The sequence below is a fragment of the Serinus canaria genome, chromosome 3 (genome assembly GCF_022539315.1).
Source record: "Serinus canaria isolate serCan28SL12 chromosome 3, serCan2020, whole genome shotgun sequence".
NCBI lineage: Eukaryota > Metazoa > Chordata > Aves > Passeriformes > Fringillidae > Serinus > Serinus canaria.
This window is the reverse complement of record NC_066316.1, coordinates 89805415-89877503: the sequence shown is the minus strand read 5'-3', so window position 1 is coordinate 89877503 and position 72089 is coordinate 89805415. Positions and strand designations below refer to the sequence as shown.

General features: G+C 42.5%; 1 protein-coding gene across 7 annotated transcripts; it reads right to left on the bottom strand.

Annotated features, from left to right (window-relative positions):
- Positions 1-13220: 13220 nt before the first annotated feature.
- ELOVL5 (ELOVL fatty acid elongase 5) lies at positions 13221-52710 on the bottom strand. 7 transcript variants are annotated; one of them, XM_030235265.2, is made up of 9 exons: positions 52593-52608; positions 51353-51426; positions 29967-30035; positions 27866-28053; positions 21022-21099; positions 20213-20384; positions 18574-18698; positions 16604-16738; positions 13221-15114 (listed from the first exon to the last, which is right to left on the bottom strand). In XM_030235265.2, exons 3-9 carry the CDS (start codon positions 30022-30024, stop codon positions 14983-14985), a joined length of 888 nt encoding a protein of 295 aa, XP_030091125.1. In that variant the 5' UTR covers positions 30025-30035; positions 51353-51426; positions 52593-52608; the 3' UTR covers positions 13221-14982. The 7 variants fall into 7 exon arrangements, with proteins under 7 accessions (XP_030091125.1, XP_050828725.1, XP_030091124.1 ...); XM_050972768.1 differs by lacking the exons at positions 51353-51426; positions 52593-52608 and adding exons at positions 44015-44059; positions 46711-46839; XM_030235264.2 differs by lacking the exon at positions 51353-51426 and having other exon boundaries at positions 52593-52710.
- Positions 52711-72089: the final 19379 nt, after the last annotated feature.

Here is a 72089-nt window from a genome sequence, read left to right as displayed (position 1 = left end):
GACAAAGAAAGTTAGAATGTTCTTGTCCATTCCTTCCACAGTATGTGCATGACTCCACCTTGACAAAGGCAGCAAATTGATCTGGAAAGATCCATATGAAGAACTACAACTTGAAGAGGGCTGCTAAAATAGTGTCCCAGTGCTCTAACTGGCAGCAGTTTTCATACCTTCTTCAAAAGCTCACTGCCTGCACCCTGCTCAGAAACAAATTCCTACTATCCCCTCTTCACCTGGCGAGCCTTCTCTCCTTTCCACATGTATCAACTATGGTTTAGTCCTCTGGCTTTGCAAATGATGATTTACATTCATAGCTGCTGTTTAATTTTGCTGTTCCTCCTCCTCATTTAAAATGTAAAGTATTTGAACTATATAAGTTTTAAGTAAGTACAAGCAAGAGATGCTCTTATAAATGACCTTGGACTTAAAAAAGGTATCTTCTACCTGTGCTGCTATTATGCATATTTGGCTGCACAAAATTACTACTATCTATTGATCCCTTTAGGCAGCCAAATCACAGAAATGAATCCCTAGAAGATTTTGCACAGGAAAATAGAGAAAAGAAACATCAACAAAAGGGGCAATACTGGCTACTGGCATTCAGACTTGGTCATGCAGTTTCTCTGAGACACATGGAAAAGTGAGGCTTGAGTATCACTTTAATGAGTGACCGTCCCAGAGGTGGAGACTGCTGCTGACAGCAATAGCTGAACTCACCAAGGCTTTTTTTTTCAAGCCATAAAATTTACTTATCTATATACAAAGAATTTGTGCAAAGGGACTTTTCAGCCATGACTATAGCAACCATGACAACATCTATTAGTCACATAACAGCGGAAAAAAAAAGTAGAAACATGAAACTACTTGGAATGCAAAGTTTAAGCTGCCTCTTTCACTCCTATTCAACAAACTCTTCAAAAGAAAAAAAAAAAGTTGAATTAGTCATCTTATTCGGAACAAACAACTTCTTAGGGAAAATGATTTAAAAAAATGGTTGAATTTGGGATAAACATCTATTGTTAGTATCATACCCACCATGTAATGAAACACAGAGGGAAAACAGAGGACAAGATGGGAAAGGGCTTTGTGCAGGTGAAGGATGCACAATGCCCTTACGCATTGCTCTCATCCATTTTCTGTCCTGGTTTTTGACAAACTAGGGAAATAATTCACTAAGTGAAGAGACTTCCAGCCACTTTCAGACCCTTCATTGGTTGAACAGCCCCAAAGTATCCCCAGGTGAAAGGCTGTAGGGCAGTAAGCTGCCTATGTCAGTTTTCCTGCATTCCTTTCCTGCTACTGACTCCTTGTTGGTAAGAAACCAGAGTTTTGCTGTAGTCTGCAGACAGCAGAGGACTTGGCCTGACTTTCAGGATATTGAGAAATCAGCAGTTTCTACAGAGATGGAACAGAGAACCATCACCACTATGCTGTGGGTGCTCCAGCATAACTCCAGGAATCACTGTGTCACCTGAGCTGCTCAAAGGGCAAGTTCCCATTTGAAACATGTGGGAACTTTAGGCAACCATTCCTAAGCACAGGTTTGAAAGGAACATGGATAAGGTGCTGAAATTGTTCTCTGGACAGACCCTGTCTGTTTGTCCTGGATGTTACTAGCTCCTATTTCATGTACTGTGCCTTCATATTTAGCACAGTTGCATGAAATTAAAAAAATGTTCCAGAATTGTAAAGTTGGGAGTAACAAACTTCAAGAGTCTCCTAAACCCACTGCTTGTCTGAATTGTTTCTTTCTGCTCCAAGCTGTGTGCAGTTTGCACCCAAATGATGCCTTAGGGCAGATTTTTATTTTTATTTTGTTAGAAGAAAGGGCTCTGTAGTGACCTTAATAAGTATGAAATGGACACCTATGTTACAAAAGGTCTCAAAAATCATTTTGGGAAGCTAACACTACACAGCCAAAAGATCTCTTATAATCTTCAACAGTAACTGAATACTAGCCCTAAAATGGTTGGAAAATCTCAGGAACAACTTGCCAACCATTTTCAGAGTGCTGAAATGAGATCTGCATGCTGAGATCATTAACAAGACCAAGAAAAAATGTATTCAGTGCAGTTTCCCATCTATTAGATTACTTTGCCTCTCCAGCAGTCTCCAGAGAAAGCCTCTGGCTGCTTCTTAAGGTCACTGAATCATTTCACTACAATAAACGATCTGGCTAGCTGGAAATGTTGGAGAGGCTCAGCGCTGCCTATCAGTGAGTCACTGCCCGCCCTGCGCTCACGGGTGAGCTCGCCCCGCACCCAACCCGCCCCTCCCCCAGCTTGCTCTTCTCCTTCTCCTGCTTCATGTGCTTTTACTTTCCTAACAGTATCGAGCTGATAGAGATCTGTGTCTTTTACTGTCCGTGTACGAAATGAGAACACAGACCAAAAAAGAAGGGGGGGGGGGAAGCAAAACCCCATCAAACATGATTTGGGCACCCTAATCTTGGGAGTCTTTGCCACGTGTAGGCAGTTACAGGAAGGAGTCAGCAATGTTCCTGTGGGGCTCTGGCAGAGCAGGAGAACAAAGTGTCCCAGGGCAGGAACAAAGCTGTCTTCCGCACCGCTGAAAGCCTGGAGCCAGCGAGCATTGACAGTCAGGAAACTGAGAGGCATGTCAGTGTAAAGGTAGCTGACATGCATGCTTTAGCACACCCTGTAATCAGTAACAGAGGGAATTGTAGGTGCCATCAGCCACCATTCTGTCACAGAGAGCAGCACCATCTCCCAGATGCAATCTAAGAGAACACTGATGAAGAAGACCAACATATCTTTGATAAATGCCTTTATTTCTGTCAATAGGAGAGTGCAGGCTGTTCCCTTGGTGAAACAAATTCCAGAAAACATCAGCTGCAAGCCCTTGGCGTTATTGTCTCTCCTTATCCCCAAGTGTGCAACATATTTCCCTTCCAGCTTTGCTCTTTTAACTTTATAACTTGCCTTTCTTTAAGTCTTGTTCTTCTATTTGACTGAATCCTTATAGGAGGGAGGAACAAATAGGCACCACTGGGTTACTAATGGGTAGTTCAATAGTGCTGGTTACAAATCAAGCTCTTTCTCAGTCACTCTCAGAGTTCATCTATGCAAAGTTAATATGCTGCAAAGCTGTCACCAGCCTTCCACTCCTGTTCAGGCATGCTTGGCTTGGGCTGAGTCCAAGGCATTGCGTTTCCACTTTTTCAGAGTAGTGATTTTATCACAGTTGCTTCCCCCCTGTAAACTAAATCTCAGATGTCTGTCTCTGTCTCTCTGCACAGACACAATCACAGAATAATTTGGGATAAAGGGTCCCTCTGGAGACCACCCACCTCACAGCAAAGCTAATTTCAAAGTTATAGTAGGATGCTCCGGGCCTGACCCATTGAACATCTCCAGGGATGGAGATCAGCCTTCCTGGAAAGCCTGTGCCAGTCTTTGACTGCTCTCATTGTGAAGGATTTTTTCCCCATACATTTAATCATACTTTCCTTTGCTGCAACTTATGCATTTGTCCTTCCATTGGACCTCTTGGTCTTCTTCTGTGCCCTGGCAAGAAGACTCTACTCATCCTCCTCCTTACAACCCTCAAGCAGCTGAGAACAGCAGTGAGGTGTCCCCCTCTTTACTCTGCAGCTCCCTGAATCTCAGTGCTCTCTGGCAGACAAAGGACCCAGAAACACAGGTGCTTTGCCAAAAGTGAGGACAATTGAAAGACTTCAGATATCTTAGGTATAGACAAGTCACTTCCAAATATCTCATTTTGCCTAAAAGCCTAATGGAGTTAGTAAAAAAGGTCATCCTTACTGAACATTGGTGGGCAGGGTACACAGCCTCACTCAATTAAAAGTTAAACCTGGGATGCTACCTTTACCTATTCAGTTCTTGTACTCCTAAAGACCCAGTCAGGATTTGATCTGGGATCTTCAAGTTTCAAAGGACAAAAGAGTCAAGTCAGAGTGTCCTTTAATTTTGCTTCTTGCAGACTTCTTCATTTCTCCACCAGATTATTTTTAGAACATGTTCAGTCTCCTTATGACCTCATTTCTTCAGGTAATACCTTAAATGATTAATGTATAACCTTTCCCTTGAGAGGATCCTGCATCTCAATAGTCAGAAAAGTTATTACATTTCTGCAACAAAAGTGCACTTCTGGTCCAATCATAAATATATTTCTGATCGTTATTCTGAGAAAAAGTTGCTCCACGGAAGTGAATTGCTCTTTCAGCAGCTGCTGGGACAAGGTTTGCTTTTATAGATGGCTGCTTTAGTATGACAAATATCAAGCAGACTTCTGGACACTGAAGGCTGTGTGCTCTCTTTCAAGTTATGTTTCAGAACTGCTTGTGGAGAGTATTTTTTGTGTTGTGTTTTTATATAAATCACTTTGACAGAAATGGAGACATGTTTTTTTTTTCCATAGAGAAAAAAAACATGATCTTTTCAACAAAATAACTGAAAAATACAATCTGAAATAAAAAGCAAGGAAATGGGCCTCAGTGACACCTGGTGTTCAGGCAATGGATGTGATATTCCCTGGGAGAGAGTTCCCAGGGAAGTTGTCACTAGGAGCATCTGAAGGGACAGTATGTTACTGCAGGAGCATCAGCGAGGAGACAGACTGAAAACTCACTCCCAGATGCTGGCCATCCTCACTTCCTCAGGGGATAATCCAGCACAGCATAGCACTGAGGATGGGCCCAGGAAGATCAGATCAGAGGGAGTGAGGGGAGGAAGAAGCCCAGTAATCATTTTCCCACCTTTTCCACTACCTCTTCCACTGTTCCCATACTGCACTGTATTTTGATTTTCCTGCAGGACTGGTCTCAGCTTTCGCTGAGCTCACATTGCCCAGGACAGAGGCCCAGTGCCAGGAGAGAGGTGTTCCCACACAACCCACAAAGCTGCACTGTTAAAGGCATCAAGGGTTAACATGGCCACAAAGATCTATGGCACTTGTTTCAACACCTGTATTGGGATGCTATTTGTGCCTCTCCAATGTCAACCTATTTATTCCTCTAGAGATACTTTAAATGATTCTGCTCAGCAAGAACCATCAGCACTGGAGACAAGGCTTATGAAATGCAGAGGAGCTCCCACTCAACAAAATATGACCAGGTAGCCCAGTCCAGAAGATGCTTGCAGCAAACAGCAACATCTCCATGTGTGGTGGAAATGCAGCCCCAGGTTTCTGTGCAGAGGAGAGGAGGAGGCTCAGCGGGGTGACAGCAGGCCTGGCAATCATTAGACCCAGACTGAGGTCACGAGAAGCAAATCCATGCCTAGATGGGGACCTGATCTTCTGAGGTAAGGCCAAAGGAAAAAAGGAGTAAAGACAGGGAAACCTACCCCTGTACAAAGCTGAGCTGTGGCTGCTCTGCAGAGAGCAGGGATGGGTTTGGGTGTTCCTCAAACACCTACTGCTGAGAGAGACAGGAACTGCGGCCAGTCAGAAAACTGATCTGGTGTCACATTCTCATCTCTGCACAATCTCCCTCACCTTGCTGAAAATGAGAGCAATTCAGCTCATATTCTTCACTTTCTCTTCCTGTCTCTCTTCTCAAAACTGCCATAAGAACATTCTTATTTCTTGCCTGGTAGAGCCTCTCTCCCCATTAGCTTGTTTTCCTGGCATTTTGTGTGTTTTCTGCTTCCTGTATATGTTTTCCTTTCCTCATTTTTTCCAAACTAGACTTCTGTTACTGAGGTGTCAGAGCTAGGAGGATGCTGTCTTCTGTAATGTAGAGGAGCTGCTGTCCTAGCACCAGCCTTCAATGGTCTTCTTACAAGGCCAGACATTTTGGGGTTTGCTCACCTAAATTTATCTACTATAAAGCATGAAAAATACTGAGTGCTCTTAAATAATTACCAGTCACTTGTATGTACAGGACAGCTGGCGATGTATTATGTTAATAACCATTACAGGGTAAGCTTTAATGAGAAAGTACATTTGATTTGAGATTTGGCCTGAGTTTAATGAATTTGTTCTTTTTTTCTTCCCTGCATAAATTCACCTCTACCTATAAAATGCTCTGAAATATTCCTGGGTATCAGGATGCACAGATCAGTATTCTGGTAATTCAAAACAAAACACTTCCTGCTTTTCCATGAAAGCTGAAGCTCCCAAGGTTATTTGTGCAATCAAGGTCAGGTGCATTATAAAGGCCATTATGTAGGACATGCTTGCTTTTAATCTCCTCTCCCTTTATGACCCCTATTTCCACACTAGGAAATGCTCTTGATTACAAAGTCTTTAAAGACAACACAGTGGTTTATTCTTGTATGTGGTATTCAAAAGCAATCTGATCATCTGTACTACTACCAGGATCTACTGTGCAGATGTTTCCAATACAGGTCAGGAGCTCTGTTTATTTAACACTTACCTCTCTGCCCAGCCCTCCTCTTTTAAGAAGGGGCTAAATATGATCTTTGAAGAACACACTACAGTGCAGTTGCAAGGAAAAAGTCTCTGACTGTGAAATCTCTGTCTGTCTATAGAGATACTGATCTGCCATCCTTGCCTGTACTAAATGCTGGCATATTTGTCACTGGTGTCAGCTACATCTTGCTATGAAATTCTCCTGATTCCGGGTGCAGGAGCAGCAGCGTGTCGCCAGCTGTCCCCTCTCAGGTGCCGCCAGGAGAGGGCATCGGCTCACAGCGCATCCCCCGGGTGCGCAGCCCCCGGGCATCCCCCACACCCCTTCTGGCCCTGGATGCTCCCGTACTTACCGGTCCCGCTGCCACCTCCTCCACTTCCCCCTCTCAGCCAGCCAGGCTGACATCAGCCCTGGGTTTAACCAGTCCTGACTGTTGGAGAATTAGGTTTAAAACCCCAGTGCTTGCTTACACCATTCTTGAACTTCCTTAAAATCATCTGCCTAAGAGACAAAACACCTCTGCAGATTTTGTTTAGATCTACTCTCTCCAATTCTGAGGCCAAAAGGCAAAACTGAACATAGTTGTGGTTTTTTGTTTGTTTGTTTATTTTTAGTATTATCCTTGCAAGGTGAGATGAATGGGGTTTGGTTGTGAGTGGGTGGGGGTGGGTATTTGTTTAGTTGTTTTTGGGACTTTTTTACTTTTACTTCAAAAAGTAAAATCACACATTGACTATAATTTTTTTCTAAGTGCTCTGGATAGATGGAGCCAGGTAGTTGGCCCCATAGTTTTGGAGGTTTCTGAAACCTTGTATGTTGCTCCTTTCTGAGAGAGAGAGAGTTAGTTGTTAATTATTCCTATTTTCCTATGTTGCAAGGAAACTTTTGGCAACTACAGCATATTGAAAAAATACCAGGAAACCAAGCAGAGCATCCACCAGCAAATTGCCTGGTCTGGTTTCAGGAGTTCCCACTCATTTAAAAATCTACTTGTACAGCTTTATACAGTAGGACTGGGCAGCAGTTCTTCACATCTACTTAGCAAGGAAACCAGAGTCAGATGTAAAGACTACTTCTTACCATATTATTAAAACTTCTGAGAACAGAAGAGTCTTTTTCATGATGATTTGAAAAAATCTGTGCAAACAATTTTAAAAGGAAGCACAGCTGATAATAGTTAGATTATAATAGTTATGCCATCTATATGCATGGGATGCATTTCCTGGTCTTTCTCACAAACTCATCACTATTCTACTGAGCAAAAGTGCATTTGCATCAGAGATGTCTCAAGTCCCTAATAGCCCAGCACACCAAGAGCTGGTCTCACACTCCCTTCCAACCCCAAGTGCTGTGGGAAACAAAGCAACTTGCTAAATTAACAGAAGACCTTTCAGAGAGGCAATCCTTTCTAAATATACAGAAAGGTGTTAGACTTAGAAAGGCACTGAAGCATTGGGATGCCATTGATTTTAAAGGAAGAAATGCACTTAAATAACTACAAGGCTACAGATTTTTTTTTTTTTTTAATTTTATTTTCATAAAGCTCTTATTTCTGGTAGGTGAGCTGAGATTCTGATTTCCTACAACAGCTGGTAAAACTGAATTAGCATTTAGTAAACATTTGGCCTCCAGCAGCAGACAGAACAGCTGATAAAGACATGCTTCCTGCTTGCTTAATGGGATGAGACACCAGATGTCTAATCAATTACACAAATACCACAATACCTTGCTTCCATATGTGTGGAAAAAAAATTCACTTCATTTCACTGTAAGTATTTTTACCAAGTAGTTTATCACCACATAAAATTACCTCTGGTGCTGGCTAATCCTGGGGGAAATGCTGTGAATATCCACTTAGGCAAATCTCAGGCAGTAAAAGTGCAATTGTGCCCCAGGGGTTGTGCACTCCCCATTACAGAAGTGCAGGAGCAGCAAATGCACAGGTGTAGACAACTCTGTGGGATTGCATTTTTATGTCAACACATTCAGTTCACTTGAAGTCTCACCTGCTCCCAAATGAAATGTGACAATGAGTATGGTTTGGATTTCTTTTTGTCACATGGCTGGACCATCCCTGTTTGAGCTGGAGCTCCAGCTGCCTCTGAAGGGTGTGAGGCAACTTCTCTCATGAGGGAATTCAGGACCTTCTGAACACAGGCTTCGTTCACACGCTGTGCCAGAGCAGTACCTTCCATTAGCACACAGGAGGTTCCTACACTGCCTTTAAAAACTTTCCAGGAATTATGGGACAGACTCCTGGAAAATGTGTTGCTTTAACATGTGTTAGATCTGGAAAAAAACAAGAACTTTTTTTTAAAAAACAAAACAAACAAACACACACAAAAAAACCCCAAACAAACAAACAAAAAAAACCCCAAAAAACCCCAAAACCAAAGCAGTTGGTTCACTCCAGGGAGCATATTTTCCCAGACTACAAGACTGCCAGCTGTACTATGATGGCCTTCAGGTTTTCTGGTGCCTGGTACCTCGTGGCCTTTGGCAGATCTTCCTTCTCATCAAGGAAGCTGCCTTCTGCCTGGCTGCTGATTTGTAAGAGAACAAAGTGTCCATGTGGTATGGAATGACCTTTGCCACCTGCCAGACACCCACCCAGCTGCTCTCTCCCCCTCCTCAACAGGATTGGGGGTGGAAATAAGATGAAATGATTGAGGTTTGAGATAAAGACAGGAAGGTTACTCAGCAATAATTGTCGTGGCCCAAATGGATTCTGGGAAAAATAATTTAATTTCTTTCCAACTAAAATATAGCTGAATGTGAGACACAAAGACAAAAACCAAAACACTCCTTACCCCCTTCTTCCAAGGCTGTTTCACTCCTTCATTCCCACCCCCTCTACCTTCTCCAGGCTCCAGGTGCTGTGGGAGTGGTTCTGATCAGTCCATAGCAGCTCATCTCTCCTCCTTGCTACTCATGTTCCAGTGTGGGCCTTTCCCATGTGCTGAAGTCCTGGAGGAAAAACTTGCAACATGGGCTCTCCACAGGCTGCAGTTCCTTCAGGGAATGTCCACCTGCTCCACCACATGGCCTCCCATGGGCTGCACTGTGGGTATCTGCTTTGCCATAGGCTTATCCGCAGGCTGCAGGGGAATCTGCTCCAGCAACACCTCCTCCCCTCCTTCCTCTCCCACCTTGGTGTCTGCAGGGCTGTTTCCCACACTTTTGTCATCACTCCTCTCTGTGTTTTGCCCTTCCTTAGATATACTTTCACAGAGCCACCAACAGCTGCTTTTTGCCAGAATGCAGAGCAGCACACCAGGGGGTCCCATCCCTGGTTTTACCAGCTTTAGAAGTGCTCAGTGACCCATCTTCAAGCAATCCCCCAGACCTCCACACTACTCTTATGGGAAAAATGCTCCAGAGCCATATTCCACTAAAAAAAGCACTCTCCCTACTTCTAGCCTAGGAAGACTCTTGGGTAGCTTATACCCGTTTGATTTGTGTCATACACTTAAAATAGCTCATTTTCCTTCACGAAAACTTGAATCTACTGATGTGATGCCTGTGTTGGCTGAGGTTACATGCCTTCTCAACACTGTTCTTGTTAACATCTGTTTTGCAGAATTTCTCCATTTCTTTGCCCATCCCAGTAACTCTTCTGTACAGCAGATCTTTTAAAATCAGTTTTCTTGAGAGCTGATGTATTCATCAAAAGGAAGTCCTGCTAGAGCCTCATCCTCCCACGTCCCTCCTACTAAAAATGGACCAATTAGCAAATAAGAGATTCCCCCCCTCCTTTTTTTTTCCACAGTTGCAGCTTTAAGTTGTTGAAGAGATCATTTTAAATATATCTTTCTTCTCTTCAGTCATGTCCAACTGGAACTCCCATGGAAACAGCTGAAATTCTGTTACTAGTGCCTAAGGGGGATTTACAGTAATTCCATTTCTTATTCCAGCCATCAAGGTAGTTGCTGTAGGAGATGTAATCTTTCCTAGCACTGACAGTACTTTCTGATGTTGTCATATCCAAACACAGTTGCAAATAGTCCTGGTTTTTATACCAAGGTTTCTCCTAAAACATTATTAATGGGCTCCGTTCTGGCTGAAAGCATTGAGACAAAGCATCTGCTCATTAGTTTGACCTTGCTTATCCATGGATCCTGTTGCTAGTCATCACACCCTCTAGTTTACATAATAATTCCAAGATTAAAAATACTACCTATTCCAGAGGGATGGAAGATATGTTTTCTTTGTCTACTCAGTATTTTTTTTTAAACCAATATGGGTCAATCAGATATTACTTCCAGAAAAGCATTGTTACATTTTCTCCCCTTTTCTTTTTACTTCCTTTTACTCATTCTTCACATTTATTCTGAAACCTGTCATCATACTGAAATCAGACTATCAAGTCTACCAGAGACTTTTTACATTCCTCCTATAGAAAATATAGTATCTACATTATAGATCATTGAAACACAAGACATGGAAGTCTCCTTCCTCCTTCTCCACATCTTGCTTTGACTCATTTAAACATAATGCCTTTTTTTTTTTTTTTTTTTTTTAACTATACCTTTGTTGCTCTTTTCCCTCCTTTCTGTTGGACATTATTTTAATATCTTTGACTTAAATCAAAATGCCTCTGCTACTGTCATGGGAGGCCCTGGGGACTCCAGGTTCCCCTGCTCATACAAATGTGTTCTACTGAAACTGAGAAACATATGGAACTTGTTTTGTATATCTGTATATTTAAAGTAAATTAATTAAGAATCAAAAATGGAATCAAAGTTTGCTCTGTAAATCAGTTTGTGAAACATCCTGATGATCACAACTAATCACTTTTGCTAGTGCAAGAATTCTTGGCAAGAGGATGACAGTGACAGTATAAGTTAATCCTCTGTACCAATACAACTTGGAGCAGCATTTCTCTCACATATCTCTACCTGTATTTCATCATTCCCTGCACTGCCTCAAAGGGATTCCCTGCAGAAGCCACACAGCTCAAGTAATTTGGCCTCTGATTTTATTTTTACTTCTCTTTAGCATCCATCTTTTATATCTCTTTTTTTGAATAATGAACACGTTTTAACAGCATACATTCCAGTCTCATACAAGAAACACATTTTATCAACTTAAACTCAAGACAGCTACCAAATATCAAATATCAAGAGGCAACCCCCAGAATAGCTCTCTATGAGGTTTGGGGCATTGGTTACCCCAGTTTTGGGCTATAAGTCCTATCATAAGCTCCAACACTTAGTATCTCTCTTGAATCAAGTAAAATGCATGGTCAACCACAAAGATTTCTATAATTGTTCCCTGCTTTTCCTCTTCCTGCCAACCTAAGAATCCCAGTTCCTGAGTGATCCCAGTCCCACGGGTGGCTTGCACATCCAGGACACAGCAGGCAGTGTCAACAGCAGGATCACCCTAAAAAAGCTGCTTTTTGGCATTTGAGCTTACCTACCCCATTCACAGCTGAACAAAAGCTTAACATTTCATCACTGAGGCTGCAGAGCCTGAGAGCAGGGAGGGATATGGTCAGCTCTTGAACTGCACAAGATCTTAACCTAGTGGTTTGTAGCTTGGTCATTCTCTCTGCAAATAACTGAACTGTGACATTCTCCTCAGCCACCTTTACATGAAACCTCTCCATCCTGTTGGCAGCAGTTCATCTTTTTTTAACTCTCCTGCCTTCACAACACAAGAAGTCCTTTCTGAGGACTCTCTCATAGTTCCAAGCACCAGTCCCAGCTGTTAGGAAAACTATGTGTGATCAGGGAATTGAGTCAACCCAAAGGCTGTTACTTGCCCCAGATCAGAGGATGATGCACTGGAAGCTGAGCCAGCTGGGCAGACCCAAGGCTCATGCTTGGGTCCATCAATTTTGGCAAGATGATGTCTGATCTAACCCAGCCAGCTGCTGCTGAGACTGCTAAAGAGTATCCAGGAGCCACAGTTTTTGTCACACAGGTGTAGACACTGCTGATGTTCCCAAGGTCACATCTGCCAGTTTTGGACAAAGTCACTGGGTTTTATCACCATGTGCCATTAACCTTGAAGGAAAGGTTTGCAGTGCAGTAGCCCCATCTCTGCTGGCTCACACGGGGAGGCCAGGTTGGTGCTGTGCCTTCTGTCTTCCAGGCACTTCCTGGAGATTTGGCATAACAGCCAAAGAACTGCATCTTACTGAGCCATGCTTAGAAACACAGACAATTTCACAGCTGAGTTGGCATGTGAAGGAGAGGAAACTATCTTAGCAACTACCTCAGGCACTCAGAGAACCCTCCCAGAGGAGACCAATAGAACATAAAACCTCTGAGCCTTTCACACAAAGTGTAAACCCACTTCCCTGGTCTATGTTTTTTGTTTGAAGAACCTGCAAGGGAAAAGACAGTCAGCCATGTAAGTAGCTCTCTTTTACCAAGTCCATCACCAGCCTATCTGGGGTTCTTGCAATGTTAAACACTGAAATCAGAGAGGGTTCTAAAACGATCAGCTAGGGGCAAGGGGAGCTAAAAGGAAATTGCAAAAACACTCCCATTCTGGAGAGGTATTATCCCCATTCTACAGACAGGACAGCTGAGGCAGGAAGCTCCTCTCAGTCACATTAAGCTTTGCTCCTGGCACTCATCATCTCAAGCTATTGGGGCTGCTCTGCATTCAGTGAGTCAGTAATCCCAGTGGGAGTTAAATCCATCACATGGACCAGTATTTCTACAGCCAGGCAAGGGAATAGTGTTTAGTAACTGCCAAAGATTTCTGTGAAGATTGTGTTGTAAAATCTCTGGTACACTAAACGTCCCTGAGTATCTGCAGCTGTTCTTCCATCACGGTGGCTCCTCCTTGGTCTGACACAGGATGGGGCAATGCATTGAATCCGTACAGACGCACAGAATTCAGGCAGAGATCATCAAAAGTGTTTTAATGATTAAACCATGTCAAACATTAACAATGAAGTATATTCAGATGAGCCAAGAGTTTATTTCTAGCACATTTAGACAGACTATTTTGAACATTATAGCTGCTGTACTGAGCTATGTAAAGACTGCAAACCAGTACCTAGAAATGAAGATACACGCACAAGCTTTGATAATGTAAACATAACAGACACTGTCTCCTTCAAAACGAGGAATGAAAACCCACAAGGCTGGTAAGAGAACTTATTAATTCCTTAAGAGATGTGCAAAAACTTTAAAAAAGATTTTAAAACAATTAAATGTGTTAAAACTGGCATTTATGTAAATATCAAAAAACCAAATAGTTAAACTTGAGCAATGACCAGTAGAATGTCTTGCACAATTCAATTTTTCAGAGCTTAATGGACTCCACCATGGATGATACCAGAATACCAGCAACAGATACTGGCTCTGCAACTGACTCCTCACATGTGCAAGACAGCATTTTACAAGAAGGAGTAACTTTAACCATCACTCAAACCAAATCCTTAGATAACAAGCCAAAACATTACCAGTGATATACACAACTCACATTACAGAAACAGACATTTTCCAGCACATTTCAGTAACATTTTAAAAACATTAGCTATGACTTAAACTGTTTAAACTTGCTTATTTGGGAAAAAAAAAAAATCTTTGTGTTAGGCACATTTTGAAAGTGAATGTATGCTACATGAAGAAGAGTTCAGATACCAACTTACATACAGACAATTCCATCAGAAAAGCATCTTTCTGGCTCCACTTTTAAATATACTTTTGGATATGTCACAGACTTGAACAGTAGCTCCTAAAATATGGATATGGCTATGGTAATAACACTTGAAACTGCCAGTTTTCTATTAAAAACCACTCTTCATTTAGCATTTAAGAACTCTCAGAAATAAGAAAGAAAAGAAAAAAAGTAAAAAGAATAGATGGGTCCACCCTGTATATGCTCTAAACTTTAGAGACAATATTTAAATCTTACTCGACTCTGTAAGCGCCAATTGCTTTTATGTTAGTGATGTACTTCAAATAAAAAAATAAGATCTATTAAAAAGGTAAAATAACTTTTCCATCTGTTTTGTAACTATTGAGTCAATTAAAGCCAAATATACAAAACTAAATGCGCCATTTCCAATTTCACTGTATCGAGTAAGAGATACGTAGCATCGTGTATCACATACAGAACAGTAAAATGATCAATGGATTCTTCTAAGTGACTTTTTGATAAAAAGTCAGTCAACTGAAAAGTTGAAACATACCCTAATTTTTAAACCAGTAATAAGCTTTGGGCCCTGCTTTTTAATTTAAGGCATGTGTGTTTATCTACTGAAACCAGCATCATACAAATTACCTCTACAATCACATGCATGATCTACAGTTAAAAAAATGGAGGTTTAGATTACAGTGTTTTCAAATTGTGAATCATAATTCAGCACCTATCATATTGACTAGTAAGGCAACAGCAGTGTCGGATAATATGATAATACTCCCTTCCATAGTCTATAGCAGGGTCAGTGACAGCCCAGAATTATTTTAAACTTTAACCTACTTTTATGTTCTGTATACAGTTTCTAGGGTGTTTGCACTGGTTAAGTCCTACATAAATCACACTATTCTAGGCAGGAATAGTTACAGTAGCCATTAGAGTATTAGTGCACAACTCTCATTGTGCTTACAATCAGATGATTTTGTTGTTGGGGTTATCAAAATGGTTTTTCAGTTTGGTCTTCAATCCTTCCTTTGTTTCCTTTGTTTCACATTGTTCTCAAGGGAAGAAAAGCTGTTTGTGTACCCATTCGCAATGGCCGTGGAGCCATTCTGATACTCTTTCCTCCTCGAGGACGCCTTCTTGTTGTAAGTCTAAAATACATGGAAAGATACATGGGTTTGCTTAATTGGATATAAATAACCACTTCTTCACAGTAATTCTAGAAACAAAAAAGTAAACTTGCATTCATCATTTTTAAAGACCTTGTGCCGGTGGTAAGAGTCTAACAAGCTCAACCACTTTTTGTCTATGAGAGTACACTACGCCTTTCATTCATCACAGTGAGAGGAGTAGTTCACTTGAAAAGAAAAAGGCTTGGCAGTATGATGGCAGTGTTTAATATTAATAGTAAATCAGAAACAAGGGAAGCAATTTTATGAGCAGACTATGGGATAAAAATATACTCAAAATGATAGGTGAGGAAGGAGGTTTGTCACTGAAGGTGACAGTACTCTGAACAAAGCCAGAACAAGAAGTAGGTAAACAATAAAAGTGAGGGAAGTTCAGAGATAGAAATGTGATGGGAATTTCCATTGGCTAAGACAAGAATCAAAAACTAACAGGACTGGGGAGACTGTTTAAAGAATTAGAGACAGTAAAATATACATAATTTTTTTTTCAAAGGGGCTCAGCTGCCTGACAAAAGCAGATTTCCCCAAATTTCTGTGTGAAAGGAATTTAAACAATTAAAAGTTAAAATATGAGCAAAACTGACAAAGAAAATCAAGTAATATATGGAATATACTATAATGTTTAATTAGCATGTTCACATGCAGCAAGTGATAGCAATCATGGGACTGATTTTAGGAAGTTCCAGAAGAACAGACAGGGAAGCCTGTTGTGTCTCCCCCCATGAATCATTCTCACAGGAACCAAAATGCCCAATCTCTCAAATGACATTTAAAACATATAACAGAGGTTGCTTGTTTGGGGGCAGCAGGCTGTTGGTTTGATTTTCTGCAGACAGTAGTACATGATTTTCTGTAGACAATAGTTGTACATCTTTGTACAGAGCCCAATTATGAACCGCTCAGAATAACACATACCAAGTCTGGATCTGTTCAAACATGAAATCAGATTTGTAGAAACACAACTAAACCCACTTATTTTCCATATGAAAACACAAAAAAGTGCCTGCAGAAGTGAACAAAATCCGTATTTCTGCATGTTCTGAGTTTAGGAAGTTTCCCTGGATAAAAACCAAGCATTCCCCCTTGTAAAAGCAGAAATGAACAATTCCTTCCGTTACTTCACACAGGTTCACATGCTGTTGGTTTATTTCAGACTGGAAAGCTTTGTCTCACATAAAGCTCCTCCTCTCCCTTACCTGCAGTTAAAATTGCAATAAGCCTTTTTTTTTATTAACTGGCTTACTGAAATTACTAGGCATTCTGAATGATGGGTACAAGGCATCAGAAGATTTGAAAGCAGGGGGTGGATCAACAAGCGTAGTACTTCAAGAACATTTATATGTTAGTGGAGGATAGCAAAAGGACATTTCCAGCTTATCTTTCTGTCACAGTTTTCCAGTGAGATAAAGCCAGCAGAATGCTAGAAAGAGTTGATGAATATTACTTTTACCTGAATATAAAAATTTGTGAAGAGGATAATCAAAGAAATCATGTAAGAAATCTGAAAATACAGCCACCCCATAGGAAATGCACACGGCCAAACAACACCACAGCTGGTCTGGAAGATTGTCAAGACAAACTGAATCTGGGGAGAGAAAACAAAAATAAGAGAAATGGAGCCCATTAATGGAAGGAGGGAAAAAACCATGAGTGACCAAAACCCCAACAGTTATTTCCAAAACAAGTAAAGAGTATGTAATAGTGTGTGTTTGGCAAGTGTTTTCTCTATAAACCTGAGTTAGCAGACATTTAGATTGTGGTATCCTGTAAAGAGTGTTTATTTGTATTTTTCCATTTTAGAACATTAGAGTAACTTACTTAGAACTGATATATAAGTGTCCCAAGGAAGAAAGACCACCTTCTTCCTAGTGAGAGTTCAGTGGGATTTGACTTTACCATCCTAATGGAGTAGATCTGCATCTTACTGCTTCAGCTGCAAAAGACCTGGGGTCACTTGGTCTACACACAGACCCCTGCAATCCCTTCCCACAGACAGAAACTGTCTGACATATGGCTCCAGTGAAAGAATGTTTGGGGTAAAGGCTGCAAGGAAGCTAGGGAGCCAGGGAAGAGGATAAGGGTTCAATTATCTTTAATTATCTCTTTTGGAAAAACAGAGTTTGGGCTTATGTGATGCAGAGGGCCTTAGGCAAAACTCATCCTCACACAAAGGCTACCAGATTAGGGAATGTTTATTTAAAAAGGGAAAGACTGTTCTGCTCTGCTGTTTTGCTGCCCTAACAGCTATGCATGCAGAGCAAGCAAGGAAGTGAAAGCAGCTATGACAATAGCCAGGGGAGCAACTGAAGCACCAAGACACTGCACTCTGTAGCACTTGAACAACCAGAATGAAGAATAGTGCCTAAATCTGGAAAGAAAAACAGAAGCAAACCTCAAACCAAAGCAACCCCCGCCCCATGCCTCCCATGAAAATAATGAGCCCTTAACTACAATACTTAGCCATCCTTCAGGAAGAACAGTGCTAAAAAAAAACACGTTGAGAATCAGCACTGTGAATTGCTGGCAGTAAACGTTATTAATCATCACCAGCAAAGGTTATTAAAACTATTCACAGCTGTGAGAAGGGGTGGGGTGGAGGGGCAAGAATATAACAAAATAATTTATCTCCAGGTTTCAGTTTCCCCCTCTATAACACGGGGAAGAGAGAACACTCATGCACATTTCCTTGTGGTGTTCTGGCATGTTGTACACATTGAAACCCGGTTCTCATGCAGTATCACTACAGCATGTGCTGTATTACTTAATTTCACTGCTCTTACCACCTCCAGCACACAGTGGTCAGGCTTCAACACCACACACACTAGAGACAATGCAAATGGATACAAGGAGTCCAACACAGAATTACAAGAGAAAAATCTGCCCATTTAAAGTGCAGAAAGCGAGCAGAAATATTGAATAGTTTTTAATAAACCATTTGCAACTGCATGCAAAAGTAGGACAGAAAAGTCATTGTCCCTCAGGACTAGAATGGCCCTTGTTAGCTGTGCATTGCATTGCACTCAGTTTCTGGTCTGTCCCAGCCTGACCAACCAAGCACAGGGAAGAGCAGGCTAGCTCAAGAGGGCTTGTAAGAAAAGCCTCCTCCCTGGCTACTGAATCCCAGAAATCTCAGCACTGCAATTCCCAAACGCATCTAGCCACACAACATGGTATGGGGAGAAAGATCCCACAGACCTCAGCATTGATTCATGTACATCCCCATTCCCCCATCATCTTGAAAACAGAGTGAACAGATGCAGAGAAGCTGGATTTCTAAGGTGACGTAGGCACCCTAGAGAGGTACTAGCTCTCATTCTCTCTTCTTCTATCCCCTGCCAAAATTTCCTGACTTGGTAAAGACAAGAGGACCTCATCACGAATACAAGAGCCTGCTGAAGCACTGAAGAGCAAGTCACTCACCAGCTGCCCCTGAGTGATGTACTTCTTCCACCACAGATAAGGACGCATTGCTGGAACAGCAGACAATCCGTAGTAGGAGTACATGAGGACATGGATAAAGCTGTTCAGTGTGGCACCAAAGTAAGCTAAAAAAAGGGCAAGGGAAAAAGAAAGTACACTGCATTACTAGGAAGGAACATGCTGTTTCATGGAACCTACAAAAATAACAAGTTCAAAATGTTACTATTTAAAATATTATTTCTCTCAGAAGAAAAGCAAGAGGGTTCTTTTTTTACCCTGTTTTTCATTCTGCCTATCCAATGGAGTAGCTGAGCTGCTTTGCAGCTTTGTGCTTTACACCAGCCTTCTGGTTTTGTTTCCTCAAGTTACTCTTTTTTACATCTACATTATGGTTTCTTAAGGGAACTGAGGAAACTGATAAAAAGGAGGAATGCTCACCAAACAATCAATAGCTTCACCCATCTACTTTTAGGCTGAATTCACTTCCTTCCAGGCAGGAGCCAATTTTGTCATTTATAACCAAAAAAGCTTCAGGTACCTTCAGAAACTGCAAGTTAGCTATTTTATTTGTCCTTGTTTACAGCACCTTTAGTCATAGAAGAAACTTCTAGCTTAACACCAAACTGCATTGAGCTGTGATTACATAACAGAATATAAAGCTTGGAAGAAGAAAAACACATGACTATAAATAGTACAAAAGTGTTTTCAAGACTACATGAGCACAAGATAGATTCTACATAGATTGCTGTATGAAAAAGGACTGACTTCCTTGCAGGAGAATGTGTTTCCAGATGTAGACTTTTTATAAGTTCAGTATTACTCACTGTTGTGCTGACAACACAAAACAAATACAAGTTTCTGTGCTGCTTGGCTCAGAGACCAGACTCCTAAGGAATGCACCCTCTTAGTCTGCATTGCCAGTAGCTCACATCCATTGGGTTTGAAAAGGTTTCTCTTGAATGGAGTATTCAACAAAGACAGTATCTATAAGCTGCACATTCTAACCACAGCTAAGCCATGATAATGCAGTTGGGAAACCAGATCCCAGCTAAATGCAGTAGAAGAACTGAAGTCAGATTGCCAAAAGTTAGCAGGATTTAGACAAGAGAGACATGGAAATTTTCCACTTAAGATTCATTTGCTCATGTTCATTAGTGCTCAGGGGACAAGATTTTAATTGAAATAATTTATTATGGCCAGTGGTATAAAATTAAATTAAGAAAGTCATATCTCAAGTGAATTTTACAGATACAAGGACTAGAGTCACTTTTAGCTGTTTTACAGCTGAAACAAGCTTCTGGCTTGACTTGGAAAAGAGTATTGTTTCATCAGAGGGTCTGTAACTACAGCAAAAATAGAGAAGGCAAGGTTGATGAGTATCTGACCTGGGCTAATGCACCTGATCAATGTCACAGTGCCAAACAAATTCTTCAATCTACACAGACATTTCTCTCCTAGAGGCTGTGCTGGCAGCTTAATTCCTGCAACCATCTACAATAGCTGCAATTCAGCAAAGCAGCTTAATATGGTATAGAACAAATCCTGCAGCCAAAGGTACCAGAGATGTTTGGTTTGATCAAAAGACCACCAAAACAAAGCCCCTGATGCAGATGTTCCCCCACCATAACCCAGTACTTACAGTGACCACAAGGCACCCAGTTCATAACAAACCACCAGATGTTCAGCATTGTTGCATGGTGGTAGACATGCAGAACAGTGATCTGATGATTATTTTTCCTCAAAATGAAAAAGAAGGTATCCATGAACTCAATGAGTTTGGAGAAATAGTACCACCAGAGGACACGTATGATCTGGAAGGAGGACACAAGTTTTAGAAGCATTGCATATTGTGGGGTTTTCAACTCTTATGTTATCTAAGTGATTAAAATCCAGATTCTGTCCTGCACTACTAGGACTGAAGACACTGCTAGGATCTTCTGTAATACTTCTGCCTCAGTTTTCTCCATAGGAGATTGAGGTACAAATTTACAGCTACAGCTGAAAACAGGACAACAAAGACTGCTTCAGGAGGCTACTGCTGTGCACCTGGGTTGTCCTGGGAAAAATAAGAAAGTACTTAACCAGAGCTGGTGCTGCAGTGCTCTCTGTAAAGGAGAGGTCAGAAGTGTAACCAGAAGAAATCATCACCACATCTCAGAAAGAGAAGGGCAGTCTCAATACAGAGTGGTTGGATACATTCTGAACACCAGGTCCTCATTTTTTGATCTGGGGACTCTTGAAAATTTGCACATAATTACTCACAAAAATACCAACCATGAATCTATCATAGATTAACTATTATGTCTGACAGTGCATTATTGCACTGCAAAAGGAGGAAAAAAGCTTATAGTTTAACCAAAATGTGCATAATCAATACTCTTCTGCTCTCCACTTACACTCAAGTGGACAATCTGAAACATTTCCAGTTCTAAGTCTCAATTACAGTACCTTCATATCAGCCTCTCCTCCACTGTGTGTATCCTGACAGAAGAAATTGTATCCTCCTTCAAATACTCCTGTCACCAGCTGAGCAAATAAAAAAAAAAAGCATTATTTGGGGAGGAGGCTGAACTCCATGGCACCTGCAAACCTCCACAGTGGCTCTGCCCAGACACCTGGTGTCAGGAAAATCCTGGGAACCTGAAGGTGGCATTAGGTTGAATTCAAGTTTCAAGCAGTGACTGAATCATAGTGAAGGTGAATTAATAAATTCTCCCAATTGGGGTATACCAGAATAAAACTAGGAGAAAACATTTTATATCCCCACTTATCCCACGGTGTGAGCATTTTGAGTGAAGTCTCCTTTGCTGATTATCTCATTGTTAGAGAAAGTACAGAACCAAAGTTCAGTAAATACATTTTTCTTCTGATTACTTTTAGAAAGAGCTACATCTTTAAAAAATGTTTTACTCAAGAGATGTGACTACAATTTTTTCAACCATGTGACAGAACATATTTTTTTCAGCTTTGCTCTCCTTAGCAGCTAACAACACATGCTTCACTGCATTGCCATTCTTCAAGATCTTTTTAAGCAACTTAGTCTTGCCAAGCACATTACATCCTTCCCAATATAAGTGACTTCCTCTGCAGGATATGCCACTGCCTTCCTGACTTCCTGGCATAACAAGTAACACCTCAAACATAACAGAGTGACAATAAAGAGTGACAGATTAGTCATGACAGATGACAGGGTGTCCGCTGTGGAGGGGCTGGCTCTAATCTCTAGAGAAACAAGATCCATGCTAGATCTTCTCACCCTTTCACAGGTGGTAGGAGATGGTAGGACAGGTTGAGGGTTGAATGGGAGAAGGGAGCATGTGCAAATACATGAACAAAATCCCCTTTAATATCTCCACAGAAGGGATGATTGAACATTGTTTAGAAAGATGTTCTTCCTCCTGGGAATAGCACGAGGAGAGGAGTAACAACTTGAGGCAACTCCCAAGTGAAAAAAAAAATTGTTTGGTATCTCATAAAACATCTGAAAGGCAGAAGCATGTTGTATGTTTTTGGCCTTATCTACCTGCAGGATAAGAAATAGCTTTGCAAAGCCACAGTAGAAATTCCTTATACTAAAAGTCATTTTAAAGATAACTTGATTAAACAACTACAATAACTGGTATGACTAAATGCTGCTCAGAACTGTGAACAGGAAGCTAATTTAATCATTCAATAATGATTATCACTTAAATGATCTACCTTTCCCCAATGTTATTTCCTTCATGCCTCATTTTCCTCCTAAATTAGCTTTTAAAATACTCAGTCAGCCTAGGTCATTATTTTTGACTTTCTGAGATAGTATTATTGCTGCAATTTAGGGGAAAAAATGTACATCTAGTTATATCATAATATATAGATCTGAAAGTATCTCTTGTACTAGTGATAAATCAATAGCACCCTGCCACAGCAAGGGCCGGGCAGCCGTGCACATCAGCAGCAGACCCAGGCACTTTCCCTACCCAAGCAACAAAGGGAAGGCAGCCGTGGAAGGACTCCTCTCCTGGCTGCAGGGTTCTGCAGAGGACACCAGTTTAAAAGTGGTACCTTGCTCAAGGACCAGCTGTGCCCCAGAGCAAGCTCTGCACCAACTGCACGCCTTGCAAGCGCCCGCCAGTCCCTCAAACAGAACACCACATTGTGCTGTGACCGTGTTAAGAGCTTACAGATGCTTTCATACAGTTCTCACAGTTCAAGGAAGTGTTAGGAATAGAAGGATAATAACATTGTTTACATTGTAATTAATCCAAACAACATCCACCATTAATGCTGCACTCCATAAACTTCTTCCCAGTAAAGGCTGGCATAGTGAATCCACAGCACTTTTCCTGCAGACAGTACAGGTTCACCATCTAAAGTGTAATGCAACCAAAGGTGTCTCTGTGGATGCCACCTCTCTAAAGGACAATGGCATTAGTGTGGCTATGAGCAGTGGCTTCACCTCAACCTGAGTACTCCCTTGTTTACAAAAGAACGTTTTATTGTATGCTAGGAACTGTAATACTCTCACAGCCACAAATGACATAAGAAAAGCAACATTTGTAGGAAATGTCAGCATGTTTGATCACATAAATAGCTAGTATAGTTACAAAAATAATTTCATTCCCCACTTTCCAGAAGGAACTAATTGATTAAAAGCTGCTATAGCTGCCCACAAACTGCTGTTGCTGCCCACAAACCTTACTCAGTGCAACATACAACATGTAAGTAATATTCTTTCCCATTTAGCCAGCTGCTCCTGTGCCTGGCATCATTATTTCTTGCACCCACAATGCTTTCATCCCATGCTGGAAGGCTTCAGAAAACAAAACCAAGAGATCACTCTGAAACATGACCACAAATGGCTCCATTACTCACGGGTGTACAGTCCCAGGAAGCCGTGTCCCTGCCACCCCAAAAGCAATAAGGAGGGGTCAGTGCATTTAAGTCCTTGCTCACACTTGCTGAGGTCTGCTTCCTGGATGCCAGCGTTTCCAAGACTCCTTACACCATGGTACAGTAGGTCTGAAACTGCCCACAAACAGAGCAGTGGCTCCTCTGCCAGCACAGCCTTACACAACCTTTCCTTCCGTGCCCGCTCTCTCCAGAAGTCCTTCATCTTCAGGCTGGCAGGAGTCCAGGCCTGCTGATGGCACTGCTGATGGGCAACCACAGAAAAATCTTCTCTTGAGAGATTAACATGTCCAGAAAAGGCCAATTGTAACCATTTGCACTTGAGCAAACCACTTCACATGGTTTCTAAGCAGCACAAAAAGAGAGTTCATAAGCCAATTAAAATGGTACTCAAACTCAATGTTTAAGCCCCTCAGCACAGGGGAAAACCTGCAGCTCAAGATTCCATTTGTGCTGAAACATCCCACACTTTCTTCCCCTGTAATCAAGTTGTTTTTTTTTTTTTTTTCCTATTGCTTTCATTTTATAACTCTGTTGCTGAATTCTTTGAAATGCTGTGGCACATGCTTTATCACCCCTGCTACCAAAACAGGCCAGGACACTAATACCAGTCTGACTGGGTGGAGGAGAGGTGTTACTGTGGAGGACTTTGGATTTTTTCTCATGATAAAACTAAAGTCTGAGACTCACTGGAGAGGGGCAGATAAGGGACTTAGCACCGCATCACGCCTCCTTCAAGGCTGATGGGTTTACAAGGCTCGAAAGAGAGCTAGATTAAAATAAAGAGAAACAGAAGTTGAGGTCTGATCAAAGCAAGCAAATGCCTGCACAGATACAGAACTTTATCTTTACATGAATGCAGTTACCCCAGGGCAGAGATAAGGGCTTCAGGAGGGTGGAGAAAGAAAGGGGAGACCTCTGCCCAGAGTCCCCTGCTTCCTACACTTTTCCTACAGCATATGCAACACTTGACTCATCAGGAAAATCTAAGACTTTTCTCAGGCAGATTCAGCAGGGAATTTTTCAGATGAAGAAAAAAGACAGTAAAGAGATCACTTAAGAAAGTGAGCCTTCATCATTTGACCAGTTTTCTCTAATGTAAGCCCAGGTTCTCCAGATCACTTGGCCAGTTTTGCTAACAAACTCCCCCAAAATAGCATAGGTCTGTGTGCAGTGTAACTGGGTACCTGGCACTCTCTCCTCTTAGCTAAGCTACCCAGCTTAGCTAAGAGGAGGCATGGGCCCAGAGAGGCATGGGCCCTTGCACAGGCACGGGTCAGAGCGTTGCAAGATGCCTTGTGATCCCAGCACAGAGCAGCAGCACAGGGGAAGCAGTGCTGCCTCTGCTGCACCAGCTGCTCCTGCAGCTCCTCCAGACACAGCTGTGCCAGTCAGCAAGTGAGCAGCCCATACCTATAACCCCACTGCCAGTCCCTGCTAGGCACCCTCTCCACCACACAGGAAGCCATTCCTTGATGCCCCTGCTGAGACATAAGAGTGTTATTTCTCCTTAAAGTCCAAGCACCGTAGACTTTTACAGAATAAAGCATTGTTTGTCCCTAAAGAACATCCTGTCTTCCTGAAGTATGTGACAAATTAGTCTGGAAAAACCTCTCCAGCTCCCCTAGATCTGCCTTGTCTGTTATATTGTCTGGGACAAGAGCAGTCCACTTCTCTGCACCAAAACCCAGCCAAGTCATTAAATATCCTAATAAAAAAAGGTATAGCAAGCACAGACAGAAACTATTAGGAATTCCACATAACAGGTCTAAAATCTCTAGTGATTTTAGACCAAAGTACACAACACCTAGAGTTACACAAATCCTATGATGCCAAATTTCCCCATGTTATTGCTTACAATCATTCAGACATAAAGGTCAGAAAACCAAGTAGGTCATCCTTTTCATCCCAGTTGGGAGGATACCTCACTTTAACATCTTGTTTTGGTCACATAATATGCAAACTGAGCTGTGATGCTATGAATCACAACCTGAATCACCATAGCTGTAACTCAGGAAAAACTTCAAAGTAGGGTTTCAGGTGTATTGTACACAAGCTATTAAAGCAACTTCTTTTCAGACAAGCTACTAAACAAGTTCATAAATGGCAACATTTTATGATTTTCCTCACAGTAGGATTGAAAAATTTTAATCCAACAGAAACTCAAAATGGAGTTGAGAGTTCCTTACAACAAGGAGGAGAACAGGGAGTTACTCAAGTTTTCTGAATGCTGTTCCTCATAATTCTGTCTTAAAAGCAAGTAAGTGCACTATAAAGTACTGATATATGGCTAATCCTTCAAAGGAAAATTTCCAAGACTGATGAGATATGAGCAAGGGTATCACGTGCTGTGCAGGTACTTCAGATAGAGAACATACCTAGAGGTGGAAGAAACCATTTTTTCCCCATGCCCTTTGGTTCTCTCCCTGCAATCATCAAGCAGTGTGGTGTTATGTCAGCATGGCTCTCTGCTTTGCAGCATCTTTATGGGATCAGTCCCTTGTAGCAGAGCATCACTTGCCCTCACATCCAGCTTGTAAGTGCTGCCAACCACATTTTATTGCCACTATAATGTGTTTAATAACCTTCATAATGCTCTAGCTTCATGTATGCCCATTTACAAGGAAAAGCTATATTTACAATACTAACAAACAGTTCCATATGGATAATACTAGATTAAGAGCAACACTCATTTTCACATCAGGTATTTCATTATATAGGAAGGAGGGGTCTTAATATTCACTGCATTTTAGTTGTGTCATTGCTCCACAATAGAAAAGCTATTTTCTGGTTACAAATATGATGACTTCTTCAGCATATAATGAACAGTCCTCCCTTGGTAACAAGTTTATTGTTAGCACAAAAAAGACATTTATAGGATCAACAGTTCGGGTATTTTCTCTTGTTTAAATTTACCAGCAGGTTTTGTAACACAGCAGAATGTTACAGTAATTTAGAAACTATGAGTATTATTCCAAGTATTCACACTTGGTATAACTGAAGAAAAGTCTGCACTTCTAAACTCTCAATAACATTACTGAAGGTTAAAACAACAGATCACTATATAAATGTAAATAATACCTGCATCAAACAATGCAGATGGACATTGAAGTCAACATCAACACTACATTTAGACAAATTAAACTGATCAACACACATTTTTCTGGATTATAACACCCTGACAAGGAGTTTAGAAATGTAAGCACATCAAGAACACAAGTAGTTCCAAGTACACAAGGAGTTTAGAAATGTAAGCACATCAAGAACACAAGTAGTTCCAAGTACTGAATCCAAAACTGCTCCCAACTGAACAACTAAGTATCAAATTTCTTAATAAAGCAACCCAATAAATTTGGAGTAGACAATTCACTATACAAGAGAAACAACATTGAATTTAAATCACTTCATCTCTAAACACTCACCTTATAAAACACTATAGAATTAACTACAAACTCAAAAGGAGAATCACAGCTTATATACACTTGTAAGCTCATAAAAAAAAAAAAAAAAGAAGAGATTAGTAGTTTTAGTCCTAGGCTGTATTTGAAAATACTTCACTGAAAGAATTGAAAAGAGGATGTTGAAAATTAAGTATCTCCTTACAGAAAGAAAAAATACTTTGGTTAAAAGTGTACCAGAATATTCTGTACATTAAAGCAAAAGAGTAATTTTCTGACCACATCATTATTTACACTACCATAGCTCTTCATTTTCACTTGAACAAAAATGGACAGTTCTGAGTAAAAGCAGCTAAAAAGCTCTCTGGGAAGTGGAAAACTTTGCCTAAATCTCTGGGTTTTTATGAAAGGAATTAAGTCCACAGGAAGTTCAATTCAGTCTGAAATCTATTTGCATGTTTAGATTTTAAGCTCAAAGAAACAGATGAATCACAATTGCATTGTTTCAGCAACTTTTTTTTTCCCCAGCAAAACTAAGAGGATTCAAAAGAACCTATTGCAAGCTTACAGAAATAGATGCAAGGAGTGTGTGCATGATGAAACACAAGTAAAGAAAATATTTTGTCCTCCAGATAAAGCTACAGTTATGCTATAAAATACTTTATGTACAGTCCTCCAGCACAATCACACTGAGCAAGGAGACGTTACTGAAGGAGTAGCCAAGTTCATGCTGAAAGGACTTAACTTCCACAGACTGAGCAAAGTGCATTTGAAACATTGCTAACCAAGGTCAGCAAAGATGTTTAAGGCAAGATTTGTTTCACACCATCCTTAGAGGTAACATTACAATTAGGGTTTTCTCCCCAGACAAGTGACATTGAAAATGGTTGCACCATTTCTGCAGATGCTTCCCGAATTCAGAGGCACTGCTCAACTTTCAACATGAGCCAATGTAATTAAAACAGACACCACAAAATAAGCCTCAGCAACCCTTTTTCTCTTACCTCATAAAACATATACAGAGAAAGCAGTGTAAGTCCAAGGTTGTAGATCACTAGAATACCCCTGCATGAGAATGGCTGCTTATTCCGCATGTACTTTGGTCCTAGCCATACAATTAGTAAGTACAAGGCTGAGAAGATAAAGGTAGGTGTATAGTTCTCCAGAAGAAGCCATCCTTTTACTCTGGGGTCTGAAAGAAACAAAAACATACAAACACTTGGATTTTGTAAGGAGAGAATTCAACACAACTAAAAATAGTTGTGCCCAAAATGATTCCAGTGCTGGAATACCAAAGGAAGACAAAGAAAGTGCAGCAAGCCCTTTTACTAACAGCCAGGTTGCTAATTACTAACAATATTTTATTTACATATTTAAGAAAGCAGAAATAATTCTTTTCCTAAGGCAAAAATATTCTTAAGTTATTACCACTATTATTTTTAAATACTCATTACCATCCAGAACTGTCACCCACTTGAACAGCACAGATAATTATAAAGAAAAGCTTCAACAAATCTCTCCCCTTTATTTTCTCAAACCAACCCTTCCTGATGGTACACATCTTATTTCCTAGAGTCAGCAAACCTAGGAGTGAAGCTGATACCTCTGTAGCTACAGGTGGATGATCCTGATAATTATTTTCCAGTCAATCCTAACACAATTAGACTTATGTATGTGCTATTAGAAAGAATTAAATTTTTGAGTCCTTGTATGAGCAATGGAACACAGAGCAGTCAGTCCTGCCTGAGTAACCAGTCTGGCTGGCAATGCATCAGCTTCTCAGGAAAAGCACATAAACTACCTTCATTCAGAGAATTGTAGGGAACTGCTCAGAACATGAGTGTGATCCTTTTGAACCACACCCAGCAACAGCACAGTAAGTACCTCACTCCTCACCAAAGTAAGCCCGAAGTACTGAAACCAAGTTAACCAAACTATAAGTGAACAATTCAAATATTGCTGTCATTCACAGTCTCAAATTTTATAGGAGTCATACATGGATCCTGAATGTATGAAAGGAGGTCTTAAAGCTGTAGGCTGCAAAGTAGGTAGGCAAGACAGGGAATTGTTTGGATTTGCCACCTTTATGGTTCATGATTTTTCTCATACAGCATATAGAGACCATATGCCAGCACATGCAGTATGTTAAATTAGCCTGGATGTTCTGATATAAATAGGCTTAATGTGAAGAGAGGGGCAACAAGGGCATGGAGATACTAATAAAGCAAACAGAAAACACACTTAGAAGAATCAGAGGCTTGTTCCATCTCCTGCGGACTTTCTCCTGAGAAGAAGGGGCACCATCACTGGATCTTGAGTGGGACAGAGAAAAGGCATTACTGCAGCAGTCAGAAGAAAGCACATGCCACTGAGCAGCACTGCTCTGCACACTCTGTGCAGGATGCAGCCATTTAATTCCCCTGGTCAGAACCAGGTGGAACTGGACCATCCTACCCAAGCCCGCAGCATGAGGCCACTGCTTGTCCTGGTTCCACAGTCTCTGGCTTCCTCACACTGACCAGGACTGCAGTTCTCCACCTGCAGAGTTTTTCCCTGGGCAAAACCTACCAAAACTATTGCTTCTTCAAAAAAGAATGGTTTCAAAGAAGCAGTGTTTCCCAAAAACTATAGATATTTTTAGGGAAAAATTCCAGAGAAGATCTGGTTATGAAGGCAAAAGTATTTTTTATTTCATTAAATGCAAATTAAAGTGACTTTTTTAGAATAAAAGCTATTACTAAATTAAAAAAAAAAAAGCAGCAAAGATCTCAGTGAAGTAAGTCACCCACTAAGACAAACAACATGAGGTTGACTGATAGTAAGAAGAATGACCTCATCAGGTCAAAAGATTAGGAGCATTGAATAGACTCTTGTTTATTACACTGTCAGACATTTTGATACTTTGCAGATCTAAAGAAAGTAGTCACCTGTCAATGTCAAGTTAGAGAAAAAATGTTTCTTGTGTTCTAATAAGATCAGTTTGATTATATTATATTATATTCCATATTATATTATATTCCATATTATATTCCATATCATACTCCATATCATATATCATATAATGTAATTTTTATTTATGATTTATTAACTTTTGAGAAATCTTACCTCTGGGTCCAAGCCAAACATCAAAGTAACTATTGATTGTTTTATCCACAAGTTCCATTATACAACCTACTGAAATGGAAAGAAAAAGTGAAAGTTAGTTTTTCTGCTCAGGAAAATAATTTACTGTTCAGCATCTGAACACGTTCTGTTAGGGTTAACAAAGCAGATACTAGTATGCAAAAATCTCAGCAAACATAATGGACTTTCTCAGCATATATTAAGTACGTAAATCTTATTCTAGTCTCAGAGAGTCATTGGTTTATGAGCTACATTTCCCACTGAAGTACTTAACCACAGTTACAGATGCACAGAAGCTTAAAATAATGAGCTCAGATTAACCTGAAGTTCTTCCTAGTTTTGTATTTTGTACACACAAATAAAAGCTGGCATCTTGAAAGATCCCTCAGTGAGGAGAAGGACTGAACTTTGAGAAAGCCAGTAACGTTGAAATTTTCAGATAAAGACTATGAAGTTATTTTAACAAAGAGTCTCAAATAACTAGCAAGGCTAGCTAGGGAAGAGGAGGGAAGGAGGAAAAATGTAAACCCTGGCTCTGCTATCACCTGCAGATAGGTGACTGATTACAGCTCTGATTAACAGCCCATAAAACCAAGAGATCAACAGTCACCGAATGACAGAGAGGGCTGCAGAGTCCAGAAAGAAAATACAGTATCTTGTGGCATGAGCATCTCCAGTTCCAGAAACTGCTCACTGGTAAGACATTACCAGATAAAATTCATCCAACATCAGTACAGTGATTCAAATGTTATCTGTCAGGTCCTCACACAACCACAGTTTATTGGTAGCACCTGGTCTGAACATGGAGGCACTCACGCTGTCATACCTCACTATGCTTAAAGCAGGAAAGAAGCAGCAACTGTCCACAAGCAGGGACAACTGTGCACAAAGCTGTTCTCAAGAGAAGAGGAAGTAATTTTCTTCTTGATTAAGAAAAAAAAAACAAACAAAAAAAAAAAAAAAAAAAAAAAAAAAAAAAAAAAACAAACCAAAAAACCCAAAAAAATTAAACCAAACCAAAAAAACCCAACTCTTTCAATTTCCTCTTTTCTATCCAGAACTGAACTGTAATTTCACTAATAAAAATTTATCCACTTCCAATAGAATGCTTTTCACTTTTAGGAAAGGAGGTGTTTCTCCTTTCCTAAAGTACTAATATTAAGAACAATTTTTAGCTATGAGAAAATAACATAAGCAACACAAGCTGTCAGTATACCCACAGCACCAACCAAAACAATTACGCAAGCTAATATGTACTTGCTAAGAAAAAAAAGTATCTTCTTTTTTTTTAGTTCTACCTAAAAAAATATCTCCCTTCCACCTGTGAAAATCCCATCTCTAGGGGATTTATGATTTATGCAAGTTAAATTAATGATATAGCCTCTGGTTTTAGTCAACTGGGACTGAAACCACAGTTTCATCCAGGTCCAACAAGAAAAGCCAAGCAGGATCCAAATTCTGCTCTCTCCCCAGTCCCAAGTGGGACTGGGAGCCAGTGCTGGAAGGCCTACAGGGGCTTTGATTTCCCATGGGACCAAGCAAATACAAGGGGCTTAGGTCATACATTTCCACTCTATGGACTTCTTCCCTTCCACTGCAGGGCCCAGGGCAGGAGGCCAACAGGCTCCCTGAGCACTTCTGCCTGCACCACCACCCACCGTTCCCTGCAGGGCTCTCAGGGACACACAGAAGAGACTTTCCCTTCCACGTCATAGTGCTTGGGACTACAGAAAGCCACAGGAACATCACTGGAATCTGGTCACCCCGCACAAACAAAAGGGCTTGATCGAAATAACCAGAAATGTTTGAAGTATTTTGCAGCCCTAATTCATACTGGTTTTATTTTCTGACTTAACAAGCCCAGCCCAAGGAAGCAAACACTTCAGAATAAAGTGCATTTCTGGGATTATGTCACCTCACCATGGTACTGTGAGCATTTGTGTGAATGGCCACAGCACTGGTACACTGGTGTCCTAGGAATAAGGAAACATTACTTGTGTCACCAGAAGCACAAACATTAGGAAGGCTGTGAGAAATGAGTATATAATTAGAAGGAGAAAAAAAGATATTTAGAGAAAGCACCTTTTCTGTCACCCCATTTTTTTTTTCATTTGTCAGCTATTAAATATTGCCAGGAAACCCACTCCCTGCTGGATGATTAATTTTGTTGTTTGAGATCCCCACTTAAACAATTTGTTGTTCTTTTGATCCAGTACTAATTGGCCTAGTTATGCAGTACTGCATCAGCCAATAATCTGCATCTGACTTCAGCCTTGCTGCTCACAGGCAAAGGCTTCAGATGACAGAGGCTGGTACAAAACCAAAGGTTTATTATACTAAAATATACAAAAAAGCTCAAGCCAGAAGTGACTTGCTACATATATTGCTACATTTACTGGACACTAAAAATGCATATATGTAAATCAAACAAGTTAGAAACCAGAAGCAAACTCTGCCTAGTTATAGTAAAGAAGCAAGAAATGAAAGTCCACACTGAAGTCCTGCATAAAACCGGAAGAAAAACTCATTCCCCAAGAGGAGGAGGCTCTCTGCAGAGGTCTCAGCTTTTTTGGGCTGGTACCCCAAGCAGCTTTTTGTGCTAGCATTATCTGACAGCAGATTGTAAAAGACACAGCAAAGGAAAAACTACTCCTGGTGTCGATTTCCAGAATCTGCAGAAAAAGAAATTGTTTCAAAAGGAACTCATTTGTGTAACAGAAAAACAGAAGGAAACAATCTGCTTTTGTTCCAGAGGGGGTCATGTGAAAATGCATCAAGTCTCCTGCCAACAGCCACACAACATTAAACACTGCTTCAACAGCAGCAACTACAAGGGTTCTTTTTAAAATAGAATAGTTTCCCAATTCAGAGAAACATCGACTCCCAGAAAAATTGAACCAGTGGCCATTTGAAACACTGTGATTGGCCTATTTCCTAATACTGAAAGTAAGGTAAGCAAATTCTGCAGCTGACTGCATACATGAGCAGATCAGCAGCAATGCTCCTTTACCTACAAGTCATCCCACCACAAGGCACACTATTCACAGAATCATGGAATGGTTAGGTTTGGAAGAGACCTTTGAAGCTCATCTAGTCCAACTACCCCACCATATTCCACTCAAGGTGCTCAGAGCCCCATCCAATCTTGAAAGTTTTTTGTGCATGGAGCATCTACCACCTTTATGACCAACCTGTCCCAGTGCTCCAATGCCTTCACTGAGAAAACTTGTTCCTTACATCAAGTCTAAATCTGCCTTCTAGTTCAAAACCATTGTCCCTTGTCCTAACACTACAGTCCCTATTAAAAAGTTTGTAGCCATTCTCCTTGTAGGCCCCTTTTAGGTACTTGAAGGCCACAATAAGATCTCACTGGAGCCTTTTCTTTTCCAGGCTGAGCAGCTCCAGCTTGCTGGATGCAACTCTCCAGGTAGGGTCTCACCGGAGCGGAGGGGTAGAATCCCCTCCCTCATCCTACTGGCCATGCTGCTTTTGGGTTGCAAGCACATGTTGCCAGCTCTCCTCTACCAGTACCTCCAAGACCTTCTCAGCAGGGCTGCTCTCAATCCCTTCATCCCCCAAACCGTAGTGATGATTGAGAACTTCCCCAGCCCAGGTACAGGACCTCACACTTGGCCTTGCTGAACCTCATGCGGCTCCCAAGACTCACTTCTTGAGCCTGTTCAGGTCCCTTTGGATGGAACCCCAGGCATGTCAACCACACTCCTCAGCTTGGTTGTTGCCAAACTTGCTGAGGGTGCACTCGATCTCACTGTCCATGTCACTGATGGGGACACTAAACAGTATTGGTCCCTCTACAGACCCCTGAGGGACACCACTTTGTCCATCAGGACTCTGAGTCACTGACCACTCCTCTCTGGATGTGGTCATACAACCAATTCCTTATCCAGTGAATAATCCACCCATCAAATCCATATGTCTCCAATTTAGAGAGAAGGATGTTGTGGGGCATTGTGTCAAAGGCCTTGTAGAAAATGACTGATTACATCCATAGCCTTATTCAGTACCTATAGTCAGGGAAAAAAGACCCAATTGGGACACACAGTGCTTTTTAAAGCAGGTACCTCTATATACACCAGGTATTTTTCCTAACCTGCCTTTCTACAATGGAAAAGGAAATCATCCTCTCTCCCACCAATTTTTACCAGTGTAGTAAGGCACCTGACCAGACTGGATCAGAGTCTGGTAGCAGTCAGGCTTACAACCTGGAAGACATTTCACTCCTTTAAGTCCAAATATATAACCCAGAAAGAAACCCTATCTGATGCTCTAAACAAACAAAATTACTGGACTTTAATTCTGCAACACAAACATAATAAAGGGTAAACTTGCACCTTGCCCCAACAAGATTGAGCAACATCATTACAATACTACATTTTCAATAATCCTCAGGATTGTGACGGACAGGTTTTTTTGGCTCTTTTGGCATCCTGGGTTCATTTCTGGCACTATGAGCTGAGACAGCCACCAAGCTCCAGCAGCCACCCAAATATTTGTGCAGAAGATGTGAAGCTCGGCCCTACTGCTTAGTCCAGGCATTGATAGCCCTGGTGCTTCTTGGTGTGATTAATCAAAATACAGTTTAAAGCCTACACAAAAATATGTTTTTTGTGTAGAATATGTTTCAAAAATTTATTTCTATAAAGTGTTTCATTCAAGCTACCAGCATGGACAGCCTGCTCTTCTAATGCATGTAAACTACTCTATGAGGAAATGGCTACTACACACTGGAGGATTTCATCCAGCTTCTGCCCCCCTTCAAAGGAAATTCTCTCCTATGCTTTCCACAAAAATGCATTCTAGAGGCTTTATGCTATGAAGGAATTGAAAAATTTTTCATCACATTTTGGTGGTGTTTCTTGAGTTTCTTCTTGAAGTAACTTTCCAGGTGATGCAGAAAAATACAAAGGTTTGCTTTCTGTCCCATGGCACCCTTTTTAAGCAAATCAAACAGCAGCAAAGAAAACCATTTTAAGCTGAAAGCTCAAAGCACTAGGAGCCTGCTCCCTTTCAGAAGGATCCTCCAGCTCTCACCCGGCTGCTCAAGAACTCCCTGAAACAGATCCCAGTTTTCACAGCTAAGTGCCTGAACTTGAGTTCTAATAAAATCCCCAAAATAGGCATCCAAGTAATTGTTCTGGCTTCTGAGAGAAATGTGCTGTCAGGCCTGGCTGCTCAGCCTTTTTGGAAAACAGCCACTTTCTCTGTTCTTAAATTAGGACTTCAAAGCCTAAATTTAGGCACTTGCTTTTGCTTTTGGAAATCTTGATTTGTGTTTTCTCTTTAAAGTAATGTTTCCCAGTTCCTGCCTCTGCAGAGGTGACTCCTCTTTTTCCTCCAAAAGTACAAACTATCCCTCCTCCAAAAACCCAATGAGCACACTGCTGTTCGCTTTTGTAGATATAAGGAATTGAAAATGCTTTGCTGCTTGAGAACTGGAAGACACCACTGATAATTAAAGCTGTCACTGTTTTCTGTCCATTTGCCAAAGCTGCCCAGTTTCTCCTTTCAATTCCCCAAGCCTTAACCACCCCTTGAATGTGTTCCCTTTGCCTTTCAGCTTCCTGCCAACTGCAGATTACCCTTTTCTTCCCTTTCTGAACACTCTTGTAGGGCCCAACCATGCTTAATGTTAGCAATAGACAGGACTTCAGAATAAACTATAGTCCATATTGATCTGAAAGTGTAGGTATATTTATTTTATGGGAAACCAGGTGAAGCATGAGTGCTGTGGATTTTGCACTTTAGTTTTGTTGAAATAGAAGAAGATACTTTTAAACTTTATTTTGAATCTCTCTGTTTAACAATGTGATACAGATTTTTGGCCCCATGGAATCAGCAGCAAAGCCTCCAACCTTCTGTTGATACATCATGACCCACAGTGCTGAGCTTTCACATTCACCAGCAGCACCAGCATAAGGAAGTTTAGAAATAAGTAATTTGTATAAAATTCAGAGAAGTGTAACAAATGTGGGACAAAGGAGAGAAGTGAGTTTCAAACAGTTTAACCTTAATGAGATTTCAAACCATTTGAAAATGCATGGTTTAAAGAAAGACTTTGGGCAGGGGTGTATACAGGGGGTAATATATAGGAGAATTAATGTCATGAATTATATATATATATATATATATATATATATATATATATATGTAATTTCATGACATTGCTTCTTCTGTCATTCCATTCCCTCAAATCCTTCAGTAATGGTTATCTTACTACTTAAACAGAGATGTGGTAAGAAAGTATTTTAGGAACAGAAATAAATACAAGAAAGGATACTGCAAAACAGAATAACTAATTGCACTTAGTACACGATACCTCATGAAATCAGAATCTAATGATCTTCAGATAGGTAAGTTAAGAGAAACAATAGGTTTCTGCAGTTTTATTTACACCTTTAGCAGATCTAAAATAGGTCAAATTAGGATGTGACTGTCCTAGGATTAGAACACTCACACGAAATTCATCCCCTTGCACTCATAGCTCTTGATATGGCATGAGATGACTTCAGACAGAGGGAAAACACCAAGGGTGATGGCCAAGCAAGAAGAGCAAGTTAGCAGCAAGCACACAGACACACTCATGGAAGTATTAAGAATCAGAGGAAAATGGTTCATGACTGCCTCTACGTGCCAGAAGGATGCATCCAGCATCCACATACAAAGACATTTCATGCTGCAGAGGCCCCCTGAGCAGCAGCAGATCTGGCATCACCCAGCACTATGGTTTCCAAAAGAGCATGCATTTTCCTGCAATGAAGTGTCCAGGGGTATATCCTGTGCCTGTACCCCAGCACTGCCATCCTGGAAACCTCCTCACCACTGCCAGCTTACAGCGTCGTGCTGTGAGACCAATACAGCTGACACTGGAGGAGAATTTACAGAAATAAAATGTGGAGGAAGAAAAGGCAAAGCATGCAGGTCTATTTCAACTGCTGTAATTGTAATACACAGCAATGACACTGCAGAGAACTTCTGCCTAGGGTTTAAGAATTGCTTCCTTTTCTTTTTTAATTGAACAGAAGAGAGTGTCTGTAACAAACCAGGTTAGATGGAAGAGGGGGAATATGTACATGGCACAAGAGCAACAAGTTGACTTTTTGTAAGGAAAGCCAAAGCACAGCATTTGCTAGATAGCTTTGCTCAAAGCCCCCTTCCCAAAGCACTATGGGAGGGATTTTGTTTTTATTAACAGCTACTTTTTGAATCTGAAGCTCCATCTTTTTACAAAAGCTGTGCTGGTATTGTACTTGGGAAAACAAGGGAACCTGGGGGTCCTGGCCGATGACAAGCTGAGTCTGAGTGAGCAGTGCTCTGGCAACCAGGAGGGCCAACCCTGTCCTGGGCATCAAGGACAGCATGGCCAGCCAGGCAAGGGAGGGGATTGTCCCACTCTGTTCTGCCTGGGGCAGCCTCATCTCGAGTGCTGGGGGCTGGTTTGAGTGCCACACTGTATAAAAGATATTTTAACTATTAGAGAGCATCCAAAGGAGGGCAACAAAGACAGTGAAGGGCCTTGAGGGGAAGCTGTATGAGAGGCAGCTGAGGTCACTTGGTCTGTTCAGCCTGGAGGAGACTGAGGGGACACCTCATTGTAGTTACAGCTCCTTGTGAGGGGAGGAAGAAGGGCAGACACTGATCTCTGTTCTGTGGTGATCAGTGATAGGACCTGAGGGAATGGCCTGAAATTGTGCAAGGAAGGTGTAGGCTGGATATTAGAAAAAGGTTCTTCACTCAGAGGGTGGTTGGGCACTGGAACAGCTCCCCAGGGCAGTGGTCACAGCACAGCCTGACAGAGTCTGGACAATGCTCTCAGGCACATGGTGTGACTCTTGTGGATGGTCCTGTGCAGGGTCCAGGAGCTGGACTTGATGATCCTTGTGGGTCCATTTCACCTCAGCTTATTGTGATAACTGTGATAGCTGCAGCTCACAATTGAAAATTAGCCTCAGGAGGCCTGGGAAGCTAAAGAGAGTTGAGAAGATGAAGGGAAAAAAACTAAGAAAAAAACTAAGACTGCCATAAGAATTTAACCTTTCATTTCTGGTTTCATATCTTTTATTCAAAAGCCACCTGCAAGAAAGTCTGAAAATTTTTTCTCTCCTTTAATAATGGGATTCTTGTAATCTCTGTGTACTTCACTGAAACCAACTTTTTACTTCCACAGGAGTAAAATGAAGTTACAGTCACCAAAGCCTATTTTAATGAGCCTTCTGGGTCAAAACATTGCATTTTCTAACAACAGAACCAATGAGACTACAGTCAGTGGGACCAAGAATGGAGAAGCCCAGCCTTGCATGATCATTACACTCAAGAGCACTGTGTACTCAAGATAATAAGCTTCAACTTACCTTTTCTTTAAATGCCTAAGCCTCATAATTGCATAATAAAATTTAAAAATAAGTAGGAGGAAAAAAAAAGTGACAAGTGGGACTTTCCATCCACATGTCCCTCATTTCCTCCAACACCTGGAGCTGCACCACCAAATCTGAACACCAAGAACATCTGTCACCCACCTGCCCACTTCCTCCTGCCAAAATCCTGCACTGAGGTCTGAACGCAGAGACATCTCAAGAATAAAACTCAAAGCATGGAGATATATAACTCTTGGTTACCTCCTTTGCATTTAGTAGCTTGACACATGAAAGTTTGCTATCTAATTTATAAAAGTACTTGAAATTGTCCTGCACATGTGAAACACTGTACAAAGCAAAAATGGCTGCCTGCAGTTATCCTGTAAACAAAGCTTAGCTATAAAAAGGTTATCTCGGGTTCACATGCTGACTAGATACAGCAATCCAATAAAAACTGGAGGAATTAGAAGACCATGAAAGCTGAGCATGACAGTCACAAAGGTAATGCTACACCATGCAAATCTGACTTGTACAGGGATAAGAGTGCACATAAAACCTGAATTAAGATGCCCCGCTAAGATGTGAAACTACAACCCCTGTGTTCAGGTGGGTAACTGACACCTTTCAGAGTACCACTTGTGTTCTGGAAACCAGATCACACTAAAAAGCACACAAACAAGACACCCTTAGGCAAGCTACACTATGATAAGTATTTATTTGTGTGCTTACTCTGTTTCCAATGCTTGCAGGGTCATACCTGGAGTGCTGTGGGAGCAGTGAAATTCTCTGGAGAGCCCCAGCACACAAAATTACATGCAATAAACTGAAGCAGTTACATTCCTCAATACAAATTAATTTCTGTAATTTTACCTAAAATAAGAAAGAATGCATACTGGCACTATAAATGCACCCCAGTGCTTGCCTTACTGCCATTTCTTTATAGCCATGCTATGAGAAGTCAATCTTACAACTTTTCTATGTTCTGGCTGTACACCTGTGAGACCCTGTGTGGCTGCAGCTGTACCAGTTGGTACAGCCTTCACTTTAAGATGCTAAACATCATGCCAGACTGTACCATCATACATAAGTAAACAGTACTAACAGAGGTCAAGCAGGTATGAATGACAGCTGGCTTTGAATAGAAGAAGCTACAAAAAAAAAATCCTCCTCTTCCCACCATTCTAAGAAGTAAAAAAAGAAAAAATAATACTTTAGATGCAAATGTTATGCCATGGCATTGTACTGCTCAGGACAGAATCCTAACTATTATATGCCCTGTTAAACCCTCTGCCTTCAAACCAGTAAAAAAAAAAAATAGGCTCATTATTCAGAAAATCAACTACCTTTTAAGACCCAACTGTCTTTCTAAAGGAAAAAGGTGCTAACACTATAGAAAGGAAGTTTTTTGACCTTGTTCCTGCCCAGGTTGCAGAAGGAGTACTGAAAGTGAAGATATGTCCCGGCATAGGGACAGAAAACAAAGAGACAGGAGATTTCTTACAGATGCATTTGTCAGATCATTCCCCCATACATTTCCCTTCTTGTACAACCCTTCACACACCTCTAAGTTGCTATTGTTGCCAAAACCAAGCAGCCAGCTGATGGCATTTCTGTTACAGAAGCTCAGGACTGCAAAGTCTGGTGAGTCCTGAGGAGCTGAACATCCTTGCCTGCATGTCAAACCAACTTCTGCAGAGAATTTTTGGGGTACCAAATCATTGCTGTAACAAAGGTCCATAAAAGAGGACAGACTCCTGGAGCAGTCAGAAAATAAAGCATTGGTACCTGCACATTTCCTTTGTTTGATTTTGGCAGCACTTTCTGAAATGTTACTTCATCAAAAGACCCTGCTCCAGAAGGCAAGTACTGCAGTTTCTTATATTTTATTATTTGTTTTAAGGGTAGAAAGACCAACCAACCAATTAAAAGAAAATTCTGTGATGGTACAGCTGTGTGTGATCTTATCACTTGCTCTATGAACTTTAAATAGACTACTGGAGGAAACAACCTCACATATAACTTCCAAGATGTTTTCTGCAAGCTCATAATATAAAGGCTTCAGTTACTTGCAGAAGTCAGGCAGTGAATTCTAGGAAAACAGGTAGCTTTCCTCCAAAGTTTAGCCACTCTTTTCTTTCAATAAGAGGTATCAAATTCTTGGTGCAGTGAGAACCCTGCTGCCACTAAAATCCATTCCAAGGAAGAACACAGCTAAACTGAGCCCCCAGCTCCAGCACCAAGATGCAGAAGGTTTTGCTACATTTGCTTCCTACTTTCACAAGTGCTGGAACAACAGCAGAGTCAGCACTGTAACTTGATGTAATATATCTGCTTTAAATACAGGGACAAAGCAATATTCAGCCAAACAGGAGGTAACAGGCTTCCTTCCCAAGTCTGCAACTATCCCATTCTCTGCAGGGCAGCAGTCCTCTGGAAAAGGGGGCACCAGACATGACCCCCTTCGCCTCACAACGTGTGCAAAGCCTCTTAAACAACATCTTCAGCAACTAACTCTCCTAAAGATAAGCATCTCCATCCACTTGTGATGCCAGCTCATGCCCATAAGCAACCCTCAGGCTCAGAGTCATCACATCACCTGATCCTTGCTCCAGCTTCTCCATTCAGCCTGGTCCACTCTATAACCATAACCATATAACCACCATACCCAGGGCATGTGCAGGAACAAGGAACAGACAAGAACAGATTTGACATGGCTGCAAGGCTGCTTTCATTCCTTCCCTACTCGCCACCATGCCTTGGTGGAAGGAACCTGGAAAAACTGAGGTAGCCCCAAAGAAACCAACCAAACAAGAAGATCAGCTTTCAGCTGGGTCCATCCCACAGCTGATGTACTGCAGGAGAAGCAGCAGCTCGACACAGACGTGTGGGTGGCCAAGAGGTCTTACATGGCTGAAGATGAGCACACTGCACCCAGCAAGGAACCACAGCAAAAAAAAAAGGCATGTGAAACAGACAATGGAAGATGTAGAATGTCTAATGCAGAATTCTGAAATGCTATTAAGAGGAGGCCAAAATAAAATGCATTGCACAATCAACATTTTTCATATAAGAATGGTTCTAGTGAAAAGTACAAAATTTGCAGAAAAAAGAAAGTATGAAGTAACAAAAGGTCATACAGGATATGACGGGCAGAGCTAGCTTAGATGATTTCTTAATTATAATTGTAGCAGGATTATACTGAACTGACAGATTATTGTAAAAAGCAAACAACAACAAAAAAAGCAACCTTCAACTATGTTCAAACTATGAAAGAGACAGAATTTAGGATGTGTTAGCCTGTTTCTGTCTTGATAACTGCAGGGCTAAGGATGATCTCAAGGCAGGTTAGGTAGGGAAAGGGGGAAAAAGGCCACCATCAAGAGACCAAACACATGACAAACCAACCAAACATTTCTTTCAAGAAAAGACAACTTGAATGTTTTATTCAATCTAAACACAGCTAAAGTATTCCAACCAAAATGAGAAAATAAATACACAGAAAAAGACTGAAATAAAAAGCTAAGCAGACAGTGAATATGACCAAAATCTCTTGCTATAGATTGGCCTGAAGGGCCTGAGGACAGAGGGGAAGAATCTCCTTTATTTCTCAGCTTTATATGTTATACTGTAAGAAACACGTTATGCTGTAAGAAACAACAAACAACAACCACTAGTGATTTGAGACACAGTAACCCAAGACTAAATTTCAGCAGGAAGTTTGACTTTCTGATAATACCAAGTATTTTTCACTTGATGCCCAAAGCTTATTATTAAATTTGTTAGATGATAAAAACATTGCTGTGCAATTTGTGATTTACAAATAGGAAACAATGCTGACTGAAGCAAAGTGAAAAACCTAACTTACAGTATATAAGTTCTCATGTTCTGCCAGGAGTGAAAGGACAGAATCAAGTAGTGTTTAATCAGCCACACTTGTAAAGCAACTTTTTAAACTGGGCAAAAGACGTGCTTTTCAGCCTCTATATTAAGACTCTGCACATTAATTATAAAAATGTCAACATACTAGAAGTTGCTCAGCAAGTAAACCCTGAGTACATTCTGAGTACTATTCTGAGTGCACCTATTTCATACATGCTTTGAACAGACTGTGTAGGATACAGAATAATGCTTCAGGCAATTAAATTGCTTACTCATGTCAGCAGCTCTCTCAAAGCCTTCCCCTCTGGAATCTCACCACGACCACATCTCTATTTTTACTGTATGCTAAAAGCAAAACATGTTTTTGTGCAAAAACCTCTTTCATTAAGCAATTTTTCAAGTGTCAAAACACCATTCCTATAGTTGCAGGTTATTTTTCCACAATGTTTTTATCTCTGTGCAATACAAGCCCTCCACACAGATGTGTCATCTCTAAACCAAACAGCAGCAAAAGGACCCTTCAATTAAACAGACCTGCTATTTTCGACCAGGGAGTTAAATGCTCAAGTTCATATCCCCTCAATGGAACTGGTATGTGGTGGAGGAATAAGGGTAGGGGAAAAACCAAAAATTAAAAACTACCAAAAAACCTTTGTTAATATTCTGACAGCTTAGGTGGGAATTTGGTAGGAATCTTAGAAGAGCAATGATGCTGTAAAGTGAGGATGTGCCAGAACCACCAGTGGTTAGAGATTTTTCATTGGTTCGGTGCAAAACACAGCCTTGCTCCTCTGTTCTACAAAACAACCCTTTAGGGTGCTGGGTGAGTAAGATTTTAAAAAGCAAACACTGAAAAAGAGATACAGACAGACATACGAAAGTGCAAAAAGGTGCAGCAACAAAAAACTAAGCAAGGAGAGGGGTGGAAAACCACATCACTTCTCTGCTAGGCTTCTTCACAGGTGCAGTTGGCCTCTTAGTCACTGCAGATTCAAAGATGGTCATCTCCTGCCAAGGCCATGCATCTCTCCTTTGAAGGCAACACAACGCTAAAGGATGTAAATAAAACACTCCAAGAAGATTGTTTTTCATACACTGTTAAGTGTAGTTAAAACCTGGCAACATTACTGTGTTCTCACAGAAAAACATCTCTGCTTCTCAACCTTCAGGATGCAAAACTGTACTTTAACAGCTTCCTAAATGTACATTTTAAGACACAAAGTTAATCCCACAGATGCTTAGAAAACCGCACTGTGCTATATGCAACCGATACCTGAGCTGATGCATCGTTTGAGCCTGACGTGTTTTGTGAAACCAAGAAGCATTCAGTCTGCACAACTGGAAATTCATCATAGCTCTGCAATTGTTCAACTAGAGTTTAGATTTGAGTCTCTGATCTAAACAAGTGCAGCGCTGAATTTAGAAAGTATGAGCCAATTAAGACAGACTTTAAAATAAAGAGAAGCATTTGAAAACATTAGCAGTCCCTTCCTGCACCATAATGAAGCCACTTAGCAGTGGTGATAGAACAAAAATCAATACAAAGAAGTACCAAAGAACATTATTTTTAGTTGGCAAGGCATGACCAGACTTGTAGCCTGCTTTTGTGTGCTTCAAAGGGAGATGATGACGGTTTTGAAAGGGCTAAAAAAAGAATAAAGAAGTTAGAGGTTCTGGGAACCAGTCAAGTAAAAGTGGAGAATTGGGTATGGCCTCTAGAAAAAATTACCCAATGAAGGCTGCAAAACCAGAGGACAGAGTGTCATGGTTTGACCCTACCTGGTAAATAACACCCCACAGCTGCTTGCTCACCCTTCTGCAGACCTGATGGAATAGGGGAGAGAATCAGAAAAAGGTATTAAAGCCTGTGTAAGAACAGTTTAATAAATGAACTAAAATTAACAATTACAATAACAACCACAATAATAATAAGAATAATAATAATGAAAAAGGAGATAAAGAGAGGAGGAATAAAACCCAAGAAAGACAAGTGTTGCACATTACAGCTGCTCACTACTCATTGACTGATGCCCTGCCCATCCCAGAACAGCAATTGGAGCCTCCCAGCCAACTCCCCTCAGTTTACACACTGGCCATGACATTCTGCAGTATGGAATATCCCTTTGGCTAGTCTGGGTCAGCTCTTCCTGACTGTGCTTCCTCCCGGTTTCTTATGCACCTGCTCGCTGGCAGAGCATGGAACACTGAAAAGTCCTTGACTGAGAGCACACTCTGCTCAGCAACAATTGAAACATCAGTGTGTCATCAACATTATTCTCATACTAAACCCAAAACACAGCACTGTACCAGCTACTAAGAAAATTATTCCAGATGAAACTAGGACACAGAGCTCTTACTATTGAAACTCACATGACAAGTGGTCTGACACCATCAACTCTAAAAATTACTTACAGCCATGCACAGTTTTTACCTATAAGAAAGTAGATGCAGCAGCAATTCATGCATTAGCAGGGCAATGAAATACACTGAAACACAGTGGCCTTTCTGTGATTGCCTGTATTACCATTATTTTACTCCTCCTTTTATACTGAACTAACAAATGCAGTACCCCTTACTGACTTGCTCAGTGCCATCTCTCTCAATCTCTGTGTAAGGATCTGCCACCCTATATTGCTGGTGTTCCCTCGAACTTGTGTTCTCCTCTAGTCCTTACACTGTATTCTAAGCTCTTGCAGATGGTGATGGAGACACTCACATAAAACTTCCCAGTCCATGGCTGAGTCTAGTGGCTGGGCAAACCCACTCACCCCTCCTACAGCCGGAGCAAACAAGAGGCTGCAGAGGCAACCATGGTCTAAGCTGCACCTTCTGGGGGGCAAACAAGTCAGAATTCAAAAAATTATGAAAAAACCTGCTCAAATCTTTTGAAAGAGGCTTTTCTGCTTAGGCATGCTACAGACCCAGAGAAAAAAATCCGTAAGTAACCAGGCCTACTGGACTGGCAGCTTACTTTTTGTCACTATATCACATATGTTGATAAAAAAAAGAACATTCTGCTCCATGCTGTACAAACACAGGTATTTTCCCCATTAATGAGGCTTTATGCATGCACAAAGTCATGCTCACAAGATTAATGCAAACCTTAACAACATGCCAAAATGCCACTGTACACCAAGCGAACCAAGGGATAAATATAGGATGCAAGGGATAAATGCATGACCCTAGTTTAGGACAACCAGATGAGTTTGCACCAGTTCACAAGGTCTGTGATCAGCTAAGAGCAAACTCTCCACATCAGTACTTCAAAACAGAAATGAACCACCAAACCACAATCAGACATTCACCATAAGCATCTGCTGCCCTGCAATCCACAGAAGCACGTACATGAAATTCAAGCACAACTTTCACTGTGTCCTTCAAAGCCAAATCCAGATTGTGCCTTTCCCAACAGTGGCCCTTCCTCACGAGCATGCGAGCAGCCATGTGAATGAACCGACCCCACAGATGGTTTCCACCAAACACACAGGCCATGCCCCTGAAGTAACATGACATTTCAACTTCAACATGCAAAAAGGTTTCTCAAGTTTCTTTTTCTAAAGGGCAGGACAATGTTAAACATTGAAGAATGTCATCCTCCTAACCGGTTAAAGGTTTAATTATTGTTATTTAAGTCAAAGGTTGTCCCTACTGTTTGGCAAGGAGATGATTCTCAAAATGATGATTTGAAACACTAGTGTTTTTAAAAGTAACCCAAGAGCAAGAAATAGTCCTTCAGGAAGAGGTTAACTGAAGGTTTCTGATTCAATTATGTGCATAGAAACAGCATATGTAAAGCAAAGCCTACATAGATTAAGGTTTATATAGGCTTATAGTTTCCCAAATCTTCATTGTCTCAAGTGAACCCAAGCCTGAGGACACAGGATCAGCTCAAGGACTAGACCTCTACTTTTAGACCACTATGGTGACAATGATACCGTAGTGGCAAATATAAGAGTAAATTTATTTCATTCATTTCTAAGAGCTGGCTTTAACTCAGTAGAGGAGCTGCTCCTCCACAAAGCTGTGGTCGGCTCCAAACCTTAACTGTCTAAGGGAAGAAGGCACTTTTCCACAACTAGCACTTGCTAAAGGCTTTTTAGTCACCACGGGCACAGCAGAAATACTGCTTTAACCCAAAATGCTTCCCAGCAAACTTTTAACAGCGAAAAGTGAGGGAGAAAACAAAATAAAAACTGCAAACTTGTCTGCTTATGAATTAACTAGCTAAACATATGAGATGTATAAGTGTATTGGTGTATTTGGTTTAATAAACTAAACTACCTTATTCTGCAAAATAATACTTGTTAGTTATTGTCTAACCCTGATAACTTCCTTGAGATTATACCAACAAATATTCCCACTGGCATACAGAAAAGCTGGGGTGTTACCTGAAATCAAAACTACCTCCTTTTTGAAATCAAGAAGATGTTTTAAAGCAGAGAGCCTGAACATGCCCACAGGAAGAACACAATTACCTTCCAATCCCTGCAAAGACAGCTGGCAAGAAGAGAAACAGTTTTCTCAAGGTCAAGAGGGAGAGGAGAGCTTCCAAGTGATAGCAGAAGAACAGTCACTTTGCTCAAATCACTGACCCAGAGTCTCAAAGAGGAGGGTTATGCAGGGATCAAAGTGCAGGGCACAATTTGAAAATGCAGGAAAAAAGGTTGATTCCACATTTGCTGTATTGCACAAGCAAATTTTATCTCCTGCAAATTCTAGGGCAAGTCAGCATATTTAGTCACTACGCACAGCATATCAGTTGGCAGGCATGTGTTTGATACAAAGTTTTGACATAGAGGTCAATTAAACACAGACAACTTTAGCTTAAATACAAGTTCATGAAATGTCTGTATATTTCTACCTGCCTAGTATGCCATGGTCATTAATAAAACTGTCATTAATGAAGCACAAACTGTACAGTTAATAAAGTTTTAATAAAGGCATGAAAAATACCCAGATGCAATGGGATGCCAAGGCTATCTCAACTCATGGCACTGAGCACACCATAAGTAGGATGATTCATTTCTTCATGGAGAAGTGACAACTGCACTTAGCAGCACGCATTTTTTGTAAAGTCTCTACACCTGGTAAAGAGGTTTATTCCTGTTGCGTGCAAGCTGACTATTTCACCAAGAAAATTAAATAATTCTCCAATGCATCCAATACAGCAGGAAAGCATTTACCAACCACATACTTCAAACAAGTTTGCTCTTGTGCTCTTATTTGCCCTGTAAGATAATATGTTCTAAATGCCAAAACACAAACAGAGAAACCAAGGCAATAAATTTCAGATTAATTTCATTAAATAGATATAAGGAGAGCCAACACATACACAGTCAACAGCAACCCTACAAGTTATTTCCATAATAAGACAGAAGGCAGAATTTATTTGATTTGTCAATCAAAAAAATCAATTCATGTCACTGTTTGCACTACCCTCATCAAACAAAGATCTAACTGCTGTTTGTTGGATGATGGGGACAGGTGCCCTCAGAAACCCAGGTATAAATCCCTTTTACCAATCAGCACTCAGGAACTGCAGGGATGTCAGCCTAAGCAATGCTCTCTTAACCATATTGCTGCAATAGCAAATTTAAACAGCCTTAGGAAAGGTCATAGCAAAGCAATCTGACCTGGAAAAAAGTTTTTTAAACAGACCAACTTCTATGTAATTCACTGATTATCCTTGTCATTTGTCTTTGTGTGTTCTTCCATTTAAGGGAAAAGCATTTTCAATGCTAGTGCGCACAAACTGCAGGAATCTTGGCATTTTTAGCACATTTAAGAATCACAAAACAAACTAGCAACTACATTACAAAGATTATTGTCCGTTTTTTGAAGTGTCTGGATGCACATGGAGAAGTGTGCTCTGACTATCATGCAGAAAGCATCAATTTATTCAGTCTATTATATAGCAAAACAGCTTTGAAAAGCTTATGCTGCAGCCTGGAAGAATGTAATTTTGTACACTGTAAAAACAGAAAAACAAAAACTGCGAGAGCTGAGGCAAACAGCCACCATGGTATTCCTATGTCTAAACAGTTTTATAGATCTCACCCCCACACAACCAGTTCAGGATATGGTAATGACAGAAGGAAACAAAAGAGGATTGACATTAAGAAGACAAAATGAATGAGTTGTTATGCAAGGGAGGTTACAGTAAACAGCATAATTACCTTTACATGTCTTCTCACCCTAAAGGAAGAGCTGCCAAATCTAAGTGGAGCTTATGTAGCTGTGAAGAGCCAAGATTTTGCTTGTGATCCACTTTAAGACAGCAGGAGCAAAACAATATGCCAAGAAAGAATAGGTAGAGGTATTTGTGGCTCTTCTCTTCAGCACTGAAAGAGCACCCCTGCCTCTCCCAATTCAAAGTCAGAGAACAAAACCTCCACATCCTGAACAAAAAAAAAAACCGAAACAAACCCAAAAAAACCAAAAACACACCACCAAGAATCCATTCACTCCTAAGGACTTTCTCAGTCCTAAAGAGCCTTCCTGGCATGAGCTGTCACAGGGAACAACTCCGCACAGCACAGGCACTCTGGCTTCCTGCCCTTGTGGTGGGAACCCAGAGGCAGAGAGCTGAGTCCCCCACCATGTGGGTAGCAGGTGACACCTGACACGGCACTGAGCCCACCCTCCCATCCAGTCACTGCTCCACACCACCACTCTGCTCCTGCCCTGCCTATGGGGCAGCAGCAGCAAGAATGAATGCTCACTGGTGACATCCTTTTAGCACCAGGCCCAAGAGGGTCAGAGGGGACAACAGTTCACAGAGGCATGACACTGTTTTAACAGGGCACTCTAGGCAACCGCTGTTTCTCTCCCAAAATTTTTTCTCAGGTGGAATGCAGACAGCATTAACTGGGAGATTTGCTTTGTCTGCCACTGAGTGAGGGTTGCTGAGACCACCAGAAGAAGGCAGAAGACAAGTACTTTAACCTTGTGCTTCGTCTGGGTGTCCTTTTTTTCCACCGAACTCAGCAGAAACAGAAGCTTTTGATGTTGCAATGTTTACTGCCCCAAAAATAAGGAAGGTAAAGGAATGAGGTCAGCTCAGTACTTGAGAGCATTTAACCAATTAGCAACTGAATGTCCCTTATGAGGAAGGTACTTGCATAGGGGCAGCTCTGGATCACTTAAAGCTGGGCTCTCCATCTGTGGCTGCTGGGCTTGAGCACCAGATCAGCTTGAAATCCTAAAATATTGTCAATTCCACCATCATTCCCAAAAATCTGAATCTTCAAACATATTTTCAAAAATCTGCTCCTAGCAAGTTGCAAAAGAAAGTGCAAATAAAGGAACTGTCCATAGGCCTGATGGATCTAAAGCACTGTTTCAAATTTACCTTTTTTTTTTGTTCTGTTAACTTATCTTCTCTCAGTAAATTCCTCTTATAAACAACACAAAATGAAAGTCAGCAGGGAAAGAAGAGATTAGACTAGAGAATTCAAAATATTTTATTTCAATTCTGGCTATACTAAAGACAAAGAATGTAACAAGAAGAATTCATGCAGAGAAATTTAAGAACAACATCAACTTACTAAAAATACTGCAGTAAGTAAACCCAGAGACTGGTCAGACAGCACATAAACAAGTATCATTAATGATACTACATTTAAGTACCAAATATGCATGAGTTTTAATCAAAGATAGTCCATCTGATCAGCTGCTGCTAGGTAGAAGGCACTAACTCACAAATTGCATCTGTTTTTTAAAAAGCAGCATGAGGCACAGAGACCATCAGGCAGACCTTTGCCAGCTTGCAAGACAAAGCCACATTGCATATTCATTTTACTGCTGCTCTTCCTGGTTGCATTTGAATGCTAAAATACAGGGGACTTAATTCAGAACACAGGACAAATTCATTTAGCTACTTATGAATAAAAAACACAAAGAGCTTCCAGCATGCATTACATATGTAATGTGTGTTTTGCACGAAATGCAGTAAAGTCAAGCAAAATTCTGGCATCTCTTCTAGTGCTCTTGACCAATATCAGCTGGCAACAGCATCCCTGAGGGCAAATCCAAGCTTAATTTCAGCAAACTCAGCACAGTCGTCCTTTTCATTTGCTCCTAAGTTCTCATAAAGTTAGGAAGGGATCTCCACCCAGCTGACACAGCCATCTCCAGGTACCACAAGGTAACATCCTCCCTCTGCGCGCAAGAACAGCTGCCTCCAGCCAGAGTACATGCGCTGGCTACCTGCCGTGAAAGCAGACTAGTGCACCACAAATACATGAATAGTCATATTAAAAATTCCAGCTTTTATTGCTAAACAGCATCAGACGATCATGTGTGCCACAGGCTGACTCTCCCCGACACAGCTTCAGCTGCTGTTAGCAGTGGTGAGCCTGCACCAGGACTTATCTCTAGCTATGGAGCATTCTAACAGCAGAGGAAAATCTCGGGCTGTGACTGCACCAAAGGAGCAAGAAGGGCTTAGAGTGAAATACATCGCAAAACTCCTCACCGTTATTCACAAATCCTTACTTAAACAAAATAAATCCCCTCCCTCTAGGCTTGCAGCTTAATACTAATGCAGCAGCACCATTAGCCCGCGTCTACAAAAACCTGGCAGCTGCCAGCCCTCCACCCAGCCGCGGCCACCGGCGATAACTTCAGCCGCGGCTGCCAGGTTCCTGGCAAGGAGCTGCTGTGGCAGAGATAACCTCACTCTGGAAGCAACCTGGCCCAAAACTCCGACTGCACAATCATCCTCCTCTAGTTTCAGCTGCAGGGCGTGTTTCCATTTGCAGAGAGCGGTTTTAGAGACTTCCTGATGGGAAGCATCCCAACTGCAGCCATGCCCCTGCCTTGTTTTCCCTCGCCATCGCTAGGAGCCGGCTGAGCTCTTTGCTGGAGTTTTCTGTCACAGCCACAGCCGAGAACTCGGCCATGGCACTGAATCCCACAGCACCAGAGCGCACCCGAAGCACTGAGAATACAAATGAGCCGTACGGGGCACTGCCGTTCAGCGGCGGCCGGGGCACGGAGCGGGCAATGCACCCAGCTGCCGGAGGGAGGGAGGGAGAAACGCCCCTTGTCGTCTGCCAGCAGCCCTCCTTGCTGAGCCAAGGTGCTACTGCTGCTACCCAGGTCTGCAAAACTGACCTTTTATCTGCAGACTCACAGCACAGATCGATACGGGAAAGCTCTTTGGAGCGGGATCCTCAGATGCTGCATCCCTGGGAATCAGGGGAAAGGAGTGAGGGCAGAAAAGCAACACACGCAGGCAGAAAAGGAGAAAAAACACTGCCCAAGACAACACGTCACATAACCCCAGGCACTGCTTCTAATGCTGCTGGTGCCCGAGGGCTTCCAAGGAGATGAAAGATAAAAGCAAAGTCATAAAGTTTTTAAGAAAGTCCCTGCACAGGTATCTGACACACTGACACATTTCTGTCGTCTGCCCTTCCTTTTCTGCTCATTTCCTAAGGTATGTAAGCTTTAAACACCTAGGTTTTAAAACAAGCGGGTCCCTTTCAGGAGCACTGCACATCTCCAGGGCACATCTGGTTTAACGCGGCGTCTGCCCTGTCCCACACTCAGACCCGCGAACTACCGAGCCAGCGGCTCCAGTTCTAAACCAGTAAGGCGGTCAGGGGCGCCGGGCAAGAGCTCAGGGAAGAAGTAACAGCCTTCCCTTCCGAGGCCGACGAGCCCTTCCGCTGACACCGTGCCTCTCCGCTGGGCTGCTCCCCCGGCCGGCAGCAGCCGCCTCAGCGGGGCCGGGCACCAGCAGGCGGGATGCACACCCCACACAGCCGCCACGGCGGAAAAAAACGGGATCAGGGTTTCTGTCTGGAGCCGTGGCAGCGCTCAGAGCCCCGCGAGCTCTCCGGGAAGGCAGCTACGGCCGAGGACGGGGCTGAGGTGCGGGGTCTCCTCCCTTCCTGCCCCTGTTGTTTCACCCCACCGGTGCCCCGCACGGCGGAAAGCGCTGCCGCCGCCGCCCGGGATGCAGTATCCATGGCAATGCGGGATTGCATCATGTTCTTGACTGAACTGCACCGGGGAAAAGACGCTCCCGGCGAGAGCCCCGTCCCTTCCGCCGCCCCGTCCCCTCCCTTCCCCGGCCGGCCGGCCTGCCCGCCACTGCCGGCGCCGTTCCCGGCCGCAGCCCCGCCGGGCACCAAGCCCCCCCCCCCCCCCCCCCGCCCCCGCTCCGCGCACGGCCAGCGCTGCCGCCGCACTTGTTGCGCGCCCCGCGGAGCGGCGCCCCCCGCCCGTCGTGCCCCCCACCCCTCTCGTCCTCCGCATCCTCCTCCGGGCCCGGGCGGCCGCGCCGCATCCCGTCTCCGGGCGGGAGCGCCGGCGCTGCGCTCCCTCCCGGCCGGGGACGCGGCCCTACCTGGCGGCGGCGGCGGCGCTGGGGGCGGCGGGCGGCACCGGCCGGTCTGTCCCGCTGCGAGCCGCGGGGCGGGGCCGGGGGGCGGGCGCGGGGCGGCGGGCCCCGCCCCCCCGCCGGCCGTGGGCTGACGGTGACGTCAGAGTGGTGCGGGGGGCTCACGGGCGGCGGCGGAGGGGCGCTATGACGTCACGGCGGCAGAGAGCCAATCGGGCGGCGGGGGCGGCTCGAGAGCGGCTGGTGCCCCCCGGGGCTCGGGGCCGGCGCGTCCAACAGGTCCCGGGCGGGACGGGGAGCGCGGAGCGGCGCTCGGGCCCTCAGGGCTCTCAGCCCAGCCACGGCAGCGGGGGGCCCTGTGAAAAACAATATCGGACCATGTAATTAAAGACTCTCGTAATGAGGTGAGCCGCGGGCCTACATTAAAGGTCTCGGGCAGATGGAGTTGATGTTTCCTGTGTTTTGAAGTAACGGGCTTTGCAACGTGACAGCATTTTTGAATGTAAGCTCTGGCTGCAGTTAAGTAGATGGTATTTTTAACTCAGTCGTATAATAAACCCGCTGGTTTTGCTGTGTGATTTACATGCATATGCTGAGCTGGTCCTCAGAGTATCAGATGTCTGAGGAAGGAATCTCAAAGCACCCTCTTTGGCTTCTTTCCAATGTCAGGGATGCTCAACAGAGGAACAAAAGTTGTCCACGCTCTCCAGACACTTAATTGCCTCCCTGAGGTCCTAACGGGGCAACAGTGAGGGTGCGTGATGTTTGTACGGCCAACAGGAACAAACCAGTTTGTTTCTTTCCCTCTCTCACGTATTCCCTCGTGATGGAAGATGACCTTTTAATTTTCCCCCCTCTGTAAGAGTTTGTTCCATCTCTTTGTTAATTAAATGAAAATGCTACATAAATAAAGAACAGCTTTGCTTTGCAAAGGAGACGAGTCGCAATTTGCATGGGGTTTATTCAAGATCAAGTATCTCCACTCTATGGAAGCAGTTAGCAATTACCACATTTGGTCACCACAGTATAAAGAGGACATTAACCTATTTGAGAGTACCAGAAGGAGGGCAACGAGGATGTGAAGGTCCTTGTGGGGAAGCCATATGAGGAGTGGCTGAGGTCACTTCGTCTGTTCAGCCTGGAGGAGACTGAGGGGAGACCTCGCTACACTTTTCAACATCATCATGAGGGATAGTGGAGGAGCAGGCACTCATCTCTTCACTCACTCAGAGGCAGGACTTGAGGAAATGTCATGGAGCCGAGTCAGGGGAGGTGTAGGCTGGATATCAGAAAAAGGTTCTTCACCCAGAGGGTGGTTGGGCACTGGAACAGCTCCCCAGGGCAGTGGTTACAGCACAGCCTGACAGAGTTCAAGAAGCCTTTGGACAATGCTCTCAGGCACATGGTGTGACTCTTGGGGTGCCCTGTGCAGGGTCAGGAGTTGCACTCAATGATCCTGGGGAGTCCCTCTGACCCAGGATATACTATGACTCTTGTGAGTACAATAATACAGAGTGTTTCCCAGTGAGATCAGAAATTATGTTCTTTAAACTCCTCCTGGGGTAAGACAGAATCTCTCACTAAAGGATTGAGGCTATGCCACTGCTCTTTAATTTTATTTCTTTTATTAGAGTAGGATGTTAGGAATGCTGTTTGGTTGATGTTGTAGGGGTTTTTTCCTCTTTTTTGTTTTAAAGCTTAAATATTTATTTCCCTGAAGGACCAAACCCGTCCCTATGTGTTTTAACACTTTGGAAAAAAAAACCCAACCCTACGAAAACCAGCACAACTGTCAGGTGAGTATGCCTTTCTGAAGGCCCTTTGCCCAAGTTTGCGTTTTGGATGTTTCTGAGGCATCCCTTCCTATTTATGAGAAGTCAAGTAATCTTAATTGCATAAGGCACAAGTCCCATTTTTTCTCACTGGAGCCAAAATGTGCTGAGCTCACTGAAACATGACCAGCATTAGGTCTTTTCACATCTTTCACACTTTATTTAAAGCCCTTTTCAGTGTGCTTTAAATAAAATTCCTTCCCAACAGGCATACACATTTGTTTCCATGGTTTATTGATGAGAGATGATTGCACTGAGTATTACTTTCACAGCCAAAACAGCTTTCTAAATCTGGAAGGTGCTTAAATTATTAAGACTCAATCTGGCTGTTTAAAAATAAAAAATAAGAACTTGAGATGCAGAAGGGGATGGAGCGGGCCATAGAGAGTGTAGCTGGGCAGTGAGGAGCACCCTGTGCAGGAAGGGGATGTGCTGCTTCCTGGTCCCCATGCTGCATCCCACAGGCAGGGAAGCATGCCCCGGGCCCACCAGAGGCTGGAACATACCTGCTGTGCCTCCCTTCACTGTGGAGCTTGCCTTTCTTGTTTGGTGGTGGGGTTTTAATGAGACTCTATGCCCAGGGTGCCAAGTAAGTGGCACTGGAGAGGGATGACACAACAGCTGATGTAGGAAACGATGAGGCTTGGGGGTGAGATTTTGGTTTTCCCAGCCCGGCTCCAGTGTGAGACTCCCAGACTGCCAGCTGGCCTGCTGGTTCATCCTTCTCCAGGTATTTCCAAAGTGCTCATGCTATTATCAGTCAGAGAACAAGAGCAATGTTCAAGCATGGGAAATGTAATTTCAGAATTACCCATTTGGGAGAACTAAGCAAACAATGCCAAATGTTTTGGGACTAATGTTTGGCATTTAATAAGGGTAGGAGCTGGCCAGTGTCATTCTGGGCTGCAGATGTACTGAGGCCCAGCATCATCCTCATCTTCTTGCAGCATCTGCAGGTTTGTCAGGAGTGAAGACATTAACATTGACCTCTCCACTGAGCACTGATGAAATTGCTGCTGGTATGTTTGCTCAGGAAGGGCTTCAGGCTTTAAAGAAGGGCAAATGAAACACTATTCAGGATTTAGACAGAAGGATTCCTAGGGGTTATGTAAAATAAGTTATACCTTGCATATAATTTTACCTTGTGTCTCATTGTATTGTACTCCTGCCTTTTGAGAGAGAAGAGGCAGAATCTGAGCACTGTGGAAAGTCAAGTCCTAGGTGACCCAGCCTAGGCAGCAGCAGCAGAGGTGACAAAGAAGCCTCAGCAGATAGGGCTATCCTCACTTGCTCAATGGTACACAAAGAGAAGAGGTTAAATAGATACTACTGTTTGAGAGTATGGGTAGGAAGAGAACAGCTGGAACATTTGGAAGTGGAGTGAAAAGTCAGTGAGAGCTGCAGCACTGAAAGGACAAAAGAGCTTGGAATGGAAGGCCCACCAGCATGGTGTTTGAAACTAGCCTGGATAAAGGGTTAAAAGTGTGTGTTCCAGGGAAACAAGCCCAAATGGTATTCTTTTGGGGGGTGAGTTACCAAATCTGTCTTATTTTTTTTTAAAAAAGATTGTTAGAAATCCAAGCTATGCCTGTGTAGTAGTGGTTCATCATACACACTATAATGAATAGGTCCTTGTTTTGATTAGAAACAAATTAATCCAAATTTTCCAGAAGTAAATTAAAAAATTGATTAGAAATAACCATCATTTGCCACTCAGTCATCTTAACAGGATTTTTCAGTTCTACCTGAGTTTGCCTTGGCATCCATCCAAACTGACTGTGGCAGTTCCATGTTCTTTATCAGCACAGTAAATGGGATGTGATTACTGTTCCTAGATCAAACACTGGACTAAAGAGTCAGGCTTGAAACTGCAACATCTATTTCTTCTGAATATGGTGTTTTCTTCTGTTGTGCAGATGACAAATGCCTCATGCTGTGTGTACAGCTTTGTCTAACTTTTAAGTACTTGACTGTTGTAGAAAAAAGCTTCCAAGCAAGTCTTTCTTCACAGTTTTTTATTTTCAGGACTCATAAGCAAGTGACTGGATGAAGCTGGTATTTTGAGATTCCAACACAGAACTGGTGTGAAGGTGCTCACTTTCTGTTCTGAGGCATGATCACGTTACAAACTTAGATTTTTCCAAAATTCTTTTGGGCTAGAGTGGAAAAAAAATCTAGATCCTGTGTTTATAATCCATTTTCATGCATTTTACATTAACAGTAGTTACTATTCTGCATTTCCTCTTCCTCTTATGTCTCCCTGCAGCGTGCAGTACTGTAGGCAAATAATTGAATAGGACTGAAGACCTGCACCAACTCACCAAACTTTAAGTGTATTTCAAGAGCCATATTTACCCTAAATAGTGTCCCAAGAGACCAAAATATTTTGTTTCTTGTAAAACAGGTCAAATAATTATGGAATTTTCTCTGTCGCTAGTGTTAGTAGGCTCTTCTTTCTCATGCTCATAATTTCAGAGAGAGAAAATGTGATTGAAGCCCACCCTTGTCAATGCTGCTACAGCTTTAATTACCCCAAGATCAGAAAATAGAGTCCCAAGCATCTTGCCACTATATAACAGCTAGTTTGCTCCTATGCAGGGCAGTGGGACAGAGGCACACTGGGATGACTCTGCCTGCTGGCCCTCCCCGGCACACTGCAGCCACCAGCGAACCCCTGGATGGGCTAAGGTGGGCCATGCCCTGCCAAAGCCTGGTCTGCCCCGGAGACAGAGGTGTGGGTTGAGTACAGGTTATAAACAAGTCAGTACCGATTTCCACTTCTCCTGCAGCCGCTGTGAAAGAGGCAGCCTGCGGACAGACGGCACTGGCCACGTGTTAGCCGAGTTATTCACTGTGGAATTCTGCCTTAAGTGACGGCTTTCTTCATGCCCATGTTGGAAGTACTTGTCATCAGAAACATGAATCTGAATGGTTAGTACGTGTTGGAATTTTTAAAGTATTAAATCTATTCAGAATGCTTTGTTGGTGGACCTGATGGTGCCTCTTCCTGATAATCAGAATAGTTATTAAGTGATCACTGTCATCATGTTTTTGAGGAGACTGTTTCCCTACAGAGCACTCTGATCCTGATATAAGTCCTTTCCTCTTTCAGCTTTAAATGTGCATAGAAAATCTGTTGTGCATTTTGAGACAACCATTATACCTGGACATTTGTCCTGAGTTAAAACTATTGTATACTGTTTCAATAGTCTGTTTTATTGAAGTATCACTGTCTGTGCAGACCAGCCTGCAGCCTGCCTTCCTGGCTGCAGGATACTAAAGCCTCAGTACACAGCTCTGAGCCCTCCCCTGCCCATCTTCCCAGCAGAACCTGCAAATCCAATGTGCTGTCTCTGCTGCTTGCTCAGCTAAAGTGTTCAGATATCCTTTCCCACTTTTAAGGATTATTCCAGCTCTCACCTGGGAAGGCAGAACCTGCTTTTGCTCTGTGGTCTTTGCAGCCTTCTTGGGACCTCCACTCAAAAGGCCTGGGAAAAAGGAAGGTTGAGAATATATTTTACAGGCAGTTGGGAAAAAAATAGCCAAGATAAAAACCATATAAAATAACTGGTGTTTGGGAGTTTTTCAGATTCTCACCGACCATCTTCAGAGAGCCCTCCGGAGATGTGCAGCTGAATAGTGAACCACTCAAAGCAGTGGCTGCTGTTGATGTTTCTAGCCCTGCTGCTGACCTCAGGAGAACTGTGATGGAGCCTTGGGGGGCTCCTCAGCTGTAAGCCATCAGTAGCAACCTGCCAGCTATTGGGAGTAATCCCTGGTGAGGGATACAGCAACCAATCCTGGTCAGGTTTTGTGTGGGAGGTATTTTAACATAACCCTACTTCTTGTCAGATGAAAAGTATTTTGGCTTTCCCTGGGAAGGATGGGTGGTTTGGTTTTTATTCTCCTAGGAATGCAGTTTTTTCCCAGCAGTGAACAATACAAGATATAGGTAGATAAAAGTGCTGGATATTCCTCTCTTCCTCCCTCATTCTTATGTTGTTTTGACCACTCACAGTGTAAACTCAGGGCAGGGATTCTTTCCCACTATATGCATGCATAGTACACTCCAAATACTTACATGGGAGAAGGGTATAGAAATGTCCCATTCCCTGGAGCAATTTTGGTAATGACCCAAGGAGCTCTAGGAGAAGATTGAATACACTCCTGGTTGCTATCCAGAGCAGCCTCATGGGCTCATCATGAGGGTGTAAATAAGCAAAAGTCTTAGAGATGGCTGAGTCCATTCCCTCACCCTTAGGCAGACTGAGATTTTTCCTCTGCATATCCAAATATACTGAACTATTCCTGCTGTGCAAGGTCAGCAGCCAAAAAGAACATCCCCAGCCCCACAGATCATCACGTCCCAAGTGTTTAGGTTGAGATTGTGCCTGCCAACCAAAGCCATGTTAAAGTCCACAGAAGGTCATGATAGGGTCCTGGGAAAGAAGAGTTCTTGCTTTGAGCAGAGGCTGCAGTCTCTGGGGACTGGTCTTCAAAGAAGCAAGCCTGATTTACACTTTTGAAAATAATTTATATTTAAAACAATGCTCTGGTCAGTCTCATTAATTTCTTGTGTCTTGCCTTCCTCACAACTCTTTTTAAACTAAGTGTCTACTTACTTCAGCATGAAAATAGTATTTAAAATACTTGTGTTTGCTTTCAAAACTTTTTTTTTCATGCTGCTGACATTTCTCCAGACTTATATTTATGTATAAATACATTTGAGCTTACAGTCCTGTCTTTCAGTTTCATGCTTTTTTTTCATTAGGTCTTAGACCTATTCTGATGACACCAAACATTTCGTCTGTGTCTCTGGTACATAATTCGGTCTATAGTCTTGTTTACAACTTCCTGCCTTCATAATTTATTGCATTTTAAGCATTTTCAAGCTGCAGTCTGCTAAAACCTGTTTATTTGTCTGCTGTTATTTTTGTTTCCAATCCTTTGACAAAAATTTTCATTTCAGTACTTGAGCAGCAGTATCTGACTAACAATTATTAGGGTTTCTTGTGTTTATTGGCCTGTTTGAAAAGGAGGATGGCATGATTACACTATTGTCAGAATCTACATAGTGACCTTTCACATCCATATCCATCCTACTTAGCTTCATGGCGCTGGTGATGTGATGGATGTGGGTCATGTTGGCTGCTTCCTTGAGTAGAAGGTTAATGCATCCACACCTCTAAGCAGCCACCTTTATGAAAGTATTGAATTACAAGATCCAATCCTTGTTTTTTGTATGTCCTTATTTCTGCCACATAACTCCATTTTAAATGAGGCAAGTCCTTCTTTTTGAGTCCTACCACAGTTTTGTCTCTTGCATTTAAGGTTTATCTTTTCTATGATTTCTGTGACAAAGTATTTGTTTCTGAACTTGATCTTATTTTCTGCTTTGGCTGTATCACTGTCTAATTGCTGTACTCTTATGATTTGATACCTTTAAATGCCAAATTTGTATCTAATTGAATTTAGAGGCATTCTGTGTTCTTGTAATTGTGTTTTTCTCATTTAAAAGGAAGTGCTTTAGTATAGTTGGACTAAAGGCTGCTTTTATTTTATTGTTGGAGTAATTTTGTTCACTGAATTATTCTAAAATTGGAAGTTGCTGTAGATTGTTCACTGCTGCTCCCAGCCTCTGCATGGGAATGGCTGTTGTGGGATGTCCTTTGACCCTTTCATCTCCAGGATGGCTTCTCTGTGTCAGGACAAAACAGCTGGAACTCAGAAGTGCCAAATTACTGGTCTTTAGTGAATTACCACATCAAGCCACAGAATGAAGTTGTTTGTGCTCTTACTTTCTGTTGGAAATGAGAAATGAAGCGTATGAGTCTAAACCTTTGCAGATCAAAGGCACCCTGCTATGCTTTTGCTGGGAACTGAGAGCTTTTAGTTCCTGCTTCTGCACAGGCACTTAGTCAGCTGCAGGCACCTGAGACCTTAGGTGTATTTTAACAAGAGCAAAAGTAGTGCAATGTATGCTGAGGACACTTACTGCTGCTACCAGCTCTCCTCAGCATCAGCAGCTCTTCTAGGCATGTATATGAGAGTGCATCTCTTCTCATAATTACTGTTTCACTACCAACATGCTAAAATTAGACAAGTTAAAAATTGTCTGAGCTGAAATGCACTCAACTCCAGATACAGTTATCACTGAGAAAAACTGCTTTGAAGCTTTAGCTCCAGATAGGTGATATCCTGACATCCCCCTCACCTTTCACTTGAACAAAGCTTTTTGCATGGACTTAACACACATGGATAGTCTCTGTAAACAGCTCTTCTTGTCTTTTTATTGTATACCAGTCGAAGCATTAGAGGCTCAAAGGAGTGTATTTTTTTACATAATTCCTTTATGCCACCTGCCAGCCAGGGAGTTGTTATTTTATTCCAGTAGTTTCTCATTAACTTTGTGCATTTTCTGTGTAGGGGGCTGCATAAAACATCCTCTGAAACTTGGAAGAATATTCAGTTCCCTCCTTTATTCTGTGCAAGGTGTCCATACTCCTTGTTTCTTACGTCTTGCAGATAGTGGGTGTGAGCCCTGCACAGCATGGACAAGACATTCTACCTTTTAACTGCTGCCAAATTCAATGAACTGTCAGCTTTGATGTATCCTGCTTTTTCAACCTACTTTTACGAGGAAAAAAAAGCATCACTGAGTCTATTTGCTTTTTTGCTATAGCCACTCCTCATATCATTTTGACAAGGTAGTTGCCTTGTTATATCCCTTGTATGGATCATTGATCGTGTCACTTTTTATAATCATTGCAGTTTTATTCCAGCCCTGCAGTGAGAGCACTCTCAGCAGAGAAAAGGGAGTGCACAACGCAGACTTCTGCCCTCTCCTCACAAATGCAGTAGCAGGAGATTCATCATCAGAGGCTCTTATCAGAAACCCCCATTCTTCACATTGTTTTGGAGCTCTTGGCAGACTTTCTGCTTTCACCCACACTGTAAAAGCTTGTCTAATAATGCCAACAGTGTGAAGCCCATTAAGATCAGAATGGCAGAATAACTGAGTCCATCTTTGCCTTTTGATAGTGGAGTGCTGTCTTTTTTAAAGGAGGCAGATTAAGTGCGTTTCAGCTCATAAAGCTGGCAGATTTATGACACTGAAGCAGCAATGTATGTTTGCCCCATGAGTGCCTGGTGCCAGGTTGGGTTGAGGCAGCACATCTCTTCCTCAGCTGTGTTTGTATTGTGCCTGCTGCAGAGAGGTCTGGCCCCATCCACAAGGAGCTCCATGGGATGTGACCTTTGGGCAAGACTGCTTACCACCCCTCCTGCTTCCAATACATAGCTTTGTTATACTTGGATCCTGTGTTTTATTTCAAGGTGCTTGCTGTTCCCCTGCCCTTTCCTCAACCCTAGCCTCTGCCAGACTGACTTTAAAAACTGCAGTCATCTGATTTCTTCTGGAACATTGCTCTGACAAGGAGGCTTAGCGTTCCCAGAGCTGCGGCTTTAAAGGATGACTATCCCCAGGGGTGGCAGGATGGGCCACACAGGCACTGAGGGGCTTTGAACTCCACTCTGTGTGTATTAGCACCACAGACTAGCGCCTCTGTTTAATACATTTATCAGTGTTTCTTACTGCACCATTGTACTCTACAGTATGTAGAATTGATTTGACATGAATCAGCAGGGGCAGCTTGCAAATCCCAAAAGAATGATGTGCAATGTTGGCTTTATTAAATACTCATCCCTAGTTGGTGCTTGCAGCACAACATTGCACACCTAATTACCCACATGTAGAACTGTGTCAGCAACCTGCCTAGGTAGGGTGCAGTAAACTAACATAGCTAAGGTGTGATGGGTTTCTTTCTTTAAAAAGATTATGGCAAAGAGGGAAAGATCTGGTTTACAGTTTTACAGAACCAGGATCCAGCGTCTTCTTAAACTCAAATTGCCATTGATTCTAACAGTAGAAGGAATGAGCCTCATATTGATTTTAGACAACAACTAAAAATTGGATTTTGTGTGGAAAACTTTTCTTGTCTTAGATCATGACTAATTACATCACTTTGGGTAAAAGCTATTTTAAACCCCCATAGTTATCATATTTCCTTTTAAATGCTATTTTATCTAAAAAAAAAAAAAACAAACCAAAAAACATGTCTTGTGAAGGGGAAAAAACCCAAATTCTGTACTCAGTTCAGTTTTATCTGCCAGACAACATTCTGCATTCTGTAAAAACTGTAAGGAGAGGTGTGCACTTGCAGATTCTAAGGGCGAGGGCTGGGAGCAGGGTGCCCCCGGCTCTGTGGGGAGCAGCGGTCCCATCGCTGGGAGCAGAGTCCCCCCGGCTCTGTGGGGTGCAGGGTGCCCCGGCTCTGAGGGGAGCATTGTACCCTGGCTCTGAGGGGAGCAGAGTCCCCCCGGCTCTGTGAGCAGGGTGTTCCGGCTCTGAGGGGAGCAGCGCTCCCATCGCTGGGAGCAGAATCCCCCCGGCTCTGTGAGCAGGGTGCCCCGGCTCTGAGGGCAGCAGCGCTCCCATCGCTGGGAGCAGGGTGTCCCGGCTCCGTGAGCAGGGTGCCCCGGCTCCCATCGCGGCACCCCAGGGCAGCCGCGGTGACTCAGGTGCTGGCTGTGGCCCAGCCCTTGCCGGGAAGCTCGTGTTTTATTTTCCACAGTCAGTTCTGCCTCAGGATGTGCTGCTGCGGGCCACTCCCTGAGGTACTTCAAGGCACGGGTTTTTTTTGTTGTTGTTGCTGGCGTGACCAAGGAGCTTTGGCTAGAGGCATGAACAGGTTGTGCTTGGCTTGATTCATGCTCGCTCCTCTTCTGGGAGTGCCTGGGGAAGTGCCCGAGGGGCAGCTTGAGGTGCTGATAACATCCCAGCAGATGTGTAGGGACTAATTATTTATGCCACGCCCTCTTCACATTGCTTTGGCCTTAGCTGAGGTGCAAATGTGCCCTGCCCTGGCCAGGAGCAAGTGGCCCAGGCCACAGCAAGCATCTCTGGTGTGCATGAGATGGGAAGGCAGCACAGGGCTCCCAGAACCGACAGGAGGGATGAAGTCCTGAGCATGGCTTTGAAAAGGAAAATAAGGACTGTAGAGGAGGTGTCTTGTGTCTTATGAGGATTCTTCAGCAGATCTTCTGGACCTTAAGGGAGAAAATCAGTTGGCATTATTTGGAGCCCTCTCCCTGGGCATAGTATTTATACAGTAGGTATCACTAGCAGAAGCTTTGCTTTGTGAGACACCTATAAGTATCTTTTTATGTTTAGATGGTTCAGATTTTTGTTAAAATTTGAATTCAATCATTTAAATTCTAGCAAACAGTGAGTGATGTGGCTGTCATGATGCCATGCCTGGCACAGCATCTCAGCTTGCACCACTATGGAGACTTGTGCTTTCCTCCCTTACAGGAAGGGTAGTGGGCTGGGGCTGAATGGACACGAGCTGAACAGAAGTTTGGGACCCAAATTGCTTCCAACATCATCCAGTACCTTTACCTGTTGGTCTTGCCCATTTGCAGGTCAGTTTTGCGTTAGTAACATGAACCTCTGCCTGGCATTTTCTCCCCACACTGACTGTCCACTGGCTGATGTCTCTTCCAGTCTGTCAGTCTGTGCTCCACTAACCATGACTATTGAGTGTACCCTTACAGCCCAGCATGGGGATGTTTGGGCCTTGTTCACTAGAGGAACACAGACGTCTCTTTCCTCACACTAAATTTGCATGGTCACGTTGTCATCTTAAATCTTGTGGTTAGGACCAAAGTTGCTCCATCAGACCACGTTTCATCCCTCAGATAAATTCAGATCAGAAAAACATTCACCCATTTCATATGCTATTTTTTTTCAATACCAGCATTGCTGGCATCTGTCTTCAGATACTTTCAGAACGTCCTGTTTTTCTTCTAAAAATATATACTTCCTTCCTGTACCTTCCGCCTTTTTACATGATATAGTATCATCAAAGTCACAAATATTTATGGTGTTGGTTGTTCAGTTAGCTGAGAAAAAGAATCAAAAGAGAAAGTCATTAAGTAAAACTGCAAGCTAGTAGAACACTGGTGAGAAAACAAAAGGAAGTTATCCTAAGGGCAGAGCTGAGTAGCAGAAGAAATCAGGTGAAGTCTGAAGAGATGGTAATGAGGAAATGCTGCCTGGAAAAAAGATGGCAATTTGAACAGCCTAAATAAATTGTAGAACTAAAAAGAATACATCCATTCATATAAAATCTATTGTAACATTCTCTTTTTTGAAATACCAGTGGCAAAACCCAGAACCATATCTTATTTTAAAACAGCAACAGAAGCTGTAAGCTTCACTTTCTTGGAAATATTTTTCTATCACCAGCAGTCCAGCCAGCTGAAGGTAAACCATCTCCCTGGCTTTGCCAAGTACCTGGACCTCCCTCCTGCTAAAGAAAGGCAGGAAACCAGAAGGAAAAGATGCCAGGGGCTGTCAGCACTTCTGCTCAGCTCTCCAGCTGGTGCAAAGAGCAAATGGCAGGAGAACAGCTCAGCATGGTGGGAAATGCAGCACCCTGTGCTCCAAGGCCAGCAGCAGCTCATCAGATAGCCCTCGTCATTACTGATCCCTGGTGCCTTTTTTTGTACAGTGCTAAACATCATCTTGGCTGTTTTCCAGCCCACATGACTGCCTTCTACCTGTTGAAATTATCTTCAACAGTTTGAGGTAGGTTTGGAATCTTTCTGCATGTCCTAGGTGTGCTCAGGAGATGTGTCTGCTCCGTGTCCTTACTGCAGCTCCTGACTGAAGGCACAGAGGTGATGCCCTCCTTTCTCTATCTCTGCCACTTTTTCATGTCTTAGAGCAAGGTGCTTAATAATTTTGCTGGGTTTTAGGTCACATAACTGGAAATTGCTTTCAAGGCCTAAAATATGGCCCTAGCCTTATTAACAGCTACGTGCTTCCAAACAGGAGAGACCTTGTATATGAGTGCCATCTACTACTTAAGGAAGTGTATGTCCAGAAAATTGAACAGAAGTGCCTTGTCAGCTTCCCAGGTGACAGCTGGCCTCCATTGTCTGTTTGCTGTCAGCCCACAGGATGATCATGTAAAACCTGCTGGCTGCAGGGATGGAAATAACAAGTCTTCTTTCACAATTGCCCCAGGCTGAGAAAGGCAGAGCAGGACTCATCAATGCTACAAGCAAGGTGGGGCAACTGCTGTGGGAGCTGGGGACAGGGGAGCTGTGGGCTGCCTACCTTGGCTGCTCTTACTCCCAAAGTCCTGGCACCTGGTGGCTCTGATCCCACTTTGCTCTTTCACCTCTCCCCAGAACCATAAACAGAGTTTCTTCACACTTGAATTTTGCTTATTCTGCTGAGAAATTTGGAGCTGCTGTCATATACCAAATTACTGAACTTCAACTGACAAACATAAATCTTTAATCACAGTAATTTACCCTCAGTGTGCCACTGAAAAAAACAGATCACATTCTCCCAGCTCTGTTTGGGCAGTTGCACAATTTCCAGGAGCTTGAGTGAGGGGAGGACATGGCCTCTAATCTCCCAAGAGAGTCACAGTTGCTGCTCAGAGTACCTCCTCCTAAATCCTCTGAGCTCTTGGGCAGTTTTCCTTTCAAATTGCCTTGAAAGTATAAAAAAAAATAGAGTAATCTGTTAAGGCAAGCTTGGCTGAATGTTTCATTGTTCCTTTGTTTCTCAACATGTGGAAGCTGATTTACTTCTGCTGCTACCCAGTTAAAGAGGAACAACTGCTTTATAAAAATAACACTTGGGAAACACAAGGGAAAACAATTGGAGTTTGAACATGGATGGCCATAAGCCCAAAGAGAGTCATGTCTGACAATGAAGAAAAGCTACACAGATTTATTCTTTCTATATATAAAGCAAACTATGTTTTTAAATCCATAAGAACAGATGCCCTTTGTTTTCAATGCATGGTCAAAAGCAGTGGCATTGGTAGCAGGGAGAAACAGTTTTAATGCTTTGCTGGGGAAAACAGCATTGGCACTTCCCATCTTTGTCAGTGAGCTATTCCCCAGCTGTGGCAAACAGCCAGCCATGGCTGGGGCACACTTGAACTCCAGGTTTTCCCCTTTTCCCTCCCAGCTGCAGAGTTCAGTGCTTGCTCCGAGGTCACTGAGTAAGCCTGTTAGACAAGCTCAAGGTATTATTAACATTGAAATATTCCTGAGCTGCTCTTGTGATCTTTTTACAATACTACCAAAGATATGCTAGTGCAATATTATATTATATTATTTCCAGGCAGAATCTGAAGAAGCCAAACATATGATGATAGGTACAACTGTATTTTAGTCATCCACAGAGGGCCTTACTGAAAGCACAAGAATGAGCTCTAATGTCTGCACAATCCTGTGCTTGATTTCTTACTCTTTCTTCCAGGATCCACAAGAATTTTAGCTTGCAGCCAGAGGAGATTTTGGTTTTGCTATGAAAACAGGACAAAATAATAGTTCTCACATAAAATCTTAAATTGTGTGGTAATCCTAACTTTTAGAAGATGAGAATAATTTAAGTGAAACCACTTAAAGCATTTTGCAACACTTTTGTGTCCTCTGGTAGTAGGAAGAGGCTTTAAAATGTGGATACACTGCAGGCTATTTTATCTTGCCAGAAAGATGTGTGCAAGTACATGTGTCAGCAGAGCAATAACCACTTTCTTCTCTTGCAGTAATTTGAAATTTCATGCCATTCCTTACACCTCCTGCAAAACGGACTATTAAGGACAAGGCCTAAATGTAGCAGTCACCTACTGTCTCTTCTAGATTTTGTACAGAATGAAGCTTTTATCAAAAATCACCTTTTCTGGGATTTTTTTTTTTTTGTTGCTTTCCTTGTTCTTGTAATTGCACAATTCAAATGCAACATTCAAAAGGGGTAAATGCTCCTCAGAAACAACTTTCTCTCTCTACCCATTGGATACTAATAACTGCTGTAGTGGACAGGACTGGACAGCAGGCATGCTGTACTCTTGATCTGTCTTCCTCTTTTAAAAATGTTGAACAAAACTTTACCCAAAATATGTTCAGTGTATTTGCAAAGGACTCTAAGGGTATTGCCTTCATACATTTAAACAAATCCTGAGTGCAGATGTGGGTTATACAACATCACCAGTGAGTGGATAAGCAGACAAGAAAAATGAAAGATAGTCTGTTTACCCATTCCAATTTCAAAACCCTTCTGCTGGATGGCTCTCTGCTGTCACTTACTGTCTGTGCAATGCCAAGGTAACCTCAGTGCTGTAACTCTGCATCCACAGCAACACGGGGTGGGGGGGGGAACCCACATCTAGCAGCCTACCTGGTGTTGATTTTAAATGCTCTGAACACGCCCTTCTGCCAGGCAGGGGTTTGCATGGCTTTGCATAGTCTTCATAAGTAACACATTTCTGCTCTGAGATGTGATATCTTTTAAACAAATGCCATATGGGGTTGAAGTTGAGGAGTGAAATATGAGATCGGTAGCATTGGAAAAATGGAATATTGGTCTTGCACTGGAAATCTGTGAAGAATGAGGAGGGTGTGTGAGTTTGTGCTTAGAAGATCAGGAAAGCTTCTCCAATGGTCTATGAAACAGGGACCAAGCTAGAAGATGAAGGAAAGCATCAGCAGAGCTAAGGATGTGAGCATATCATTCACCACAAATTTGAGATATGAGGAGATGCACATGCTCTGCCAGCTAAAACCAAATTGTTGATGTGACTTCCTATCTGTCATGTGTAATCTGACACAGGTAATGACCTCATAAAACATTCGTGGATACAATCAGGCTTTATGGTAAAAACTTGAGGAAGCATAACACCTATTAAAACTCCTTTGGTGCTGTGTTTTTCCATGGATCCTGGGTATGCCCCAAAATGTAAGAGCAGATTGGGGAGTAGCAGTGAATCAGAAATGAGGAATATCCTTCCTGCTGGTGGTCTGTCTTCAGAACATCAGGATATGCTCCTACCATCCTGCCCAAACTTCCTGATGCAGTATTTAGAGCCCCAAAAAGCTTCTATTTGGAGAAGATCCCTTTCTGCTTTTAGTGTTACACTCTTTTTAGTCTGAGATATTCAGAGCAGACCTATGATGCTCCATCACACACAGCAGTGTTCTGGATGCTTAATCTCAAAAAGCAACATCATACTCTGGACCAACCATGATGCATTTTCTGATCTTTTCCTCTCTGTGTTTGTGTGTGTCTCTGCTACAATTCAATCATTGTCATTTGGACTACATCCAAAACCTGCCTGAAGCTGAATGGTCATTAATTTTGTACTAGTGAATACACCAACTTGGGTTATGTAGTTGTGTGTATCTTGTACAGATTACTGGATTGGAAAGAAGTTTATAGCTGAGGTCTTCTTCAGGCAAGTGGAAAAAGCCTTGTTTGATCAAAGTGATTTGGAATACTCAGCATGGATTTATGAAAGGGAAATTGTGCTTATTCAAACTCATGACCTTCTACAAAGAGAAGAGTGGCTTGGTGGAGGAGTGGATGTTCTCTTTCTTGGCAATAGCCAGGGTTTCAAAACTGTCACCTGTAACATCCTCATAGACAAGCAGAGAAGTATGTGCATGATAAGTGGACAATGAGGTGGACTGACAACTGTGTGAATTGACAGGCTTAAAGGGTTGTGATCAGCGGCACAAAGTCCATCTGGAGGCCTGTTACTAGGAGTGTACCCAAAGGGGGATACTGAGACCGCTATTAATTAACATCTTCATTAATAACTTTGGTGATGGGTGATGGGACAAGCTCAGCAAGTTTGTTGATGGTTCAAATTGTGATGAGTAGCTGATTCCATTCAGAGGGACTTGGACAGCCTAGGGAAAGGGGCAGAGAGGAATCTCATTGAGCTCAGTAAAGAAAAATACAAAGTCCTACACCTGGGGACTCCATGCTTCTGTTCAGACTAGGGGCCAAACAGCTGGAAAATAACATGGGAGAAAAAGGCCCTGAGTATCCTTCTGGACAAGCTGACCATGAGCCAGCAATTCTCCCTCATGGCAAAAAAGGCTAATAGTACCCTGGGCTGCATCAGGCAAAGTGTAGCCAGCATGCTGAGGGAAGTGATGCTTGCCCTCTGCTCAGCTCTGGCATGCTGTGCCAGTGCTGGACTCTCCTGGACGAGACAGGTATGACCTCAATGAATTGGGTCCCATGAAGTATCTGAGAGTTGGTTAAGGGACAGGAGCAATTGTCACATGAGGAAAGGCAGAGAGAGCTGGGAATATTTGGACTGGAGAAGAGAAAGCTCAGGAGGAATCTTTTTATTGGATATAAATACCTGATGGGATGATATGAAGAAGGCATGGCCTTCTTCTCAGATACCAACAAGATAAGAGGCAATGGGTACATACACAAGCACAGGAAATTCTACCTGAAATAAGAAAACACTTTTTTATTGTAGGGATGGCCAAACACTGGCACAGGTTGTCCACAGAGGCTGTGGAGATACTCAAAAGGCATGAGGACATGGTGTTGGGGGCAGTGTTCTAGCTGACCCTTCCTTAAGAAGGGTGGTGGGGCATGGACTAAATGATCTCTAGAGGTCCCTTCCAATCTCAACTGTTATGTGCTTCTGTTCCCTAATTTCCAAATTGCTATGCAACTGAACTGCACTTTCCTTTATCAGGAAAGCATCTTGCATGCATTGCAGATAACAGGCAGTGATATTAGACCTCTTCCCTCTATGCATGAGAGCCTCTCTCTCCTATTTCAGCACAAAGTGAGGATGTAGCTTTTAGATGTTTTAGAAAAAGTTGGATGTGAAGACTGTATATAAAAAAACATTTGCTATATGAGACTCAAATGCTGCTTGATTTACACAAGGTTGAATCATAAATTTCTGAGGCTTTGCTATTGCCTGGAGCTGTGGTGCTTGACCAGCCTCCTCATCTGTGAAGGGCTCCTTTGGTCCTGGATAGTACATGATATGTCATCAAGTAGTGCTGGATATAATCCCAAAGGCATAACATTCCTCTAGTTCTGTAGAGAGTCAGGTGACAAAACCAAGAAAATATTTGGGTACATGAAATTTAAGATGTCATTATGTCTAATTTATAGACAAAACCTGGTTTTGACAATCAAAGTTGGTGTGAGGCACATAAGTTACATCTGTATTAGTAAATGAAATAGTCGGGGGAGCTGATTCACCTGCCAGCTTTAATTATGTCCATGTGCTGACTTTGGCTAGGGTAATTTTCTTTTCAGTGGCTGGTATGGAGCTGTGTTTTGGATCTGTGCTGAACAGGGGTCGATAATACAGAGATGTTTTTTATATTGCTGAGCAGGGCTTACACAGAGCCAAGGCCTTTTCTGCTGTTTGCACTGCCATGCTGGAGAGGAGGCTGGGGGTGCACAGGAGGCTGGGATGAGACACAGGTGACCCAAACTGACCAAAGGGGTATTCCAGACCATATGGCATCATGCTCACTATATAAAGTCCGGGGAAGAAAAAGGATGAGGGGGCATTTAGAGTGATGGCATCTGTTTTCCCAAGTCACTGTCACGTGTGATGGGGCCCTGCTCTCCTGAAGATGGCTGACCACCTGCCATGGGTAGCAGTGAATTAATATAATAATAATTCCTTGTTTTGTTTTGCTTGCATGTGTGGCTTTTGCTTTTTCCATTAAACTGTCTTTATCCCAACCCACAGATTTGCTAGCTTCTACTTTTCTGACTCTCTCCCTGATCCCACTGGTGGGGTAGTGAGAGAGCAGCTGTGTGGGGCTTGGCTGCTGGCTTGGGGTTAGACCACAATATCACAGAGCTAAATTCTACCTGCCTGTGAGCAGTGTGGCTGCATGCTGCCTGTGTGACTCGTGGGCCATGCCTGCAGGGTGCAGGGGAGCTTGAGCTAGGACCATGCAGGGAATAAGCTAACCATATATTTTTGTTCAAATATGTGACCAGACAGGTCTTTTATGCTTTCCTTAGACTATATCTGAGCCCTGGATATTTCTGCCTAATGGGTAGGGCTAGGTATCCATTCCATGATTCCAAGTAACAAGTAATTCCATCAAAGTGTCCAGTTAATATTAACAGGCTGTTAGAAGAGTGTTGCCCAAGATGTGGCCTGTACTCATTATTCAGGTTATAAGACATCATTGGGAAAGTAGTCAGGGCATGAGAAAGAGCAACTAGAGGTAGATTAATACATTACTTAAGTAGTGAGGGAGATGATGTGAATCACTCGTGTTCACCTAGAAAAGGAACATGGAGCAGAACAGCTGAAAATGCTGCTGCATAGCAAAGTCAGCAGGAAACAGCAGGGCTTTCTTTACATTCTGCATAGTCAAGGCTGCTAGACAGATATCCTTGTGAGAAGCCTCAGTCATCTCAGGAGAGACACCTGCCTGTTCTGTGTGAGTGCTGAGAGGGCTGAACAGGCTTCACCCTACTGTCAAGGAACACAGTAACAGGGCTGCAGCTGGTCTGGCTGTCTCCTGTGCAATGCTACTGTGTTTGGAGGGCCCACCCGGAAAGCTGAAGACTTTAATTCAGTTGCATGCTCAGGCGCTAACTGAGCTTAGCCGTCCCCATGGAGGAGCCCCAAGGCATGACAAGGCTCCCACTGGAGCAGGGAAAGTGCAGGCTGGTGACTGGGAGTTTACCTGCTAGGGGGCTTCTTCTAAGTTGCTGATTCTCTTCTCTACTCTGCTCTACTCTACTCTACTCTACTCTACTCTACTCTACTCTACTCTACTCTACTCT

Excerpts from the sequence above, each read along its gene's own strand:
- ELOVL5 (XM_030235264.2), bottom strand. The coding sequence starts at position 30,024 with ATGGAACTTGTGGATAAAACAATCAATAGTTACTTTGATGTTTGGCTT. Across the intron at positions 20,385-21,021 it reads GAGGAGAGGCTGATATGAAG|ATCATACGTGTCCTCTGGTG; the intron begins GTACTGTAATTG and ends TCCTCCTTCCAG. Across the intron at positions 15,115-16,603 it reads TCACAAATTTTTATATTCAG|ACTTACAACAAGAAGGCGTC; the intron begins GTAAAAGTAATA and ends CATGTATTTTAG.